The sequence below is a fragment of the Spinacia oleracea genome, chromosome 4 (assembly GCF_020520425.1).
Source record: "Spinacia oleracea cultivar Varoflay chromosome 4, BTI_SOV_V1, whole genome shotgun sequence".
In the NCBI taxonomy this organism is placed as follows: domain Eukaryota; kingdom Viridiplantae; phylum Streptophyta; class Magnoliopsida; order Caryophyllales; family Amaranthaceae; genus Spinacia; species Spinacia oleracea.
Window position 1 is genome coordinate 152,019,259 of NC_079490.1, and position 72,089 is coordinate 152,091,347.

The 72,089-nt window shown below is 37.0% G+C and overlaps 3 protein-coding genes across 9 annotated transcripts; all 3 read right to left on the minus strand.

The window, feature by feature from the left end:
* Positions 1-4,530: 4,530 nt before the first annotated feature.
* On the minus strand, positions 4,531-13,740 carry LOC110798759 (uncharacterized). 7 transcript variants are annotated; one of them, XR_008919805.1, is made up of 7 exons: positions 13,470-13,740; positions 13,040-13,209; positions 12,574-12,788; positions 12,398-12,454; positions 12,197-12,270; positions 12,067-12,111; positions 4,531-5,141 (listed from the first exon to the last, which is right to left on the minus strand). XR_008919805.1 is itself a non-coding variant. In XM_056827659.1 (7 exons), exon 7 carries the CDS (start codon positions 9,682-9,684, stop codon positions 6,577-6,579), a length of 3,108 nt encoding a protein of 1,035 aa, XP_056683637.1. In that variant the 5' UTR covers positions 9,685-10,332; positions 12,067-12,111; positions 12,197-12,270; positions 12,398-12,454; positions 12,574-12,788; positions 13,040-13,209; positions 13,470-13,740; the 3' UTR covers positions 4,531-6,576. The 7 variants fall into 7 exon arrangements, 3 of the variants coding, with proteins under 3 accessions (XP_056683637.1, XP_056683638.1, XP_056683636.1); XR_008919807.1 differs by having other exon boundaries at positions 12,377-12,454; XR_008919806.1 differs by having other exon boundaries at positions 12,358-12,454.
* Positions 13,741-19,468: 5,728 nt separating this feature from the next.
* Positions 19,469-34,246, minus strand: LOC110798750 (uncharacterized). The gene is made up of 21 exons (XM_022003950.2): positions 34,014-34,246; positions 33,458-33,723; positions 32,815-32,871; positions 31,060-31,087; positions 30,852-30,974; positions 27,191-27,302; positions 27,023-27,060; positions 26,859-26,912; positions 24,278-24,346; positions 23,971-24,087; positions 23,491-23,559; positions 23,267-23,346; positions 22,965-23,093; positions 22,626-22,893; positions 22,066-22,155; positions 21,804-21,971; positions 21,492-21,622; positions 21,268-21,400; positions 20,405-20,526; positions 20,144-20,317; positions 19,469-19,806 (listed from the first exon to the last, which is right to left on the minus strand). Exons 2-21 carry the CDS (start codon positions 33,550-33,552, stop codon positions 19,767-19,769), a joined length of 2,097 nt encoding a protein of 698 aa, XP_021859642.1. The 5' UTR covers positions 33,553-33,723; positions 34,014-34,246; the 3' UTR covers positions 19,469-19,766.
* A 1,273-nt stretch (positions 34,247-35,519) lies between these two features.
* LOC110798751 (PRA1 family protein H) lies at positions 35,520-38,956 on the minus strand. Its single transcript, XM_022003951.2, has 4 exons — positions 38,389-38,956; positions 37,497-37,633; positions 35,951-36,022; positions 35,520-35,873 (listed from the first exon to the last, which is right to left on the minus strand). Exons 1-4 carry the CDS (start codon positions 38,895-38,897, stop codon positions 35,803-35,805), a joined length of 789 nt encoding a protein of 262 aa, XP_021859643.1. The 5' UTR covers positions 38,898-38,956; the 3' UTR covers positions 35,520-35,802.
* Positions 38,957-72,089: the final 33,133 nt, after the last annotated feature.

A 72,089-nucleotide genomic window follows, 5' to 3' on the forward strand; every position in this document is an offset into this window, starting at 1 on the left:
GCCACACAACAAAAGTGGTCGAATACGTAGTCATGGACGTGGGCGTGGATATGAATATGGTCGAGTTCGAGGTGGTTATTTCAATAACTCATATCCCCACCAGAAGTGGGACAAAGATGGTAACAAACAAGAGAAAGAAAAAAAAATGATATGTGACCAATGTATATTACCGCAACGGAGAAAAAGACCATAAGTCTACTAAAACAAGTATAATTTATAATAGAATTTACTAGATAATATTGAAGAACTTAAATATGTGGTCTTACTCTTCCCTGAAGAAAATTATTTATCAAGCGTGTTATAGGTTGAAATGTAAATATACCCTTGATTGTTGTTTACAAGTTGAAATAGGTTCACGACTTAAGTCTGGACATTTGACCATTAAAGGCCCGCGGACCTTTTGGAGAAGTACAAGAAAATATGACCTAGAAAACTATAATAGTTGTTAAATCTTGTTGTCAAGATACCCTATATATCTTTCATGAAACTAATTTGGTCTTGCAGACACGATAAGTTTGAGAAAGATTTAAGAATTTTTTAAAGTCCATGTATTGTCTTTTTGGTGGATGGACAAAATAATGAAATCTTGAAGAAAAATATTATGATCACATTCAACTAGGTAAACCATTCCCATAAGTGAATGAGAAATTGTATGACTAAAGATAGTGAAGATAATGTCAATAGTCATGATTGAGGATGTGAAAGTAAAATATAGTATAATCATGGGTGAATAAATGAGAACAAATGTAATTTTAAAATACACATATACACACCAGAAGTGAGATTGTAAATGATGAAAAGCATGTGAAAGTTAATGATGAGAAAATACAAATTTTATTTTTTTGGTTGGTTGCAGAGGAAAAATGAACAAATGTTTGGCCCATTACACCAAAGCATCTTGTTGAGCTTTATTAGCACCCATCAAAAGGGAATAAATTGTAGATAAACATGGTGTATGAAAACATATGTCTAATAGACATTGTAGCACGCCATCCGAACCAAATTTACATACATGCAAGGATAAGGGGGAGATAGCTCTCAACATAATAAAATTAATAGTATATGATCAGGATTATAATACAATATGTTAAACTTGGTACAAATATTTGATCATGTCTTATTGACTCGCTCTATAAGCATGAGTACTATACTACACTCTGAAGATGTATATTTTTGTGATATGTACCAAAGTTGTAATGGATACTCTTGAAGAGTACATGCTATCTTCCATAAGTTTTGTTTAGATTGTCTTGTCGTTATAATTGAGACACCAGTTTGTATCACATCACAATATGTTCAAATTATAGTATTCTATAATTACAGTGATCACTTTGAGAAGATAACCAGCAGTTATCGAATGAAATATTTTATATAATATTATATACGCATGATGTGATAATCTAGGCCATCCGGGTTTAAGAACACCCGTTATGAGAATTTGAAAATTCTTATCAAATAAAATTTTATGTGTTGACGCTCCCTCATATGTTGTATATATTCAGAGGCAGGACAAAATGATGAGGTTGAGTCGTATTTCAATCGAATAGTTATAATGAATCGATTGAGAAAATAAATACAAGAGATATTAATGATTTTTGAAAAATTGTATAGGTGATTTGAAGTTCACCATGATAGTAAATGACCTGAAGTTCACTAGAATAATAGTAGGTGACTTGAAGATCACCAATAAGTTTACAAGTATTTTGTGATTGATTTAAGTATCATAAATAAGCATCATAAATCTCTTGATCGGGGCAATCATACGTCAGCACGAAAAGAGAAAATATGAAGAAAACAACTGCACATTATATCTACTCCCCAAAATCAATGTTGATTTCCAAAAGAGAACAAAAGTATGTAATATTTATCAAAATACACGTTGAAAAGTGTATTATTTAGTTGGTGAAATTTTTTATGCCCCATAACATATTGAAAATATTTTCCTAATTTAGGGGGAGACGAGCAAGAATAAGTTGGCAAAATTGAAAGATAATAAATTGATCCCCATATGAGTAAGTGTACATGCCATCTATGACTTGATTGTGTTAAATTGTTACATGTTCAAAGGCATAAAGGTGTATGATAGTCATGGTGCTCAATGTTACATATAGTAAGTGTTGAGAAATATATATCTTGCCAATATTTATTTAAATCTCTACACTTGAAGTGTAGATTACATATACGGTTCCAACATAGTGATTATATGAAAATGATGGCAAGATAATGCAGTTGATGATATTTTTGAAAATAAAGAAAACACTATTAATTATATAGTGTATGAAATACCCTTGAAGTGGTATAGATATCTGAAAAATAATAGATGGCCCGTGAGAAAAAATGAATGGTACTTATTGAATAAGTATTCAGATATTATTGATGAATAGCATGAAAAATATATGTTGAAGAATTTTGATGATACCGGTAGATGATGGAACCGAAATATAATGCATATGCGAGAAATAATGGATTTTGAATTGGGGATCGTAAATCTATGTCTGTTTCGATGTAGACATAACTATAATGATCAAATGAGGTCATGGGCCTGAAGTCCAACAAGTTATGGAATATCCACAGTGTACAGTGTTTTGCATTTGAGTCCTACATTCATATACATATGTAGTTAATAGGTAAATGCATCATTCATCATCTATTTAGTTTGTTTTATGTTTTATCATGGTATGATATAGAATTATCTAGTCATAATTTCATATAACATGTTTCAAAACTAGTATGATGTCGTATATGAAATATGAATCCAAATAATGGTAAGACGGATTTGCAACTTTATGGAAATTTATAAGATGAGATTTCATGCAAATAAGAAAAGTTCCTGAAGATATTATACATGATGTTCTTAAACATCTAGCCCTGTGAGTTTGCATATGAATATCATAACATTGATGAGAAGTTATCAAAACTTTAAAAGAGTGTTTTTGAAATGACAATTCAACCTGAAGTTTGAGTACGTAAGAGTTATGAAATACACATACTCAATTATTCAAAGAAGAATTCTTGTACAAATATGAATCATCTTAAAATATAAGATAAAAGTATGTAATATCCTTATGATGAATTTTACTTTATGGTCCAGAAGAACCATAGTATAAATAACATTATTAGCTATATTATACCTCCAAGTTGAACGATGATATTGTTATTTATCTATAATTTTCATGACCAAAGAAAGTTTGATCATTATTGATTGAAAACTACCATTTATGACCTCCAGAAGAAGGTATATATGTCCAATATGTATGAATAAGTTTCATACAAGAAAATGTATTTATCTAAGGTGAAGCTAAAGTATTATGCATCGTGAAACTCGAAACAAACGTATCGAATGAGATAGAGAAAAACAAATGATCTTACAGGTATTATTTTCAAAGCATTGGTGATAAAGATATTCACTTCATCTGTTCAAGTGGAGAATTGCAGATTCAAGTTAAATTTTGGAGAATCAATTTTCAAGGAACTCCATGCTGCTACATTTGAGAAGCTACTCAACAATATTGGATCGATTGCACTAGAAGATCTCAAATGATGTATTCATCAGGGGGAGAAATACGCGTTGCACTCTTTTTCCCTTAACTAAGGTTTTATCCCACTGGGTTTTCCTGGTAAGGTTTTTAACGACGCAACATCTCAAGCGTATTATGAAGAACTGATAGAGTATAAAACTAATATTGGGGCTTCAACCATCAGCTTAAGCTTTTGGTTGAGTTGGTCCTTTGACATGGTATCAGAGCCAACGTGACGCAAAGGTCACGGGTTCGAATCTCATCCACCCCTCCTTTCAAAGTGGAATATTTCGCGCTAGGTATGAGGAGGCTTATGTTGCATCCACACTTCAAGCCCAAATGGCTTTCATGTGAGGGGGCGTGATAGAGTATAAAACTAATATTGAGGCTTCAACCATCAGCTTAAGCTTTTGGTTGAGTTGGTCCTTTGACAAGAACGATGTACTCTTTTTCCTTCACTGGGTTTTATCCCATAGGGTTTTCCTAGTAAGGTTTTAACGAGGCATAATCTTCAATAATGGACATCCAATGGGGAGTGTTATGAAATATTATGTGGATGCCCATTATACCCCTAGTATAATTTCTGGAATATTCTAGATCTAGGGTTTATTGTTCTCCAAACAAACCATATTCTATTGTATGTATATATACCCTACTATTCATGGAATAAAATATACAGCTGTTCTCTTCCAATTTCCTCTCTCTTTCTCTTTATTTCACAACAAACTTGTTTTTTTTACAATATAGGTTTGTTGGACCTTAATGCTTCTAGACATATAGTGCCATTGCATATATCCATGTGGCTAAGGAGTACAGAGTAGAAAGTGAAATGCACTCCCTCATCCCAAATTACTTATCTCAATTTAATTGCACACGCTTGTCAATGCACAAGTTGACCACTAATATCTTTAATTACATATTATAAAAACTTATAAAATGTTAATATTTTGAAAATATATACGCAGTATTACATATATACTAACATTTATTTTTACTTACTAAAAATGGAATATGGTCAAACTAAATTGTGTGAATAGTATAAAAAGTCAAAATAGTGCAAGTACAACCTTAGTAATTGAAATATTACATTGAAAAACATGATAAAAAAAAAAATTGTGTTATCTAAATAAATAATGAAGGAAGTGCATTTTTAAATGTCACGTGCAACGCACGTACCATTGACTAGTATTCTTGAAAAATCTGAGCTATCAATGTACAAGCAATCATATATCACTTGTAAGTTGTAACTCATAAATCATAATACCTACCTGCAGAAACCCCAACAAGGCTGCTATCCTAGCACTACAAGGCTTAGAAAGTTATAGTGGGGATTGTGTACATATTGTACATAATTGCCGTAAACTAATTAAAAATAATTTCAAAGAGATATCCTTCCATCATGTATATCGTGAGGGCAATAGGGCAGCGGATTGACTAGCAAATGTGGATGTGATGCAAAGCTCAAAGATGGAGATGATACAAGTGCCACCTTTGGAGCTTGGGAAGATACTACATGAAGACTTAGTGGGAGTGGCTTGGCCACGAGTAGTCTTAGTTAACTAGTTTTACTTTAATTTTTGTTGGGGCTTGCCCCTCATTTGCACCAAAGTAAATAATACCTACCTGCATAAACCCCAAGAATAGAGTGTTACAAAGTGCGAATACACAGAGAATACACAATGGATAACACAAAATAACACATATTTTCTATCATCATTCCAGAAAGTAGAAAGAACCTGAACAATTTATCTTTACCCACTACATGATCTTTGCCGCTAGATTTCTACAGATTCATAATCACACACTTATTTTTCTTCAAACATACTCAACACTGGTTAGTAAAGGGTGAGTTCGAGCATTTTACAACTCCAACTAACATAAAAATATTTCAGTCTGGGAAATCCTATTGATTGTATCTGCAGCCACATAAGTTGTACGAGTACATGGTAATCTTGTCATATAATAATTCATGCGACATGCTTACATCAGTACATTACAGACCTCTAAAATTAGTACTATACAATGTCTGAAAGATGTTAATGCTTCAGCATGTAAATCTGATCCAGACAAACAGGGGCCGCCAAAATTGTATAGGCCACCCAGACCTCTGCATGGTGTTATGAAATCTAAAATATGAGACCTGTCACAGACCTTATTCAACATTACTAGCTTCACAAGCATTATTCTGACTCATTATCCAGGAGAAAAAACGAGGGATGAAATTGCTGATATAGTCAGCCAAACTAATCCATAAAGCAGGGAACGACATAAATACTTTTGGTGTCATGATATGATGTTCATGTAATTCGAGTGACAAGATCTTCTAACTAGTGATTATTGTACCCACTTACAAACCCTGAAGCAAAACTTATGTACAACAAGTAAAGCTAAGGTTGTTTCAAAGACTCGATACTATCCCTATTGTCAGCACATCGGTACGTGTTACAATATCAGAACATCGCCTACACTATATTTGGAGGACCACAATTAGTGATTTCTGAAAGAAGCAAGTTCCAATTTTCCAATAGCAGACGCAGTCAAAGCCCCGACTCCCAAAACTTTTACCAACTTTATATCCTCTCATTATAGCTAGAGCATCTCCAACGGTAAGCTAATTTCTTAATTAGCTTGTCATGTATTTCAAGCTACTTCCCTTTCTAGCTAGTTAGTACCCTAGTGGTTAGCTACTAGCTTGATATTTAATGAAGCCATATTTTTCAATCAATATTTTAATTTAATTTAATTTAATATTATTTCATTGGCCAAATATTTTCAAGCAAATTAGCTAAAATAAGCTAATTTGCTTGGCCAAGCTAATTAATCATTTCAACTCCAATGGTCAAGCTAGTAGCTTGGAATTTCTAAAACTTACAAGCAAGTCCCTAGCTACAACCATTAGAGATGCTCTTATCAAACTAGCAGCAAAAGAGACACTTCACCAACATACATACAGATCCCATATTAAATCTAAAACTTTGACCAATAATCTAACTGTTGTTGTTGTTGTTGTTGTTGTTGTTGTTGTTGTTGTTGTTGTTGTTGTTGTTGATCGCCATAGCTAGAGGAGTGGGGGCCCAATGTCTTGAGCCCTGGAGTACGTCTGGACCCGCTTCAGCAAAGAAACAGCCCCTTTCTCTAATTCCCCAAAAGAAGAGAAGGAAAAAGGAAAGAAACCGTAACCCAAAGCCCTACAACGTGCCCCATACTTATCCTGCTTCCGCTGCGCTGCAACCGCCACAACCCGACACGGAACGAAGCCTGACAACCCAGATTGCGTCATAGGGGAAGACCCAGTCAAGTCAACACACACATCCAGACCGCCATCCCATGAGTAAAGCAGTATATCTGCAGGACGAAGAGCTCCATCACTCTCACTAGTCAGCCCAACATCAACCTCCTTGCGAGCAGAAATCCCCGACCGATAGCAAATATCCAAAAGGGTATCACGAACAACATTATGTCGATGTTTGATACCCACAATCCCAGCACAAGACACGGCATGATCCCCATAAATGTCCCCGTCGAAAACCCGAGAGCAAGCAGAACACGGCGTCGAATAAGAGAACAACGGAATACCCAACCGATAGCAAAGAACCGAACGATAAGTCTTACCGTTCATAGTCTGGCCTAACCCCGAGATGGGGACTGCCCGCAACCAAGCCGAGGAGTGATCCCCCTGCTGTGATTTCCATAGGGCAACAAGACGCGAAGATAAGGAGTAGGCGGATTCCGCATCAGCAGTAACCTTCGTGAAATATATGTCTGCCAATTCCTTCATGAGTCTGGGGGCAGCGATCTCACTAGGCCTACGCATAAGGTCGGTCTCCACGGTCCTATTGAAAAGACCAAGAGCATCGTCAAAGGCCGGTCCCGGACCATCAACACCTGAAAGCCGAAGAAGCGAATCCTGCAAACCAGAAGACTGCAAACGGGATGCAAGAAAAGCATAATGCCGAACATCACCAGCTGAATAAACACCCAATCCTCCATAAGAATAAGGCAAGGTGGAAAGGCGCCATTGCCAGTCACCGAACCCAGGTCCCGAAGCAGTCACGATGCGCTCTAAAGAAGCCTGCAGAGCCACATCAAAGGATAATTGGGCCGCTTCGAAAAGATGAGGCGGACAAGTGCGCATAGCAAAGTAGAGTTTAGAAACTCCAGTATACGCACGAAGAAGCAACAACTCACACTGGGGATCATTAAGCTTGGCTACAGCATCCATCAACACAACAGCCTTCGACACACGCTGCGAAACCAACTCCTTACAAAAAGAGGAATCCGTACTGACTGGGCCACCAAGCAACTTAACACCAAGCGCAGGACGAGCAATATCCGTAGGAAAGACACCCTCTAGACGACTGCGGGGGTCCTCCGAAGGCCAGAAAACCTCCGTCTTCTCAACATTAACATGGAGACCTAAATGAGGACCCTCCTCCAAAATCAACTCCAAGACCTGTCCAACCACCAAAGTGTCACCAACGATAGTGCCATCGTCCAAGTACCAAGCCTGAAGAGATAGATCAAATGAGTCTCTGATTCGACACACTAATGGATGTAGAACCAGAGAAAAAAGCAAAGGGCCGAGAGGATCCCCTTGCTGCACACCCTGACAAGACCACAAGGTATGCTCCCCATAATACAGCCGCGCTGGAGAAGAGTAGCAGAATTCAACCCAACGCGAAAGAGCAGGACAATGTAGCCGTACCTCACGCAACAAAGCCGAACGATCAACTAAATTGAACGCATTCCGAAAATCCACCAATAACATAGAGAGGCCAACATCAGCCCCACGAGCCTCAACCAACCGATTGACAGCATGGAGAATGGCCTCACCACCTGCTGGAACCCCAACTCCAAACTGAAGACCTCCAAAGTAGTTTCCTAAACGCGGACCAATCAAAGCTGCCCCGACCTTAGAAACAAGGCGCCTCCAAATAGTGCCCACGGCAATAGGCCGAATACCCCCACCAGGCTTAATAAGTGGCGTAAGAGGAGCACTAGCAATGTATCCTCCAAGCTCAGCAGGACACTTTCCAGCAAGAAAGAGATTAACAACCTGAGTGATAGCATCCACCAACTCATCAGAAACAGCTACAGCAGCACCACCCAAGCAATCCAAAAGGTGTTGAGCACGCAAGCCATCTCTACCGCACGAAGTACCACGCGGAAAGCCCTTAATCTGCTCCAAAACAACAGCGGAGGAAGCAATAAGGTGATGATCAACATGGATATCCGGCAAGGTAGGGACCGGAACGGAAGGGTGCTTTGCTTGCAAATCTGCAAGAGTAGCATCATTGTAAGGGGCAAGACCTGAGGAAGAAAGAACCCTAACGGCAGCAGTGTAGTGACCGTCAGAAATCTTTCTCTTGCATTGCTTAATATTACGCTCCGCCAAATCATGGTCGTCGTCAACATCCAATAGAGGGGGAGACACACTAGCCAATGTGTCTATGACAAGTTGCTCAGAACCACCAGGCACACCCCAAGAACGAATAGCAGAGGTGATACTCTCTTCCTGTTGTCGCCGCCTAACACCGGAGGAACACTCACGATTACTTCGTGGAGAAAAAGTCTTGAGGACACAAAGAGGTAACACGAGCAACTGAACCCAACAAGCGATGTCATCTGGTCTGCAAATCACCTTATCAAGCGCCCCTTTCAGAACTCGCGAAAAACCCAAACGACATTTGGGAGGGATGGATTTCACAGAACGCAGCCGCTTGGACCATAAAGTGTTTAGAAGAGCAACATCAAAAGAAAAATGATGTTCTCGAGGCGCAACAGAAGTAGACAGCTCGGAAGCAGGAGCTTGTGGTTTTTGAATACCGTAGAGAGTAAAACGAATAGTACCATCCCCAGAATCAGGTGGGTCCACAAAAACCGTACTAGAACCACTGCCATGTCGACACCTAATACGATGAGTATGCGTCTTGAAACAATCTCCACATAGCCAAATTCCCATACGACGAAAGGTCACCTCAGCCGTAGTAAAAACCTGCAAATTGGTAATAAGGGAATGACGGGTTACATCCCGCACATCAGTGCAACAATGACGATCACGTAAGTGAGTGATCAGAGAACTCCTCACCAAACCACGCCCACCTCCATCCTGGCACCCGCTAAGACCCACAAAAGGGCAATGAAACTTCTCCACGGAAGCCGCCATATCAAAGAACCGTGGAAAGGTTATCCTAAATAAATAAGACAACCAAAGGAAACGGAGTACACAAAACCCCTGCCACTTCAAAACCACAACAAGACAACACCAACAACGCTGCACCAAACTGCACACCACAACAAACAGTCACGCTGCAATTGCACCACTCTCGCCAGAATAACCACGCTGCAAACTGCACCAAAACAGTGATTCGATCCCCGCAACACCACCAGAATAATCCAAACACCAAACACCCACTAGAACGCCGCCAAACACCGAACCAGATGACACGAATACAACGCACAAAAACGCCGCACGAAACACCAAACAAATTGCCTGGAAAGAACTCACGAACCGTCGACCAAACAAACTGCCTGACTTCCAGAAACCGTCAACCAAACAAATTGCCAGACTTCCAGAAACCGTCGAACAGAAACTGACCAAAAGCAAGACGAGAGGTCCGCCTGAAAAACGCCTGCAACCCACGTGGAACCGTCTGAACTGAATCCCTGAACTGAAATGCCGGAAACTGAAACCACGTAGCTGAACAAATCACAGAACCGAATTGAAAACTGCACTGCCGATTGAAAACTGAACGCCTTTGCCACCGGAAGACGAACGCATGAACCACCGGAAAAAGATACCCGTCGACACCGCCTGGACACCAACTGGAATTATTATTATTATTATAGACACAAAAAAAGAAAAGAAATTGGAAGGTGTTTTCTAACGAAAATAGGTCATATAAGGTCCTTTTTGACAATTTTCCATATCTTTAACTTTCAACAGTATAAACATTTATGCAATGACAAAAAATTGTCTTCTACATTTTTAACCTTCAATGAAACAACGGAAAACTTTGTCTTTTCATCTTCCCATTTTGTGAAAAAGCTTCTATTCCTAGCATGTGTCACCCTTTAACAAGTTCATTTACGCCAACGCCAATCACTACACCACTTTTATCAAATTACTACATCCTCTAGTTCATCTATACCAATCTGTGCACAACTTGACATCAAATTCCTACATCACTCTATACACCATTTGTCCTCGAATTATTATATCGTCAACTTGAATAGCAATTGATCAATTGTACAATATAAATGCAAATAAGCCAACACAAGTGCAAGAAAGACACTAAAAAAAAAGCAGTAGATCAAGAAGATGGTTCACATCATAACTCTTCTTGCATGGTATAATTCTATTAATGCCACTCAATAAAAGTTCAGAGAAAAGTGAAACAAAGCAAACCGAGTCAAACTGGATATTCAAAGGACTCTAAACAGGATGTTCAGATTTAAAAAAGCGCATCACTAGATCTTTCCCGGACCTGATGCAAGCCAAATTCAAACTCAACATATAAATGATATGAGTACATGCCAGATTTCTTCGTAAATTTTCACAAAATAACACAAAACTAGTGTGTGGCCGGGCGTTGCCCCGAGCTTTGACTTTTATTCGGATTTATTTGTTGTAAGTAGGTGTCCACATAGATAGTGTCGTCATAGAATTACGGGTTAGTGGCCGAATAGCAAACTTCCCAAGCTGAAACCCCACATCCGAAAATCAAAACAAAGTCGGATCCTTTTCTTCATCATTAGTTGATTAATTACTCTGATAATTATTAGTGTACTGTGCCCCCAAGACAATATTTATACCCATTGGTGGTCCCTATCACATTTTCTCCTCGGATGTAAGGAGAAAATGTGAGAGGGTGCACACCCGGGTGCATGTATATTGTTCTATAATTACTCAATCCCTGTCAATGTTTCCCCTCTTACTCATTATTACATTATATTACCCCAAGCTTCTTTGTTTTTGAGGCTTAATCTAGGAAAATAAAAATATTTTACATTTATAAATGAAATAATCATTCCTTTTTTTCATTCACTTTTATTCAATTTGTTATTTATTATAAAAAGAACATATCTGCTTATATAGAAAATATAACATAAGGTATAGTCGGTTAAGATGGTAGGAAGTGTAACTTTTAACAAAGAGGTATGGTGTTCGATCCTTGCTACATATTTTTTGGTTGTCAATGACATGTCATGATGTTGATTAGTGGTATCGTGGCATAATAAGGAGATGTATACATGACACATATGCATTCTTAAGAACACTTTTTAATATACTAGTATAGATGACTGAAAAGGTAGAACCGATAATTCTATTTAGACAAAAGTTGTCAAGGGTTAAAAAAACTATAAACTTTATACTGGATTGTTAGTAGCTAAGAGCTCAACAGTAAACAAAGGTATAAGAAAATCTGAATAACACATATGGTATATGAAATTCTAGTGTGATAGAGTAATTACGATATGAGAGGGTCTAAAGAAAAGGGTTAACAGGCTCTTAAGCTCTTAAGTAATACTGTATAAAGACACTTACATATAGTGACATGGATCGCCACTTAAGTCCAGCAATCTTCAAACACTGTTGCAGATGCACCATGAAAATCAAGGATTCCACACACAGTAACATATACAAACAAGCAAGTAATAATAGAATGTGCACTAACAGAATGAAATAGGTGTAATAACATGACAATATTTTGTGCCTTCAAGATCTGGATATTTCCTCCAGAAGTCCTTCCTGCAACAGCAAAAAAAACAATTGAATCATGTACCAAAATAATTTAAGAAATACAAAAGCATCTTGTTCAGAAACACAGTTACTAACAAGAAAAGGGGGCAAATACATAGTTGTGAGAAATATTTACACAAATCTTTTTTTGTTTGGTTACTTGGTGAGTCGTCAAGTGCTCATGCTTGCTCCTCTATCCATAGCAAAGCAAAGAACCAACAAGCAGTCAGAACAAGTACCATAACATAACGCTGTAGTATAGAAGTGTTAATTTACAGACTTATATAATGTACACCAAATACATTATTTTACCAGGTGCCTCTCCCTGGACAGGGGGGACTACTTTAAAGATCTGTACTGCCAGTTCTGGCACCTTTGCACCTTTGTATCTTATGCCAAACTTTGACGAGGTAGAGTTTGAACTGAGAGTCTTTCTTGTCAACAACCCACAGGGTGATGTAGTACAGCTCGCCTGAAACCAACTGAACATTTGACTTTACCACATCGACAAACTCCAAGCAAGCATTCTGCAGTAAAACAGAAAAGGAAACAAATTGAGCATCAGTAATTCAACATTCCATCCTAGAATTAAGTAATGAAGTATAACTTCAACCAGTTCCATTTTGGAAATTGGAAATTATAATCTAACCTTGTCAGTATTATGCTTCGAATATCAAAGCCTTAATGAATAGTAGTAATTGATTAAAAACAAAATCAACTCAGAATTATAACAAGTAACTAAAACAACAAGGGTTTTGAGTTATGATCAACCACATACTTCGCTGGCTGCAGCCTTGAGCCTTCTTCATGTAGTGATCGTATTCAGAACGATTCATTTAGCGGCCATGTTGCAAGTGATGAGGGAGGTACTCCTCTGGTCCGTAAAATGTCCCGTTCACTCTGTGGGGCGCTAATTCCACGTCTAAGGCATCACTAACCTTCTTCGCCCTGCAAAACCATCTCCACAATCAAATAAATTAAGTAATAAATCATACAATGTTTCAGGGAAAATCTGATTAGAGGAACTAGGGTTTTCGCTTTCTGCCATTGTTGTGTTGAGTAACCGCTCATGGAATGCTACTAATTATACAAAACTAAAACCCTAGTTCGTCTTTGCTTCTTGGCTGACACATTCCAAGCCCAGATTATAGCATTATGGTTGAACAATTAGTGACATTAATCGAAAGATGAGAGTAAATTGACAAAACCTTGGAAATATTTTCAATAATTTCGCGAATTAGGACACCATTTTCCGTTGAACTCCTCGCCCTCGCCATCTTCTTTGTCACTAGGAAATTCCGTTTTCCGGCAAAAATCGTGGCCGTTGGATTTTCAATGGAGAAGATGATCATCGCCGGAAAATGTCGTCTTGTCTAAGATTTCCACGGTGAAATTTTAAACGAATGGATTTTTCTCCCTCCTCTAACTGAGAAGTTCGAGGGAAATGTAAGTAGGCTTCTGCGCTGTCACACTTGTTTTTGGAATTGGAAAATTTGTAATTATTAGGGAAATTTGTTAAAAAGGACCTTTTATAACCCAAATTTTGCGAGAAAGGACCTTATATAATTTTTTTTGCGAAATCACACCTTAATGTAATTTTTTTTGCGAAAAAGGATCTTATATAATTTTTTTTTTGTGAAATCACGCCTTAATGTAATTTTTTTTTGCGAAAGACAACCAAAAGTAAATTTCCGGTATTGACTGAGCTTTTTCGGTCATTGACTTGCACGTGAGAAGCACGTGTGACTTTATTTTGCTAATCACACCCAAACTTCCTCCAAAATTCAAGCTTAAAAACATAAAGTTGGAAAAAAAAATCGAAATAAAATCAAGTTTGAAAATTCAAGACTCAGGAAAATCAATGTCTTTAGCCAACGTAAGCCACACGTGCTGCTCACGTGCAAGTCAATAGCCGGAAAAACTCAGTTAATGCCGGAAACTTCCCTTAGGCCGTTTCTCGCAAAAAAAATTACTTTAAGGTGTGTTTTCACAAAAAAAATTATATAAGGTCCTTTCTCGCAAAATTTGAGTTATAAAAGGTCCTTTTTGACAAATTTGCCTAATTATTAATCCAATCTTTGCCCGGTTTTCTTTAATTAAACCTACCTTTGCGATATTTCTAAATAATCCAACTTTTATGACCCAACTACTATTATTAAGTCTGGATGACCGGTTACCTGCTACAAAGTCAAGGAAAATTTATAATTATTAATCCAACCTTTGCCCGATTTTCTTTAATTAAGCCTACCTATGCGATATGTCTAAATAATCCAACCTTTATGACCCAACTACTAGTATTAAGCCTGACCGGTTACCTACTACAAAGTCAACGTTAAAAACGTTGACAACCTAAAGTTGGTGTCCCTCCTAAAATATTGGACACGTCATCATCACTTGCCACCTAAACAAGGATTTCATTTTTTTTTCAAAAAACCCTTAACCCTTCTCTTCTTTGTACCGTGTTTCAATTCTTCTCTCCTCCATTACTGCTGCTTCAACCACAATTGTACTGGTTCATGACATCATCAGCGATTTTCTTGTGGAAATAGGTGACTTCATCCACGCGCATTCAAATTTTGTCTCCAAAATCGTACAATTGAAGGTGAACTTACGAACCTTAGCGTTTTGTTCCTTTTTTGGTAAATTTTGAATTTTGGGCTTCCTTGATGGTCAGTTCATAAAAGCCCGAGCTGTTGCAATAATATAGTTTTTTTTATGTTGTGGGATGTTGGTTATTGTGGTCTTGTTGAAAATTTAGAAAGAAAAAAAAACCTTGAATTTGAAGAAGATCCAAATCCAACAGGCAATTGCTTTACCCCAGCCATAGCAATTGCTGATTATTTTTGATGAACTTTGAATGGAGAGGTATGACCGTATGAGGGATCGACAATGGTGGAGAAGAGGTAGAAGAGAAATAATGGAGAGGAGTGCAGAGATGAAGCAGAAAATTGCAGAGGAGAGAGGAACGAAAATTAAAATAGCAATTAAAGAAAATAAAGGGGGGGATTATAATTGTTATATGCCACGTAAGGGTCAATACCGCCTATAGCAGGTTAATAACTTGTTAGGCTTAACAATAGTAGTTGGCTCATAAAGATTGGATTATTTAGAAATATCGCATAGGTAGGCTTTAGACCTGTCAAACGGGTCGGTCGGGTCGGGTTGTAAAAATTTACTTTCGGGTTCGGGTTGAATCGGGTCGGTCACTTTCGGGTTCGGGTTTACAAATGCTTGTTCAAGACCCAGAACTTTCGGGTTCGGGTCGACCCAACGGGTTGAGAGATTTTAAAACGCGCATTATATTTTCATTAATTTAGGTGAAAAATATACAAAATATTGGCACAAGTTAACAAATTTTCCTACGAAAGTTTATATTTTGTCAAATTCAATCATAAAATGTCGTATAATTCAAATTAAAATCATATTACACAGAACAATAGTAAAAACAACGTGTCTTTTATGCTTAAATTTTCTCATAATCTCATTTATTACTATAAATACAATGATTTTCAATCGGTCGGGTCTAAAACGGGTTCGGTCGGGTTTTGACCCATTCCTTTTCGGGTTGTTCGGGTTCGGATAAAATCGGGTTACGAGTCACAAAATCTTGTTCAGGACCCAGTATTTTCGGGTCGGGTTCGGGTCGGTTTTCGGGTCGGGTCGATTTTTGACAGCTCTAGTAGGCTTAATTAAAGAAAATCGGGCAAAGGTTGGATTAATAATTACAAATTTTCCTTTGGAATTAGACCTTAATTATTATTTTCCCTTTTGTTTTTGGTAGGATTTAAAAGAAAAGTCACCCATAATAAATAGCCTGTGATCATTTATGAGTAGCATAAAAGATAAAGTAATAGAGCTGCAAGTCTACAACTAGATTCAACACATAAGAGAATGAAAACCGTACGCGACTTCACATTACTACAAGACATTAACTACCTTGACCGACTTGGAACCTCCAAGGTAGGGGCAACAATCCTCATCTTCATTCCTGCTCGGAACCTGCAATCAACAACAAGGTGAGAGCAATCTCTTAAGCACGTTTCCTTGCAGTCATTCGCCTCCTCGAGGTAGACAGAATCTTCTCTTAACATCTTCTCTTTTCTCACGGCTTCTATAACATGCTTTCGACCTTGTCGGATGATGTAAGCTGCAGATCTGTCACCACATTTTGGGTTGCTCGACAAGACATTACAAAAATTGTTGTCTCCCGGGTTGTTCAAAAAATCATTGTCAGCTACCTCTTCCATATAGACTTCGTTATCGCCCATTAACGAATTCTTCTATCCTTGTCGTTTTGAGCTCTCAGCATTGTTTATCATCTTGAACACACTCTTCCATACTAGAAACGGGGACTCATCCAAAACCCCTTCATGAACTTCTCTCTTCTTAGGTGGCAAATTCCTTGATTTGGATACTATACGAATGACCATAGGGGAACTCAATCTAGAGTTAACATAATGGATAGACTTTCCTACATCTAATTTTTTATAAGCCTTCTTTGAAATGGTGAGGAGCCCGCCCTCCGTCAATTAACAACCGATACTTGGACTCCGCAAGATCAGATCTTTTCAAATTAGAGGAGCATACATCATCCTCTATTACTCCATCAACTACCCTTTCAACACTATTACTCAAAGTACTAACATCCTCTATACAAGAATGGCCCTACAAGCATCAGAATGGGCTTGGAGGGCCATTCTTGTATCACTACTATAAGAGATTAATAAAACCACAAAGAGAAGGAACAAAAGCTAATACTAATAAATGCTAAAATTAAAAACTCGTCGGAGATTCGAAAGGGGAGATTGATGGTCCTTCCTCCTCTATGGAGAGCTCAAATAGAGATTACCAAGAAAATTTTGAAAAGATAGATATTTTTAGAGAGATGCGAGAGAACATGCTTAGACCTTAATTTTATCACGAGAATTGTGTGAGAAATGAGAACGGACCTTATGTTGGACTTCAGACTATGGATTTGTTTTTCCGACATTCACATGCAAAGCACATGACTTCATCAAAACCCCAAATTTTCGCATTCATCCTTCCCAATCTCTCACCCACCATCACGCCATTATACTACGACAAACATTTTCTTATTTATCATTTTTTTTATCATTTTTTTTCAAAAAGTTCTTCAGACTAAGCCAAAATAAGACGAGTTAACGAATTGCTCTTTGAAAAATGTCATTTAATCGTGATGAGCTAATAGGGCCAAACAAAGATTGACTATAGTTTTGTTAATTAATACAGGGACATCAAATAGAGGAAGTAAAAACGCCTCCCTAACCCCCTCCCCCGCACCCGTACCCGCCAAAATATTTCACACCCACCACCTACCCGCCACCCGCAGCGGGTATTTATTTTCCGTCCACACCCGCCTAGGCGGGTATATTATTATAACCGTACCCGCTCCACCACCCGCATGGATATCCACCAACCGCTTTTACCCGCCTGTACCCGCATATTATATATCTTTTTTTACAGCATATCTTACAAACAGATCCTACCGTATTTCTGCTTTCAATAATTTCAATCAATTACTTATATTTTTGTACGTTTTTGTTTTTTCAATAAATTCAATCAAATATTTATGCTTTCAATCAATCGTTTTTGTTTTTTTCCTTATAAATCAACTGGTTCAATAATCAAGCTATTTCACCAAACCAAAAAAAACCTGAAAATCAAATCAATAATTAAGAACAACTTCATCAATCAACAATAGATCAAAAACTCAACATCAGAACAATTTATTATGATATTAAGCTATTTAACCAAATAAAAAAAAACCAGAAAATCAAATCAACAATGAAGAACAACTTCATCCATCAACAATAGATCAAAACCCAACATCAGAACAATTGATTATAATGAAGTCGCGTTTTATTTCCCCCGTCTGTCTTTAAGAATAGTGCAACCTGAATTTTTGATTTAGAGATAACCAAAAAGCTTTGAAGACTCCATTAATGCTGATGGCGTGCACATAATTGAGAGGGGGATTATCAATGATGTTGCCTTGGATTTTGTGGTTGGCCATGAAACCATCTTAGCCCTTCAATCCCTTCTAATTCTAGAAAATCCATTTTTTGCTATTTCTTACTTTATTGGGGTTTTGCGAACTGAAAATTCAATTTGAGGAGGGAGTTCAAGGAAGTATGTTACGCGATGAATGGGATGAAGCCGCTGCCATCTACAGATTAACTCCATGGAAGGGAGGTGGCGCAACTCGACGGAGGACGGCAGCAGTGGAGCTATGGTGTACAAGAGAGTAGCAGGAGAGAGTGAGAGTGCAAACTGAAAGAGGGAGAGGGAGTCAGGGAGGCGTGAGTTTCGACTCAACCATTAGGGTTTTGAATCTAAATGAATAAATGAGTGGACTTATTAATCTGGGCCTGTATAAAACTACAAAATAAAATTAAAATATGCGGGTATAAGGCAAGCGGGCGGGTAGGAGGCGGGGCGGGGCAGGCGGGTATGGAGCGGGTATGACCTTAAATCCACTACCTATCCGCTACCCATGGCGGGTATGAATTTCATACCCACACCCGCCTACCTACCCGCCAAAGTTGTACCCATCCCCGCCCCAACTGAGACGGGTGCGGTGCGGTATCCGCAAATTTTTACCCACCTGCCATCCCTATCCGTGTGCACTTGATCATGAATTAGGTTTTATATTCTACTTATCAATTTCCGATAAAACTCAAAATTGACAAACATTAATTACTAATGCAATAAGTATCAAATTCTGGAAATTCAATTCAGTACTAATCACTTGAGTTGTTGGCGACTTCCAAGCTAGAGATTTGGGATCAATTAAAGTCTTGAGGTGATTTTCTCTTACTCACCATCTCAAATTCTCAAGTCTCGCCCATTACAGGACAGCTCTGCCTTTCTTCTACCAGTAATATTCTTGAACCTCTTCCTATTATTGTATGTCAAATATTGTTGCCACTTATTTTAGAAAACGCACACACACAATAACTAGGGAAGTTTCTTACGCTACCCTTGCTTATTTCTTGAATTAGTACTAATTAATCAAGACATTAAGTCGCCATGACCAATACACAACCATGCATCTAATAATCACACACGGGAAAACTATTATGTATTTTCCAATACAAAATATTTATGGAATGCATTACAAATAATACGACGCTAATATATCATTGTGGAGCTTCCTATCCATTCAAAATTTTAATTAGCCGAGAAATCCAGGTCAAACTCGTAGTTTTAGACAGATAACCTCTAAAGTGTTACAAGATACTTCGACCATCTGTTGTGCAAACATATACATCAACAATAGATCTATATTAAGAATGCAATACAAGGCTAGCTTAAACTGAACAAAAAAAATATATTTGTTGAGTAGAAAAAATAATGATAAAAAGGAAACTAAAAAGAAAAAAGAAAAAAGAAAACCTTAGCTTGTTATGTACATCATCAAGAATAATTTGTGTAGAGAAAAGCACAACAAAATGCCTATGTGCAAATATGGCCAAAATGTCTTCCTATGTCGGATTCAGGTCGTGAGAAGCTTGGCCATGCCATCTGCATCCAGGAATTGAAAATTTTCAATTAGTCAGTACATAACATAAATAAGGAGATACCGAAATGGCGCTAGAGTGCACATCCAGCATGAACAAACTTTTTAAAAGGGCAAGATCAATAAAAGTCTGTCAATACCAATACGAAAAATTGTGTTAAGCAATCTACAGATGTTTGTACTAAGCATGAACTATCACTAGGGAGTCTCAGAGAACCACTTTTTGACCAACATCATTTATATATCATGATTGAGCTGAACTACCACAAGAACTGTTCTGCATTTACTCACACTTCCCCCACTCCTCAAAAAAAGAAAGAAAAGGGGTAAATCTAGGCTCACCTTGAAAGCAGAAATCTCGCCAGAGGGCTTATATTAGGATTGGAAAGGAACTCTTTGCTCTGTATTTTCTTCTTGCTATCAGCATCATTCTGACTATGATCTAGAGCTTTCTCACTTGTTGAAAAGATGTGGACTGCCAACTCCTGCAGATCCTTTAATGAAGGATCCCTCGAACTGCAAAATTTCCATGTATTGGAATGATGCAATAATGAAGTAATTCTATTCAGATACTGAGCAGCAAACGAAATTCAGGACTCGTACCTTCCAAGCCGATGAAGTAGCCTGTTGACTAGAACTTCGGAAGAACCAGGCTTTGTCCGCTCCATATCAATAAGGGCATTTCTTACAGCAAGAGCACACCCTTCTGAATCATCAGCAACTACCTAACTCATACAATAAAACTCATGTTTAAGGTTTCTCATAACAAGGAAATGCTAGAAAAATGTTGTCTCTGCTTCTTCTAGCCGATTTAATCCAACCTTATTAAGACCCAAATCATCAGCAACTACCCAACTCATGCAATAAAACTGGTGCGTTAAGGCTTCTCATAAAGGTGAAATGCTAGAAAATAATTTCGCTGCTTCTTCTAACTGATTTAAGCATGTTTAAACCTACTTTCAACCTTATCATGACCCAAATTCAAGTATCAAGAACCGAACATACGAACATAATACTCTCTGTCCCATATTAAATGTTACATAAGCTTTTTCTTGGTCTTTGACCATCACTTTCGACAATAATATACTACTGTACATATTAGTTATGACAAACAAAGTTGATACCTGGAAACCACATAATGAAACAATCTAACAAGATCTTACGTGATAATATCTTTTCTTATATATTAGTGAAAAATTACAGCCGGATTTTGAACTTTGCCATTAAAAATGCTTCCGCGACAGATAATATAGGACGAAGGGAGTAGAGTGTATGTTAAGAAAAGGTATTAAGGCTATTCAACAGAGACACCTTCGTAGACAAAGTGGCTTTGCTATATAAGCCACAGTTGGCTATAGTTAAGCCAGATCACTTTCAAGTGTACAGTAAACTGACAGTTAAGCAACCACCAAACAGGATGAAAATGTTACTGACTGATGTGAGTGTAAAATGTAATCTGAACCAACCTCCTTCACTGAAGGGATGAGCAGGGCAGACAATGAAGCAGATGATGTCACAACCGAAAACTTTGCATTTTCCTCATCATCACTTGTTGGGCGTGACCTCAAGAAAGATTTCTGAGCATCTAGGTATTCACGACTGTTACAACAAAAGCAATAGTTGTAAATATTCAAATACTCTAGAAGTCTAGATACAATTATAAGAAGAAGAAAAAAACTGCCAGACATACCTAGGAGATTCAGAATTATTTGACAATTGGTCGGTTCTTCTGTTTTCCTGCATATCTTTACTGGCTTTGTTCACAGCAGGCCTTTCCCGAGTAAAACCTTTCCTCAAACCTTTTTGCATTGCTGCCCTTGCCTAAGCAATATCAAACGATCAGGATGTATGCCATACCATGACAGCAGTTAAAATATATTCACCAAACATTTAGTCCTGAAAAGTAATCTACAAGTTTACAGAAACGCTTTGGCCCAAAATGACATACTTCAATTGATAAAAACATGTATTACATGAGCAATAAATGATAAATATAGCTAACCTCAGACAAGTTAGTAGCACTGTCTTCAAAAGAGGAGGTAGAACTTCTTTCTGGCATCCCAAGTTTTGACTTGGGAGTTCGAGGAGATTCTGGGTCATCACGTTGGCCACGAACAACAATAGTCCCACTAGTAGAGGCATCCTCAAAAGAGGCATATGTGCTGCCAGACTGCACGATGATGAAAATTTTTGCTTCTAAAATAAGTAAAATATCAAAAACTGAAATTTTACATTAAAAAAATAGGAAGAACAGTAATTATTACAAGAGTGCTTTGATCACTGCGAAATGGTGACTGATTTCCTCTGGGAGATCTTACAACAACAGTTCCTGATCCAGTAGAAGATCCATCTTCCTGTAAAATAGTGCACTAGATATGACTTTGTTTATTCTGTAATGCAGAAAAACAGAAGATAAATGTGCGTGCGTGCGTGCGTGTGTGGAAAGGGGGGGGGGGGGGGGGGAGTGTCAAACACAGAGTAAATGATGTACAATCATGTAAAGCTATCTATAAACCATTATCAAAAAAAATTGCTGGTGAGCCAAATCAATATTTGGGGAAAACTTTTCAAAGTGTCTTTTTGTGGACCCATACGACTTATATACATACAGTCAAAGAGAGCATACAACACTTCAACATAGTGTCATTTGATTAAGAATAGCTGAACCAGTACAGCTATACAACCGAACCTACATCCCAGAACACAATCCAGTTGCATACGTAAGCAATATCACATTGACTTTTCGTAGTAGCTTCAAGCAACAGACCGAACAAAATTGCAGAATTGAGTAAAAAGGATGGTGGAAAGAGAGTAGCTGTCATACATATTCATGAAAATTATTTTGTTTTTCCTCATCTCTGGAGTATCTCCCAAGGGAAACTTCTGATGATTCATACAGTCCATTTCCTGATGCAGATACCCATTGGTTGTCACCATCAGAAGGTCTTCTAGGACTAGCCTCGTTATTTATATTTTCTTCACGTTTTGCCCTCACTGGAGGTAGTCTCACCGCACTTCGAACCGTTCCAGTACTCTGTGATCCTCCAATACTGAAGTCCCATCCAGCATTCCTTAATGTTTTTCCCTGATTACTGAGGTAATCAATGTCAGTCAACTGGTACACTGAAAAAGTCAAAGTTCATTACTTAAACATTCAGCCCACCTGGCTCGAACAGTTTCTTCTTTTCTTGGCTCTTTGGTCACCTTAACAGTGCCGGATCCTTCAGCAAAAGCTCTGAGACCATTTCTAACATTTTCAACATCTTCCTTTACATGATACTTCGGACGTTCTCTACGCCAACAAAACAAAAGTTAATTAATGTACTGCCCAGCAAAGCACATCGGAATACCAGCTAATAGATTCAGCCGCTTCGATTCTATGTCTGGATTTCATTAGAAAAAAGAATTACTGGCAGGAATCTTGTAAGTGATACAAAAACTAACAACAAAAACTGTTGAACACACCTTATTCTTTCAAGAAGCCTGGGACTTCTCCTAGCATTTCTGATAAACCTGTGTTTCAATAGTTCTTTGGCATTAGGCCTCTGAAACCAAAAGGGAAGAGCAGTCAGCACCGGTTCCAAAACCGCCAATAAACAATTTAAAAGAATATAAAAAGTTATCATAAGCTATCCCTCGGAAACCCAATAAAGAACCATAAATGCTATCTGCTGCTCAAGAGAACTTGCCTCGGTAGGAACTTTCCGCAAACACAAAGAAACAAATTCTTTCATGGGACGTGAGAAATGTTCATCCAGCTGCATATAAGAAACAAAAAATATTAAACTTTATAAAGCTCAAAATCTGTCATGCTTGTCAACGGGGGGAATCTAACAAGATTCATTCACCAAAAAAATTATAATCCTCCCTTCATCCCAATAATTCAGTCTATTGTGTAAAAACCATCCTTTTCACAGAGAAGAAAATTGCAATAGTCAAACTTACAACAGTTGGTCAAATGCAATTAAAAACAACTATACAGGCAGTTTTGTCTGCAGTCTGCACCAACAAAAAAAATAAAAAACTGTAGGCAGTTCTGGAAGAACAAAACAAACCTAACATTTATTCTTATACTACATTATGCAACATACTGAAACAAAACAACTAAAAGATTGAGAAAGAGGGAGAAATTATGTTATTATTCATAAAGGAAACAGTCACTGGACAACCTGAGGTGGATTTTCCCGGGGTATTATAAAAAGAACTCTCATGGGGTGGAGATCGGCAAGGGGAGGCTCTCCTTTGGCCATTTCAATTGCAGTTATGCCCATGGACCATATATCAGCCTGCGTCAAAACATATATACATAATTGCTAAGTCAAGTAGAAGGAATATGGCAAGTCATTTCAAAATAAGAAACAAAATCTAGAGGAAGCGGAGACTAATGAAGAAAAAGAGTTAGTGTGTATGTTGCATATTCAAATCTACCAAAATAGAAAAATAATATATCAAGCGAAGTAAACCCGAGATGTTAACCTTCTCATTGTAACCTTCTGAGTTCTGAATAACCTCTGGGGCCATCCAAAATGGTGTTCCAACAAATGTCTACCATAAACAAAAACATCGATTAAGGGTATTGATCCATCAATATAACCAGCCTTGAAAAGAAAATAACTGACACGTGCAATCCAAAAACATTAACAGTCAAATAATCATGCTGGTTTTGAACAAAAATCTGCACAATAGCTTCAAACATGTTCACTGGTGCATTAAATAGCATCTAGAATTCTATAAGATTATCAAAACTTCAATCTTGAAGTTGACATTATTTTCAGGTTGATGGTTCAGAACCTACATAGAACACGGTATTTCGATCCCCGAGAGGAGCTAAAATTCATCACGGTTTCTTAAAAAGATACTACTTTGAAATATATCATCCACAGTACCTATGACTTATCACCACAGATAGAATGAAAGGTCTGTCAAATGATGAAAGGAAGAACTGAAATATAAGAAAAAGAGTTGCAAGCACCTCCCATTATAATGATCCCAAAACCTTGCCCATGTCCATGTGGTGCCTCATTGGAAGTTGGAAGTATAACATCAAACTAGTTATTGGAACGGGCAAAGCCAACTGTCTTTTTATGTAATTTGAAAATTAATCTAACAAAATAAAGTTTTGTAAAATAGTTTGCGATAAATATTTTACTCAAATATTGATTTTAAATTTTACTCTTTCAAGCATTATTAAATACGAAGTACAAAATTTGATTAACCATTTTGGTAAACTAAAATTTGATTAGTCGAAAAATGAATTTTAATCCTTCAATCATAAAAAAAATATTCTTTGACTAAAAATATATTGCAATAGCTTTCTTACTTTTCTTTATAGCTCTAGGTAATTTAAATGGAAAAAAAGAAGTTAAAGGCATTACTCTTTACAAGGATTGGTTATTTATATGTGCTTGCTTTTTCGTGCTAGTAGTGAGTCATGTTCACATGTTCCCTTACATTGTGGAATGGCGAGTCCGCGAGTTACCTTTGGAGGAGATTGTTTGCGCTCCATGAGAAATCTAGGGTTTGCCCTTGAGCGATAATGGATCGGCTGCAATTTTGATTTAGGGTTTTGGTAGGGGTAAAGAGAACAAATTGTTATGTCTCAATGCTTTATTGGCAATTATGTGTGTGTGGTTGGAGAGAAACTCGAGGGTCTTTTCACGAGTTTAATTACCTTATGAGAGTATGAGACAAGGTCAAATATTTAGTATCTTCGTGGACTAAGGCCGGTAGGGTTTCAATAGTATTGATCTCTTGCCATGCACGGCCTTTGTTATGTTTTAAAAGTGAGTAGTTTTTTTAATTCATCAAAAAAGAGTAAATGTATTTCATTTCGTGTTTCACTAAGAAAACAGTGAAGGTAGAAAATTAAATTGGTATATTACATGAAATTAATAGAAAATATTAAAGATAAAAGGGCATAAAATTTATTGCAGGTGAAGGGGTATGAAATTTTTTGGTGGTGAAGAGACATGAAATTGGAGAAGGAAATGGCATGAAATTTAAATAAAATAAAATGGAAAGATGTTTTCAAGAAAAGACACGCTGCACTCCAGATTTCTTGAAATGTTATTAAATATTAGTATAGATCTCATTTCTTATAAAAAAAATCCAAAAATGTACAAGTTTGGTGGTGAAGAGACATGAAGTTGGAGAAGGAAGGGCATAAAATTTGAAAAAAAAACAAAATGGGAAGATGTTTTCAAGAAGGGACAAGTGGACTCCAGATTTCTTGGGAATTTGTCCGTTTTAAATATTAGTATAGATCTCATTTCTTATCAAAAAACAAAAAAATTCAAAAATTTATAAGTTTGGTGGTGAAGAGACATAAAATTGGAGAAGGAAAGGGCATGAAATTTAAAATAAAATAAAATGGGAAGATGTTTTCAAGAAGGGACACGTGGCACTCCTAAATGTTATTAAATATTACTCTCTCCGTCTCTTTTTGTTCTTTACGTTTGGCTTTTTACACGTTTATTAACGACTAACTAATGTGCATTGAGATTCCTCTATTTTTTATTTAAACAAGGAAAATTACGTTTATTTATAATGTTTTCACGTTTATCAAAATTCTGACATTGGGAAAATGAGAAAAATTTAATGTCCCAATAGAAAAACGTGAGAGATTAAATGACCCAATGAATTTCATTGGTTAAAATAATCATTGGACACAAATTTTGATAGAATATTAAAACATTTATGTGATAATATAAAATGAAATGTAAAAACATTTTGAAACACCCAAAAAGGATAACGTAAAGAACAAAAAGAGACGGAGGGAGTAGTATAGATCTCATTTCTTATCAAAAAAAACAAAAAATCCAAAAATTTATAAGTTTGGCATTAAAGTTTCGGATTAAGTAATCTTAAGTTATATACTTTTGAATTACTTTATTCTCAACCGTTGTGTTATTAGAGTGGTGGTTAGAATTCTAATATATTAATGTTCATTATTTTTGTAAGAAAACATTGCTTGTGCATGAAATGTGAAAACATTTTAAAACAGATGAGAATAGTATACAGTGGTTAGTGATTATTGAACATCCACAACACATGATACCTTTCTTCGTGATATCGTCTTTGTCAATTGAGCAGACACACCAAAATCGGCAACCTAAAGAAAGACAAAAGAAGCATAAGAAAATAAGAAGCTAGTGGCATCATGTACTCCGTGTGCCAGAACAAAGTCATTCAACGATTACATGTATCTGAGAGAAATGGTACCTTAACATCACCATTCTCAGTCAGCAAAATATTTGCCGCTGCAAAACCAAAATCCTGACTTTGTTACAACATATAGCATGGTAAATAATAAATTCTTATATTTGTAGAAATGCTTATAAAAATATATGCTGAAATCATCGATCAAATGCCCATTAATAGAGCACTAACCTTTAATATCTCTGTGGATTTTCCCTTCAGCATGGAGATAATCAATAGCATGCAATAAATCACGTAAGATGCAGGCTATCGATATTTCATCAAGAGGGGGACCTGACTGCAGCTGCAGAGGCATAATTAAATTAGTAGCCAAACAAAGTATGCTTTCAGTAGGAAGATTATTCTAAAACCAGATGACAAATAACAGAAGCGAAGTCAATAAACAGACCAGTGAGAGGAATCTACTACAAGAACTCGTTTCCTTAAGACAAGAATTAGATATAGTATAATTCACTTCAAAGTGAAACCCCCTTGGTTATTCCACTGACCTTGACCATCATACCAAATAAAAGGAAACGTATCCTTGGTATCCCAAAAAAAATAACATTCTTAAAGTAACCCGAAACTTGAAATTTTCCTATTATTTGACCTTATAACGAAACGGAACCCTGACGACATTAACTATTTGAAAATACCGGTTTACAAGAATAAACATCTATTAAATAATTGTATTTTTTTAAAAAAATCTCCTTGTTCCCTTAGAGCAACTCCAATGGTGAGCTACAAAATGTTGTAACTAAGTTTGCCACATCAAATTTCTAGCTACAATTGATTAAAACTACAAATTTTCACATTGGTGGGCTACAATACTATGTAGCTCCCTAAAATATTTAATTTAAATAATTTATTTATTTGAGCTATATTTTTTTTTGAGCTACTTGCCCAAAATAGCTACAAGGTTTTAACAGCTGCTTATGTCATTATTGTACCAATGGTGGGCTACTTGCTCAAGTGTTCAATTTTTTTTGTGAGTAGGTCCTTTTTTAACCATTGGAGTTGCTCTTAGAAGCTCTCTTTCTCCGGGTTGTTGCTTCCCTCCCCTCCAACCTTCCACTTCTCGAAAACTGCCCTGCCTTACCCACCCCGCCCTTAAAATCAGCCTTTTTCGTGTTATAAAAATATAGAGGAGAGGCCAAGGAGACAATGCGACTAGTAAAACATATAAATTCTAACTAATTTGTAGTCTTTTGGATAACCAGAAATATCATAGAGCCACCCAATTGTTCAGCATATTACAACGTTGGGTAATACCCGAATTTATTAAATTCGATAGTGACACAGAGAAGAGAGAGAGAGAGACGTGTGCAAGCCTTTTCAAGAGCGGACTGGGAGGGTATAAATAAACACGGAGGTGGAGCCTCAGCAGAAATGGAGGGCATTATAACGTTTATTGGTGTCATACGCCTTTCCGAATGTCCAATTTCAACCCAATGGATGTTACCACTTGGGGAGGGCGTTTGTTTGGAAATGGGGAGAGGGGAAAGAGAGGGGGGCACCAGTCGGCAGTAGGAGAGGGAGGGGGGGGGGTCTTAGAAAAACAGAAGAGGGAATAAGGAGGGGCTTTTGAATTCCTTTGTTTCTAACTTTCTATCTTTTTGTAATTTAAAATAGATTTTCTTATACATAACTAATAGTTAAACCGCAGAACTCTGTCAGTAATAAGGACTAAAGAAAAGATATTTTTTTCAAGTTCAATAGTTCATGGTTATTATGGTGAATGGCAAATAAGTGAGGGTTATTTTTGGAAAATGGCCTATAGGCTATAGTACAGGATTTTCATAGAGAATAAATTTCTGATGACAAAAAAAAGAACCTAAGAACTCCCAACGATAAAGTCAACCTGTACAAAATAATAGGAAAATATGGGCAGATACACTTAAGTTCAGGAAAGTTTTACATTGTAAGATTGACACGACATAAGAAAAATGCTGTGTATTTTATGAACGCAAAAGGGAAGTGAATGGAGGTCCACACACTACAGATAACTGGTACTGGGTCCCAATAATCCAGGACAATTTTCACGCCAATTAGTGAAGGAACAGAAAAATAGAAAGATAAGTTTAACTTGTGTTCCGCTGAAGAATATATACTAAAAGGTGCGCTAAACGGCTAAACACACATCTGAAATGCCGAAGCACGAGACAATAAGACACAGAGGGTGATCACTACCAGGGTGCCATGATTCTCGTAAGGTGAAAGAAATACCTTGAAAAGCCTGATTAACTAAGTCATACAAAGTCCTCAAGGGTTTTTTTTTGGTGGGGCCGGAGTTAAGCCATGTTATATAAATGTAGGAATTCATTATTGTGAAAAATGCAGTTAATTATAGATCATTTTCATAATACTCCCTCCATTTCATAATATTAATATAGAGTAAAAACACTATTCCTAGTTATCCCAACTCCCAAGTACTAAAAGAATCGCTCTTACAGTATACTTCTCTTCAGGAACAATCAATAATTGGACTTGGTTCCAAGTAGCCAAAACTAAAAAAATGTCAGATAGTAAACCTCCCTAAATTTCCTTCAACATAGTCAGTGTGACTTCCTGACTTTGAATGAAAAAATTGCACATGGAAGGCTGCCTACCAACTAGAAGTTCTTTGCTTTCCCTCTTACTCTTACTCGTACTTGAACTTGTTTGTTTAGAGCCTTATCCCTGTATGTTGTTCACAAGTTGCTTCTTGCCTATACTTAGTGCACATTCACAGTCACCAATCTCTATTATATAAGGAAACTCTTGAGTTGGCGTCAAAATCTAGGAGTTCCCTTTTTACCCTTCATGAAATAACTAGAAGTTCTTTGTTTTCCCTCTTACTGGTACTTGAACTTGTTTGGTTAGAGCCATATGCCCATATCCCTGTATGTTGTTCACAAAGTTGCTTCTTGCCTATACTTGGTGCACATTCACAATCACCAATCTCTATTATATAATGGAACTCCTAAGTTGACGTCAAAATCTAGGAGTTCCTTTTTACCCTCATGAAATAAATTTACAATAAAAGCTTTGAAAAATAATGAATAAAATTAGTAAATGTTACAATAATTAATGTGTAGTAGTAAAAATGTTTTATGAGTATGAAAAACATTTCTCTTTTTCTTCATGTAAAATGGATCTTTGAATTATATTATGCATTTTTTTTATAACAATTATTCAATTATTTATTTATTTTAAAAGGAGAGATTAATTACTTTCAGTAATGATTATGCAACTTTTTATGAATATTTCTGCAATACATTTTATTGACCCACGCAATGCGTAAAAAATCAACAACTAAATGATAGCACGAAAATCAACACAACACAACACATGATATTAAAAAAGAGGAAACTTTTGACATACAGCACAGAAACATCTAATTGAAAACAAACTATATCTATAACTCTGGTCTAAAAAAATTAGTATAAAAATAGAAATAAAATAAATACTACATCTATAACAATCTCAAGGCTTGTGTGCTACCTTGTTTATATATACAGATACTGCATGCCCATGGATAAAACAAAACAATGATGGCACAAAAAAATAACAACACAACTATTCGGTAACATTGGGTTAATGCCTTAATGGCCTTTCAACTACGCAATAGAAGAGCATCAATCATTGCAATAACTTCGATAAAATTTATTCATGTATTTTTATTGAACTAGAAAAGAGAAGCAAGAAACAGTGGTACTTAATTCTCTGATCCCCTGTGAACTGACAAAGGCAAATTAATACATGAAAGTGGTACGTTTTGGGCCTAATATAAAAAATCAAGTACCAAATTACGTTCCTGTAAAGAATCTTGTGCTAATTAATTAACAGTGAAGAACATATATAAGTGACTTACTAAATCAGCAACAGAGCCACCAGCCATATATTCCATTATTATCCATAATTTTGTTTGATGGAGATAAGAACCATAGTACTCAGTGATATACTGCGAGCGGCATTGTGACAGAACTGAAATTTCCTGCTTGGTAAAAGATTATGATAAGATAAAATATTGTTGCAAATACAATGAAGTTGCCACAGTTAGAGCATCTGACAAGACATACCTTCTGAATATCTTCAATATCATCCTCACTGAAAACCCCAAAAATTTAAAATCAATCTTATGAAGAACAAAATAAATTATAGGATAAGATTTGAAATAGTCTCTACTACCTAGAACATTGTGCGGAAGCAAAGTCAGCAAGTAACATGGTACTATAATCATGCAGAAACAAAGCAGCAAATTTTTTCCATCTTGGTCTATTTCATCAGAACAGACTTAGGATATAATCAAATTCAAAATGACATGCACCTAGAAATAACTCAGCCAGCTACATTTTTTGTGATAGTTGCTTTCTTTCTAGAAGCATGATCCACAGGCCAAAGAAACTACTTTCTAAAATTATACAAAATCTATCTTGTTCCCAGGTAAAGCTAAAACTGGGTGTATGAAAAGATGTCTTTCGCTCATTGAAGGATCTGTGGGATCAGATTGAAGAATTGGAAGCTCTCCGCTTTCTTCCTGTGCTTACGGTTCAAATTGCCACAGGTTTACCTACGGGACTGAGATCGACCAAATTGAACAAATGATAGGGCTCTTTCTTTGAAAGGTTTGCCTCTGGCCCCCTTGTTCCTTTCTCCCCTTGAAACCCCGAAAAATGGACAAATTCCTTTTCTTAGGATCAATTGTCCAAAACTGATCAAATGAGCAGAAACACAACCTTGCGTTCTTGGGTACACCTAGCTCTAGCAGTACCTAGGAATAAGATGTAGGTTCTCCTAAACTTGACCAAGAAATAGCAACAAAACCAGTTAAGTTCTCAGAAACGGCAGCATTATCGTCTGGACGCTAATAACAACTGATACATACACCGTAACAAATTGCAACCAGCATGCTACGCAAGTGTGTTTGAAACCTCGTGTTTACATAACCAGGTGCCACAGCAACCCACAAGAAGGCTAGAAAGACAAAAACAAATGACAAGAAATACTCCAACTGCAAGCCATTGATAAAAACATACTTCCTCTGTTCTAATAATCGCAATATTCTGATTTTCACGCTTTCACAACAGAACTTTGATTGTTAATATCTATAATTAATTAATAGCAAAAGTTATAAACAGTTGATATTTTAAAAATATGTATCGAGACTAGTTCAAGAACCTTTTACCTAGTAAATTTGGATTTTTTTTATGGTTGTAAGAGATGTAGTCAAAGTTAATTTATGAATAGTGCGAAAGTCAAAATGCTGCAATTATTAAAGGACTGAGGAAGTATATACTAGTCGAAGCAAAGTTTTATTTTGCATGATCTCTTATAACAGAGCTGTGTTTCATCAACAGAATGGAAAACTATCATGCCCCAAAGGTGACAACATTCAAGAAAATGATCAATTCCCTAGACCTACTCCTGATATACCTTCGAATTTCTGGCCATTACGGGGATATAGAAAGTAAGTCTATATTGAATCACCTTCCAGTGACCAAATCACTTCCTTTACGTTATTACACCTGATTTAAACAATGGCAGGTAGCCACAGATTATTTATAGTATTATTTGCAGAAATATCAAGCTATACAAAGCGCAAAATGTCACCACTCACCACATTCAGTCTTTGCAAGACAACAGCCAAAGAAACACAATCAATGATACCAAAACTATTATGACATAACATAACATTATAATACAACCAAAGAAACAAAATCTACAATTCAGCAATCAAACAGATCAACCAAAAAAAGCAGGAGACTATCTCAGATTTAACAATGCAACTAACATCCAAAGCAAATCCATATAAAAAAAAATGAATGAAGACTCACGATTCCTCAAGGTCAATAACCTTAATCGCAACTAATTTGTTCAGCTCCTTGTCAAACCTGCAAAATAAGAAAGCAAGAGATAATAGATAATTCATTGCAAATTATCAAAAGAGAGCACCACCTTCAGACGCTAGCATTTAGGTTGCACCATACAAACACTCAAATTATAATATAGGATCCACATTCTACCTACTTCTATTACTAGCATACAATCACCAGCCCAAATGATGTTTTGAAAGTGACCACCTGCCTTTCACAGCTTAGGTCTATAATGATACATGTTGTTGTAAAGGTTCTCCAATTCCACACAATAAACGCTTCAGCACAGATAGAAGCACAGTCCAATAGGCTTGAGTGCTTGACAGTAATTATATGGAACTTTAAAGCACAACACATGCTGATAGTCTGCATCTAGCCGCTTAGCCTCGTCTACAGACTGCTTATTAGTTATTACTAATGAACATTAGAAACAATTACGAAAAGAAGAGATTTAAGGAAATGGCAGTTTAGTCACAAAAATTGTAGCATTTAATCATCATCACTTCATTGCATACTAAAGGGTAATGCACTAATGCTTCAAGTATCAATAACTTCATTGCATACACATCATGCTTTACAATTGACGAAAAGATTAGTTTCATACCCTTTGTAGACGTCGCCAAACGAACCTCTTCCAATCAGCTCTAAATCACCAAATCTCGACCCCGCAGCTTCTATAAAAGCTGCCACATCCGCCATTTCCAACAAAACTCCTTACACCTCTTGTAATACGATTAAAACCCAACTTCCTTCAATCATACTTCCTCGCAAATATCACATTCAACAACAACAACAACAAAAACAACCAACCCCTAATTCGACCCTAAATCTACAAAAATCACCCAATGTACTCTTCTCTGATACTGAAATCTGCCAAATTTACAGAAAACAAACTTAAATACTCAAACATCAAAACCCAAGCACAATGCGTAAAGACTAGAGATCGTTATACATCAAAATTACGAAAAATGCGACACGCCAACAAACAAATAAGAAAGCTAAATATAAAAATTAACAGTTACAAGTACCAAAAACAACGCAATTGAAAGGGAAACTGCACAAGAATTCGTGCAATTCCATGAAGTTCTAGGGTTTAGAGGAAATAGAATCGAAGCCGGAAAATTAGAAAATCGAAATGAAGAATGTTAATAATAATTTACCTGATTGAATAGCAAGAAGGAATAATTGCGGAAGCAAAGAGATGATACAGAGATCGATGGAGTAGTGAAGTAGTTTATCGGGGAAGTGTAGAGGAAGAAGATGACGGAGAAGACGCCATGGATATATCTCTGTTACGAGTACCAAGTTTTTTTTGGTTTTCTCTCTCCTCGGAGAACGAAGCTGGCAATAGACGGGATGAAAATCTGAAATTGAACGTCGCTTCTTTTTCTCTATTCTTCTGTTTTTTTATTTTATTTTTTACTAACTGAATATTGTTTTATTACCCCGGTGAAAAATGAATGACGTACAAGGTAGAATGATGTAGACGAAGACGAGTACGGAGTATTTGTTTAACGATCTACGGAGTAGTAAGTATTACTCCCTCCATTTCTTTTTGATGTATCCATTTGGAATCTGGTGTGGTTTTTAAGAAAATTGGAATATTGGTTTGTATGGGTATAAGTGTAATGATTGGGTGTAAGAGATTATAATAAATAAAGGAGTGAGAAAATAATAAAGAAATAAGGTAAGAGAGAGGAGTGATAATGATGGGTGATAAAAGGAGGTGAAAGAGTGGGTATATGGGGAAGGGAAAAGAATTAAATATTATGGGTGGGGAAAATTAGGTGGAAATATGGGTAGAATATTTAGGTATTTTGGTAATTAGATAGAAATGTAAGGGTATTTTAGGATAAAATGTATGTCCAAAAATAGAATAGATTCTAAATGGATACAACAATATGGAACGCTTAAAATAGAAACGGATACAACAAAAAGAAACGGAGGGAGTACAAAGGAGAAGATTGACATAGTTTCAATAAGTGCTGAAAGTACAAAGTGTCCAACAAGCCACCATAGTTGACAATAAACTTCTCCTCAATGTCTCTCCTTATTTTTCAGGATATGTTGTAAATGTTTACCGAACAAAAGCAAAGAGAAAAGTAATATTTTGAGCTATAAATAAAAGGGAACATACAATATGATCGACACAATCTTACTTACCTTAATACCGTATAATTATCCCACGAGTTTTATACTTTTATACTACTTTTGATCTCCTCTTATAATACAATTACAGTAGATTGCAATTTTGGATACAACCATCTCACACTCGAGGAAACCTATATCAAAAGTGATATGGATCCATAATGGACACAAGTAACTCGTATTGGTACTAATTAATTTGGTATCGTTATTGATTAGTGTGTTATTAGTATAACAATGCTACTAATTAGTGTCACAAAGCCAATTACGATATTGGTATTGACATACTCTTTGTTGGTACTAAAAGAGGTTGTATTAGGTGACTAGAGTTGTGTCCAGTATAGTCGCAAGCCACTTGACGTTTAGAACCCTCTATACACTCATGACTTGAGATAGAAAATCACAGAATAAGTTATTGCAAGTTAATAGTCGCCCTTGAGATAGAAAATCACAGAGTAAGTTATTTCGAGGAGACATAATCATCTCAACATTGCTGCTGGTTGCTAAGTGCTAACTTGCTATGACCTAAAACCAATAACATTAACCCTAAAATGGCAAAATAGCAGCCTCAACATTTAGGAACCTTAAAAAAGAAAATTCAAGAAATAATGTAATTAGCCATGTCGTTCATCGACATTATTACTGAATTCAGCAAAAATCAGAGCTCTACAGAACTACAGGTGAATGACCACCTAATTCTCAAGATGCCAAAATTGGGAGCTTCAAAATTTCGAAGCATTTATATACAAATATGCTTAACAAGAAGAACACGAAACTATCCAACAGTGCCCAGTGACAAGATCCTCATCTCCCTCTTCCTTTGGAAAGTTGTTTTGCAGGAGTCAGCTTGCGAAAAGAAGCATGTAACATCATAGCTGAACACAGAAAAATAAAATAAATCAGCATAACAGAAAAAGTTAAGGATCACCAGAAGTAGAGATCTAATACATACCTGTGTAACCAACTCCAAGAGTGCAGAAGACAGCCAACTGAACATTGGCCCAGAATAAAATGACTGCAACACCTGCAAGACATGAAAACGCATTTCAAGAAGTTTAGAATGCACTTCATTACAACTTACAAGTCACCATTTGCAGTAGACGGCAAATAGCAATACCAGAATGTAATATTCCAACACTCACACACACAGCTTCCGCAATACTTTGTTTGGATAGCAAGATAGAAGGAAAAAAAAGGAAGGGGAGGGCAAGGTGGAGCTTCATTTTCCCATCAAATCTCTCCAATTTCCCTTCCCTCCCTTTCTCTCCGTTTCCTCTTATCCAAACATACTGTAGGTTGAGCTAGTAAACCAAGATTAATAAGATTACAATGCATACTAGCAAATATGTCATGGATCAAGCTCCCACAGGGACCTCTCAGCGTATGATAAATGACTTGTAAGTTTGTAAACAGCACCTTATTATCACTTCTACCCACTTAATTTACCCCATTCATATATATATCTGACACACTTCCACAGAACCAGCAAAACAGCTTTATCTTGTGAGAGAATAGAGATATAGAGAAATTGGTTGTAGCATTCTCAAAACCAAACATAACCTATTCTTTCCCCTTTTCTTTCAGCGCCCAGAAGGAGGGAGGAGTTGTAGGGGTAGAAGGGCAAAGGAAATGCTTTTACACTGACACCAAATGCATTCAACTATTCAAGGCCTGGCACCTAGGATAAGCGGCAGACATCATCCAAATGGTCTATAATTTTTTTTTGTCATTTGATATCTATGCAAACATAATCTGCCAATAACAGCTTTCAGTTCTGTAACAGCACCAGCATATCCAACAAAAATTTTAACAAATACTGCTGAGATTTATTAAGGAAGACAATGAGAGGTGAATGAAGCGAGCTAGGCATAACAAAGCCTGATTCAGTGATGCAGACAGAAGATTTCAAAAAATCAAAGCACGCATGAAAAAGAAATTACCCCTATATGCTACCTACATCGCAGAATAAAACCCTTCAAACAAGAGTGATTACTCCTTTCAAGAAAGGAAAGTCGCCGATGGGGCCTGAGGGTGTAATATTGTCATGAGACAACTAGAGAAAAAACTCATAAAAGCTGAATTGTTTTTGACATTCATCAGAGGACGCATGGGTTACAGAGTTCTATTTGGCATCTTAAGGTGTCTTTTAGTGGAAAGTGAGCTTCAGTTTTCCCATCCATCATAAGGCTCCAATAACATCTTAACAAGGAAAACCATCTCTAAAACTGCAAATGTCGGTCATAAGAACTAAAACTCGTTTCAACAATCTATGGCTACTAATAATCAGAAAACACGAATCACCGCAAAGCATGTGTAATGACATATCGGCATAACAAGAACCACAAGAATTCAGCTATGTGACGAAATTAGAACTTTATGGTATGCAAACAGAAGTCAGCAGATACCAAATTCCTCAAAAGTTACAGAGTTGGTAACTGATGACTGATGCCAAAAATCATCATATGAACAAGTGAACAAATTTTCCGTAGGAGACTCACCAAATTGAGCTATGCGAATCACAACTGGACGAATGGCAGAAAACCTATCAAGTGCCCATCTATTGTCACAAAACCTGAACAATTCCCACATTGCTAAACATGATACCAACCCAACCAAAGCAAGTGGCATTTGATACCTATCACCCAGCAACAAAGAACATAAGAAAACAAAAATCATAAAGGAACTTTTCATAATTAAATGTCGCATCAGACTAAAACATGTACAGCACAACCGATGTGAACGCAAGTACTGTATTCTACTTGATCAACTAGTTACAACATGGAAACTAGCTTCATGGGCCTAATGATGATAAGTAAACCCAGGACTAGTCATAAGCCACTAAACCAGAAGCTAAGCAGATTCATCTACTGTTGGTTAATACAGTGAATTATATCGAGAACACGACCACCCCAAGTAGAATGATTACATTTAAACACCACATATTCACACAAGTCCTACAACTTGGGAAATGTCATTAAATTACAGGTTTTGGTGTTAACAAGGGACAACAGCAAGATCTATACTCAATTCCTTAAGCCCAACAATCATCAAAACGTAACTATACATTCCCAATTGTTCGAATTTCGTGCAAATTATCATTAAAAAAATCCACTAGCTATGACAGAAAATACCAATTCAAATAATTATAGCGCAAATTAGTCGAATTATAAAGAAACCCAGATGAATAAATCAACAGAAAGTAAAAACATAAACAAATTATACCCTAAAGTAACCAAATTAGAAAGCAACTCAATTAGGGGATGTCAACTGGGTTAGTCGATAAAGTATCAGGATAATACCCATGACCCGAGATCGAATCCCGGCCACATTTCTGCTCGCCCGTAAGAAAAACAAGCCAATGAAAAAAGAAAAAGAAGAAATCAAACATACAAAGAACATGCGAAGAAGAGAATCAATAGAGTAGCATAATTCTTGGCAAAACGCTTAACATTCTCATGAACACGCATCTTTGCCTGGGTAGAAGAAGACGGAAAAGAGTAAGAATCAGAAGAACCCAGAAACCCAGAAGAAGTCCAAGATGGTGAATTTTGCGATGAAAAGTCAGAGGAGGTGAGTTTGGCAAAGGGGTTTAGAGTGAGGAGAGAGAAAATGATGGCAAAAGAAGAAAGGAGAGACATGGTAAGGCCATAAGCTATGGCTGTGATTGTGGACGTTGGGGTTCTTCTGAGGTTGGTGATTGTGGGTGTGGTAGTGGTTGCTGTGGTGGAGGTTGGTGCGGTGGTGGTGGCGGTTTTGACGGTGGTGGGTGTGGAGGAATTGAGGTTGTGGAGTTGGGTTGTGCGGTGGTCGAGGATTTCGAGGTAGCCGGAGTCGCGGAGCCATGTCTCGAAGGCTTGCTCGGGGACGCTTAGAGATAAGGGGTTGCTTGCGAATGCCATATTTTTTCCCCCGGGAAATGATGAGTAGGTGGCGGAGGTGAAGAACTGAAAAATGGAGTTTATAACTCGTAGTTTTGTAGCAGTAGATACTCCCTCCGTCCCGGAATACTCGACCCGATTTGACCGGCACAGAATTTAAGTGACTTGAATTGACTTATTTAATGTCAATTTAATTTAATAGGTAGTAGTTAATAGTGGGTATTATTTTAATGTAGGTAGTGAGAGGTGGGTTAAGAGGGATACAAACTTTTGTATAAGGCGGTCTTACACAAAAGACTCCATTGGAGTCATATAAGTTAAGTAATGGAATCAATTAGTTAAGCACTACAACCAATTAGTTAAACAATAAAATTAATTAGTTACACACTGAAACTAATTAGTTAAGTAATGAAATCAATTAGTTAAACAATGAAAGTGGTCTTTCCGGTAAGGCGGTCTTACACAAAAGTTGTCGTAAGAGGTGGGGTTGGGGAGAGTAGGGGTCGAATTTTTAATTATTTTTTGTATGGAGTTGGGAGTAGGTGGGTTAATAGGGGTGGAGTGAGAAATAATATAATATTGTTAGAATATTTCCATTTTTAGAAACAGGCCAAGTATTAAGGGACGGCTCGATAAGGAAAACAGGTTAAGTATTCCGGGACGGGGGAAGTATTAAAAAATATATGTATGGGTATTAAAAGAAAAAATATATAAAACGAATCTAAAGTGATAGTATTATTTTTGGATAGAAATTTCCTCAAGTTAGTTTCAAAGAGAAAAAAAAACGGTTTTGTTATGAAATGTCCTTGAGCTTTGGCGAAATGTACCAAATATACCCGCGTATTTCGAATTACATAATATACCCGTATTTTTTCATAATTGTTCACCAAATATCCTTGATCTGACTTTTCGTTAACCCCCGTTAAGTCATGTTTATAATTCAGAGAATACCCTTATTTATAAACTTATTGCACAATATATACCTATATTGTAAACTTATTTGCACCAAATACCCAATTTGCTTTTAAACCGCAGAATTTGAATCTCTAAATTAGCTATTTGAATCTGCTTTTGAATTTGCACCATGACTCAGTTTACATGCCATTTTCATAAAATTGCAAGATCAAGAGTACAAACACAGTTCAAACAAACACTAATTCAAAAGGAAAGTATTTCCTATTTCCTTCACACAATTATCAATTCCAACTGCCTTTATCCATAGTTCAATACTGATTCTTAGTTCTTATTAGTAGTAATTCAATGGTTGAAACAAAAAGGCCTAAAACCTCAAAGTATGATATTTAAGTTCACACGACAAACATCCCTAGCCCCGATCCCTTAACAGAAAGACCGTAAAATAAAGCACGTACACTACACGAATGAATCACGTCAAAACAACCTCCACTCTCCTCTCCATTTTGCATTGCAAATCCAAAGATAACAAAATGTTTAACTTTTAAACTTGCAAAATCAAACATAAAAACACAAAAGAAAGGAAATCACCAGATAACAAATAAGGCAAGAAGATCATAACAGGAAGCAAAAACAGACGAATTACAATATCGGGACCAATTCACCAAAACTTCACAAGAATTTCCAATCTCGTAATCCAAATATCCAATTCAATCAATGTCAATTCCAAATTACACAACTAACTGGATAATTTTTAATTCAATAAAGTTCTATAATTTCCAAATTATTTTCGCTTAACTCTACCTCCGAATGGATGAGCTCGTCATGACTTAAGTCACTCTCTATTGGGTCTGAAAAGCTCTCACCAAGTTACAAATACCACCATTACAATTCACCTCACTGCCATGTTCGACACGAAGAAGACAAGCTAGCTCGGTCTCTATAGTTCAAGAGAGCGAAAAGCTGGATTACAGAATCATCCGGTAAAGTGGTCCAATCGACGGCGACACCTCTGAAGGTGGTAAGTACGAATAAATTAGAGGAGGGGCAGATGGGTAAGATAAGATGAGAAAAATTGGCGCCGTTTTCATCAAGAATGGGCTCAAGGTAGCTGGGTAAAAGGAGATTTTCTTTGCCCTTCTTTGCCACTTTCCGGCGAACCCTTCTGCGCATACTAAAGATTGACCAATTATACTAATGATTGATGAATAATTTAGAGTTTAGGAGAAATAATTTGGGGGATTTGGTTCTAGGTTCTTGAGGGTTCAATGAGAAACCTGACCAGCAAAAGGTGCAGGTAAGGAAGAAGAGAGAGGGATAGATGCTAAGGTAAAAAGGTGATGGCTTTCTTGGCTATTGTTGATTGAGTATTGACCTCAGAATAAAAAAGGCAGTGAGGTGAATTTTACCCTCAATAATCCCTCATCTTCGCTGCCATACTCATAGGACGATTGATCAGAAATCGGCGAATTAGCAGCAATCGAAATAGGTGGATATAATTGAAGGAAATAATGCCCTTGGTCCAAGTATGCATTTAATACCAAGTCTAATAAATGCGGTCTAATATTAATTAACAAGTTAATAATTCAGTGAGATCAAGTGAACTGAATGCCTAGCTAGAGGCTGTTAGGTTATGATACATATGACAATTCATAAATCATGCGGAAAAACCATTTAGCCAAGAATACATATTATTTACACATAATCATATAGCATAGTTTAGATGCATACTCTTTGTTGCGTGCCTTCCCTAGCTGCGCCCGAACCGAACAAGAACAAGTCTTTAGGACTCCAAGTGTCGTCCCTCCGTAGATAGTCCACAGCACGTCCGGATCCGCCTTAAGATTGACCAACTAGAATCGCCCTTAAGGTACTAATAATTTTCGGCACTTTTGGGCAAGATATGTGACTGAATTTTTCTCTCAAAAACTCACTTTGAATACTTGAAAACTCGTTATAAATTGTGAACCCAGGCCACATATTTATAGGGGTATGGAAAGAGAATTGGAATCCTACTAGGATACGAATTACTTAAATTAGAATCCTAGTGAAACTCTTATTTAATTAATTTATCTTTTAGGATTAGGAATTTAATCATTAAACGAATCCTGTACGTTTTAGGTTTCGTATGTGAACACAAACACACACGCACGCACAGCAGCCCACGAGGGGCGCCATGCGCGCGCGCGCACAGCCCGAGCAACGCAGCCCACGACTGCCGCAGCCTTGGGCGCGCGCTGGGCCTGCCTTGCGGTGGGCCTGGCGCAGCCTTGGGCTGGCGTGTTGTGGCGCGCGTTTCCCTTGCTGGACGTGGGCCTGGCTTCGTGCTGGGCCTTCGTCTAGAAAGCTCGTCCGATGCTGATTCGTACGACGCGCTTCCGATTAATTTTCCGATTCCGGAATTCATTTCCGATACGAACAATATTTAACATTTCCGATTCCGGAATTAATTTCCGTTTCGAACAAATATTTAATATTTCCGTTTCCGGAATTATTTTCCGATTCCGATAATATTTCCGATTCAGACAATATTTCCGTTTCCGGCAATATTTCCGATTCCGGCAATATTTCTATTTCCGATAATATTTTCCGATACGTACCATGTTTCCGTTTCCGGCAACATCTACGACTTGGATAATATTTATATTTCCGATACGATCCATATTTCCGTTTCCGGCAATATCATCGTTTCCGGAGTATTCATTTCTTGCCTGTGACGATCTCAGCTCCCACTGAAACCAAGATCCGTCGATTCCGAATATCCATAGTTGGAGTATTTAATGCCATTAAATACTTGATCCGTTTACGTACTATTTGTGTGACCCTACGGGTTCAGTCAAGAGTAAGTTGTGGATTAATATCATTAATTCCACCTGAACTGAAGCGGCCTCTAGCTAGGCATTCAGCTCACTTGATCTCACTGAATTATTAACTTGTTAATTAATACTGAACCGCATTTATTAGACTTAACATTGAATGCATACTTGGACCAAGGACATTATTTCCTTCAGTCTCCCACTTGTCCTTAGGGACAAGTGTGCATTTCCTAATTCCTTTGTCGCTCGATGCTTGCTCTTGAACATAAGGTAAGAGTTGTCATCCTTATTATGTCCAGAGGTGTTTCTCGGTTTCAGAGTTCAACTGATCAAATAAACAGATAATCATAGCCTATGATTCATCCGAGCACGGCCATGCATTTCACAGTTTCTAGCTCTCCGAGTGGCCTTGTACAACTTTTAAGCATCTCATCCCGATTTATGGGAGGACAATCCCAATCTTGCGATCTTGAGATTAGACTTCGTTTGATAGGTGATTACCCGAGCGTTGCCTTTATAGCCTCCTTTTACGGTGCGACGGTTGGTCAACGTCAAAGTAACCAGTTCTCAAACAAGTAATCTCAAATCACTCAGGTATTGAGGATTTAGTGTCTAATAATTTTAATGAAATTTACTTATGACAGATTTTCATCTCTTACAGTAAAGTTTCATAGGTCTTGTCCGATACTAGTCTTCCCAAAGTAAGTATCTATGCAAATGATTATGACATTGCCATGTCCACATAGTTCAAGAAACAGAACTACTAGTCATCTTGCATTCTAGTCGTTTTCTATGCGTCCAATTTTATAGAAAACTCCGACTAGGGACCATTTTCAACCTTTGACATTCAAGTTCACTTGATAGACATTTCTTAGTCACAGGACTGGTCCTGACAGTCTATCTTGAATATATCGTCAAATTGAAGGGACTCATCATTTAATAAACCACAAATTAAATGGAAAAATGAATTCTTTTCATTTATTGTGAATGATTAACCAATAATGTTTTACAAAGATTTAAACTCTAAAAATTTAAAACATTAAACAGAGACATCAAAGCCATTCTCCAATATGCTTGATTCCCATAGCTGCAGTGTGCGAGTTGTGCTTCGCCTGCGGCAGAGGTTTAGTCAATGGATTTGATATGTTGTCATCAGTTCCAATTTTGCTTATCTCGACTTCTTTTCTTTCAACGAACTCTCGTAGAAGGTGAAATCTACGAAGTACATGCTTGACTCTCTGGTGGTGTCTAGGCTCCTTTGCCTGTGCAATAGCTCCGTTATTATCACAATACAGGGCTATTGGTCCTTTAATGGAGGGGACTACACCAAGTTCACCTATGAACTTCCTTAGCCATATAGCTTCCTTTGCTGCTTCATGTGCAGCAATGTACTCTGCTTCAGTTGTAGAATCCGCAATGGTGCTTTGCTTAGCACTTTTCCAGCTTACTGCTCCTCCGTTGAGGCAGAAGACAAACCCAGACTGTGATCTGAAATCATCTTTGTCGATTTGGAAACTTGCGTCCGTATAGCCTTTAACAATTAATTCATCATCTCCACCATAGACCAGGAAGTCATCTTTGTGCCTTTTCAGGTACTTCAGAATATTCTTGGCAGCAGTCCAATGCGCCTCTCCTGGGTCTGACTGGTATCTGCTCGTAGCACTGAGTGCGTACGCAACATCCGGGCGTGTACATATCATAGCATACATTATTGAACCAATCAATGATGCATATGGAATCCCATTCATTCGTCTACGCTCATCAAGTGTTTTTGGGCACTTATTCTTGCTTAGACTCATTCCATGAGACATGGGTAGGTAGCCTCGCTTGGAGTCCGCCATCTTGAACCTATCAAGCACCTTATTGATATAAGTGCTTTGACTAAGTCCAATCATCCTTTTAGATCTATCTCTGTAAATCTTGATGCCCAATATGTACTGTGCTTCTCCTAGATCTTTCATCGAAAAACATTTCTCAAGCCAAATCTTGACAGAGTTCAACATAGGAATGTCATTTCCGATAAGTAATATGTCGTCGACATATAATACTAGGAAAGCAATTTTGCTCCCACTGACCTTCTTGTATACACAAGATTCGTCTGCGTTCTTGATGAAACCAAAGTCACTGACTGCTTCATCAAAACGTATATTCCAGCTCATGGATGCCTGCTTCAATCCGTAGATTGACTTCTTTAGCTTGCATACCTTTTTAGCATTCTTTGGATCCTCAAAACCTTCAGGCTGTGTCATAAACACAGTTTATGTTAAAACGCCGTTTAAGAAAGCAGTTTTGACATCCATCTGCCATATTTCGTAATCGTAATATGCAGCGATTGCTAACATTATCCGAATAGACTTTAGCATTGCAACTGGTGAAAAGGTTTCATCGTAATCCACACCGTGGACTTGCCTGTAACCTTTTGCAACCAATCTAGCTTTGAAAACTTCAAGTTTCCCATCCTTGTCCTTTTTCAGTTTGAAAACCCATTTGCTTCCAATGGCTTGGTAGCCATCTGGCAAATCGACCAAATCCCATACTTGGTTTTCAGACATGGAGTCTAATTCAGATTGCATGGCTTCTTGCCATTGCTTGGAGCTAGGGCTCGTCATAGCTTGTTTGTAAGTCGCAGGTTCATCACTTTCAAGTAATAGAACGTCATAGCTCTCGTTCGTCAAAATACATAAGTACCTTTCCGGTTGAGATCTATATTTTTGCGATCTACGCGGGGTAACATTTCTAGATTGACCATGATTCTCACCAGATTCTTCTAAAGATCTCTGAGTTTCATCCTGAATGTCATCTTGAGCATTCTCTAGAGTTTGTTGTTCGACTCGAATTTCTTCGAGGTCTACTTTTCTCCCACTTGTCATTTTGGAAATGTGATCTTTCTCCAAAAAGACACCATCTCGAGCAACAAACACCTTGTTCTCAGATGTATTGTAGAAGTAATACCCCTTTGTTTCCTTTGGATAGCCCACAAGGATACATTTGTCAGATTTTGGATGAAGTTTGTCTAAAATTAATCGTTTGACGTATACTTCACATCTCCAAATCTTAAGAAAAGACACATTTGGAGGCTTTCCAAACCATAATTCGTATGGAGTCTTTTCGACAGCTTTAGACGGAGCTCTATTTATAGTGAGTGCAGCTGTATTTAGTGCATGTCCCCAAAATTCTAATGGAAGTTTGGCCTGACCCATCATTGACCTGACCATGTCTAGCAAGGTTCTGTTCCTCCGTTCCGACACACCGTTCCATTGTGGTGTTCCAGGAGGAGTCAATTCTGATAGAATTCCACATTCTTTCAGATGGTCATCAAATTCATAGCTCAGATATTCACCGCCTCTATCAGACCGCAGTGCCTTAATCTTCTTGCCTAATTGATTCTCTACTTCACTCTGAAATTCCTTGAATTTGTCAAAGGATTCAGACTTATGCTTCATTAGGTAGACATAACCATACCTACTGAAGTTATCAGTGAAAGTGATAAAGTAGCTGAAACCACCTCTAGCATTTGTGCTCATTGGTCCACATACATCTGTATGGATTAAACACAATAGTTCATTTGCTCTTTCTCCAACTTTAGAGAAAGGTTGCTTTGTCATTTTGCCAAGTAAACATGATTCGCATTTACCATAATCCTCTAAGTCAAATGGTTCTAGAATTCCTTCCTTTTGAAGTCTTTCTAAGCGTTTCAAGTTTATATGGCCTAATCGACAATGCCACAGATAGGTGAGATCTGAATCATCCTTTTTGGCCTTTTTGGTATTTATGTTATATACTTGTTTGTCGTGATCTAATAAATAAAGTCCATTGACTAATCTAGCAGATCCATAAAACATCTCTTTAAAATAAAACGAACAACTAGTGTCTTTTATTAAAAAGGAAAATCCCTTAGCATCTAAGCAAGAAACTGAAATGATGTTTTTAGTAAGACTTGGAACATGGAAACACTCTTCCAGTTCCAAAACTAGCCCGGAGGGCAACGACAAATAATAAGTTCCTACAGCTAATGCAGCAATCCGTGCTCTATTTCCCACTCGTAGGTCGACTTCACCCTTGCTTAACTTTCTACTTATTCTTAGTCCCTGTGGATTGGAACATTAGTGTGAGCCACAACCTGTATCTAATACCCAAGAAGTTGAATTAGCAAGTATACAGTCTATAACGAAAATACCTGAAGATGGAACGACTGTTCCGTTCTTCTGATCTTCCTTTAGCTTCAATCAATCTCTCTTCCAATGCCCCTTCTTCTTGCAGTAGAAGCATTCGGATTCAGAAGTGGGTTGACTGACCTTCCTCTTTACAGATTTGGCGCCAGTTTGCTTAGTTGGGCTGGCCTTGTTGCCACCTTTCTTAGCATTCCTCTTCTTTCCAGATTTCTTGAACTTGCCCCCACGCACCATAAGCACATCCTGCTTATCACTTTTGAGCGTCTTTTCAGCGGTCTTCAGCATACCGTGAAGCTCAGTGAGCGTTTTGTCCAGACTATTCATACTGTAGTTCAGTTTGAACTGATCATACCCGCTATGAAGAGAATGGAGGATGGTGTCTATAGCCATTTCCTGAGAAAATTGCTGATCCAGCCGACTCATATTCTCAATGAGTCCAATCATTTTGAGAACATGTGGACTTACGGGCTCGCCTTTCTTAAGCTTGGTCTCAAGAATTTGCCTATGAGTCTCGAATCTTTCGACTCGAGCCAGATCTTGGAACATGTTCTTCAACTCACTGATGATTGTGAAAGCATCTGAGTTGATGAACGTTTTCTGCAGATCCGCACGGCGAGCATTAGACATTTCACATCCTTGTTGGCATCAATCCAACGATTGAGGGCTGCCTGAGTGACCCCGTCGCCTGCGGCTTCGGGCATCGCCTCTTCTAGGACACACTCCTTTTCTTCCTGCATAAGAACTATTTGCAAGTTCCTTTGCCAGTCAAGGAAGTTTTTCCCGTTCAACTTCTCCTTTTCGAGAATTGATCGAATGTTGAATGAATTGTTGTTTGCCATATTAAAACTACAATTGAAAAGAATAAACAAATAAATAACCATTCACAGTTTCTCTCTATAAACTTAAATTCTAGCATACATGCATAATTCAATGTTTATTAAGCATTTTATTCAAGTTATGTGTTCCGGCAGGTGTGAATAAAATGATTCCAAGATCCTAAAATCATAAGATAAATGTGATCTAGTATGGCCCGACTTTGAAGTTCTTCATCTTGAAGCTTTAACTTCAAAGTTCGTCTTGAAAATCTCCGTGGGAGGCACCATTTTCTTCAAATAGGATAAGCTATAATTAAAACTAATTACAACTATTTGATGGTACGCAGACCATATTTGAATTGAAAAACAACTTTGGTACTTTAGACCAATTACATTCAAATTAATGGTACGCATACCATATTTTCTATCCTATTTGGGCCATACTAGTCACTTCATAACCTGCAAAACAGTACATATACAATATATACCATTCACCCATTCATTATCATGAATGGCCCACATAGCTGGTTAGTAAAACACATTATGCATCACGTAAACATTTGCAGCAATTAATCAAGGGCACCAATAATCTACCAATTTATTCAGTCCTTATTAATTCTAATCAAGTTGTTTTAACCTTAAGGTTTTGTAGACCTAATCAAGAGTTTATGACTAAAAAGGGCTCCCACTCAAACCAATAAATTCATATGCTTTACAAATTTTTAACATAAAAATGTATTTCTAGTCTAACCGGAAACATACAAATTTAATTAAAATTTAAAGCTCATATAAATTTATAATTGAATCCAAAAGTTTAATTTAATTTCAGTCGTATTTAAATTAATTCATGATTTTAATTTTAGTAAAATAATTAGAATAAATAAAATTTATTATAATTACAATATTCAAAATTAAAATCCAAGAAAATAATTTAAATTATTAATTTTAAAATTAATTAAAATTACGTAAACTGAAAATTTTAAATTAAAATTTCAAAACGAATTAATCGCAACGCCAACACCCTATGCATCGCACGCCCATGGGCCACACGCACACAGCCATCGCTGGCCATGTGCGCGCAGCCCATGCGCTGCGTCGCATAGCTGCTGCTTCTACCCTTCGCAAGCCATCGCGCGAGCTGGTGCTCGCTGCGCGCGCTCGCCAGAGCTCGCTGTGCGCGCTCGCCAGCGCTTGCTTTGTGCGAGCCAGCGCTCGCTGCGCGAGGCATCGACGCTGGGCGCAGTACTCGTGGCACGCGAGCTTGCGCTCGCAGCGCGCCAGGCTGCGCGCGTTTGCGCGAGGCAGTGCGCGTTGTGGCGCAGCTCGCTTGCTGCCCACACGCGACTGCCGTGCCTTGCCTTCGCCCATTGCCCATTCGTCCATCGCTCATAGCCCACGACGCAAGGCAGGGCTGCTGCCTTGTGCTCGTGCACCATGGCCTTGCTCATTGCATTCGTGCCGCATGGGCGACGAGCTCCCTTGCTCGTCGTCGCATGCCCGCACTATACAACACCCCTTAAGGGTAACACGTAGCGTCCATTGCTTTGTGCGTGCAAGTTATATGAACGAATCGCATGAAATTTAAAAAATTTATATTTAAAATTAATGACAAATTAATAAATAATATTAATTTCATAATTTTAGGGCGAAAAAATCGAAAATTTATTATTCAATTGATTTCCGATTAACATGGATTCAAGTCTAGGTCGTAAAAATTTAAAATTTATCATAAATTTACAATTTTTATCGTGGTTTTTAATCATAGGTATCTAATTAAATTATAATTAATTATGAAAATCAAATTAATTCTAAATTATTCTAATTTTCAACAAATTAATCATAATTACAAATTAGATTGCATAATTAACAAGGCTAGGCATTCAAACTTGTTAAACATATACAGTAGGTCAATCAAAAATTCAAGATTTATCAACAAGAACCGCAAATATTTAATTTAACATCTTAAATTTACGAAATTTTGCATTCGAAAAACTAAAACCTTCGAAAAGTCATAGTTAGGCTTCGAATTTGAGAATTCTGGGTTCGGCAGAAAATTACTATTTCTGTCAAAATTTTAGAATGCCTTTTACATGCGGAATTGACACAAAAATCACTCGATTTGGATGAGTAACGAAGAAACTGCCGAAAAACTGCGTACGTATAATTAAATAAACGCAATTTGCAATTAATTAACAATTACGAAAATTAATCACCCCTTTTAATTCTTGCAAATTTATAATATTTAACCATGTTCATGCAATTTAGATTATGAAAATAATAAGAGGCTCGTGATACCACTGTTAGGTTATGATACATATGACAATTCATAAATCATGCGGAAAAACCATTTAGCCAGGAATACATATTATTTACACATAATCATATAGCATAGTTTAGATGCATACTCTTTGTTGCGTGCCTTCCCTAGCTGCGCCCGAACCGAACAAGAACAAGTCTTTAGGACTCCAAGTGTCGTCCCTCCGTAGATAGTCCACAGCACGTCCGGATCCGCCTTAAGATTGACCAACTAGAATCGCCCTTAAGGTACTAATAATTTTCGGCACTTTTAGGCAAGATATGTGACTGAATTTTTCTCTCAAAAACTCACTTTGAATACTTGAAAACTCGTTATAAATTGTGAACCCAGACCACATATTTATAGGGGTATGGAAAGAGAATTGGAATCCTACTAGGATACGAATTAAATAAATTAGAATCCTAGTGAAACTCTTATTTAAATAATTTATCTTTTAGGATTAGGAATTTAATCATTAAACGAATCCTGTACGTTTTAGGTTTCGTATGTGAACACAAACACACACGCACGCACAGCAGCCCACGAGGGGCGCCATGCGCGCGCGCGCACAGCCCGAGCAACGTAGCCCACGACTGCCGCAGCCTTGGGCGCGCGCTGGGCCTGCCTTGCGGTGGGCCTGGCGCAGCCTTGGGCTGGCGTGTTGTGGCGCGCGTTTCCCTTGCTGGACGTGGGCCTGGCTTCGTGCTGGGCCTTCGTCTAGCAAGCTCATCCGATGCTAATTCGTACGACGCGCTTCCGATTAATTTTCCGATTCCGGAATTCATTTCCGATACGAACAATATTTAACATTTCCGATTCCGGAATTAATTTCCGTTTCGAAAAAATATTTAATATTTCCGTTTCCGGAATTATTTTCCGATTCCGATAATATTTCCGATTCAGACAATATTTCCGTTTCCGGCAATATTTCCGATTCCGGGAATATTTCTATTTCCGATAATATTTTCCGATACGTACCATGTTTCCGTTTCCGGCAACATCTACGACTTGGATAATATTTATATTTCCGATACGATCCATATTTCCGTTTCCGGCAATATCATCGTTTCCGGAGTATTCATTTCTTGCCTGTGACGATCTCAGCTCCCACTGAAACCAAGATCCGTCGATTCCGAATATCCATAGTTGGAGTATTTAATGCCATTAAATACTTGATCCGTTTACGTACTATTTGTTAGGTTATGATTCATATGACAATTCATAAATCATGCGGAAACAACCATTAAGCCAGGAATACATATTATTTACACATAATCATTTAGCATAGTTTAGATGCATACTCTTTGTTGCGTTCCTTCCCTAGCTGCGCCCGAACCGAACAAGAACAAGTCTTTAGGACTCCAAGTGTCGTCCCTCCGTAGATAGTCCACAGCACGTCCGGATCCGCCTTAAGATTGACCAACTAGAATCGCCCTTAAGGTACTAATAATTTCGGCACTTTTAGGCAAGGTATGTGACTGAATTTTTCTCTCAAAAACTCACTTTGAATACTTGAAAACTCGTTATAAATTGTGAACCCAGGCCACATATTTATAGGGGTATGGAAAGAGAATTGGAATCCTACTAGGATACGAATTAATTAAATTAGAATCCTAGTGGAACTCTTATTTAATTAATTTATCTTTTAGGATTAGGAATTTAATCATTAAACGAATTCTATACGCTTTAGGATTCGAGTAACACACTTCGAGTAATACGCTAGCACCGCACGCAGGCCTTGCGGCCCACGCACAGCGCCAGCCCACTCGTCGCAGCCCCGCGCGCGCGCCCAAGCTTCGGCTGGGCCTGGCTTTTGCGCTGGGCCTGGTCGCATGCTTGGCGTGTGGTTGTTGCGCTTGGCTTGCTGGGCGATGGCCCGGCTTCGTGCTGTGCCTTCGTCTGGCAAGCCTCGTCCGATGCTAATTCGTACGATGCGCTTCCGATTAAATTCTCGATTCCGGAATTCATTTCCGATACGAACAATATTTAATATTTCCGATTCCGGAATTAATTTCCGTTTCGAACAAATATTTAATATTTCCGTTTCCGGAATTATTTTCCGATTCCGATAATATTTCCGATTCAGACAATATTTCCGTTTCCGGCAATATTTCCGATTCCGGCAATATTTCTATTTCCGATAATATTTTCCGATACGTACCATGTTTCCATTTCCGGCAACATCTACGACTTGGATAATATTTTATATTTCCGATACGATCCATATTTCCGTTTCCGGCAATATCATCGTTTCCGGAGTATTCATTTCTTGCTTGTGACGATCTCAGCTCCCACTGAAACCAAGATCCGTCGATTCTGAATATCCATAGATGGAGTATTTAATGCCATTAAATACTTGATCCGTTTACGTACTATTTGTGTGACCCTACGGGTTCAGTCAAGAGTAAGCTGTGGATTAATATCATTAATTCCACTTGAACTGAAGCGGCCTCTAGCTAGGCATTCAGCTCACTTGATCTCACTGAATTATTAACTTGTTAATTAATACTGAACCGCATTTATTAGACTTAACATTGAATGCATACTTGGACCAAGGGCATTATTTCCTTCAGTCTCCCACTTGTCCTTAGGGACAAGTGTGCATTTCCTAATTCCTTTGTCGCTCGATGCTTGCTCTTGAACATAAGGTAAGAGTTGTCATCCTTATTATGTCCAGAGGTGTTCCTCGGTTTCAGAGTTCAACTGATCAAATAAACAGATAATCATAGCCTATGATTCATCCGAGCACGGCCATGCATTTCACAGTTTCTAGCTCTCCGAGTGGCCTTGTACAACTTTTAAGCATCTCATCCCGATTTATGGGAGGACAATCCCAATCTTGCGATCTTGAGATTAGACTTCGTTTGATAGGTGATTACCTGAGCGTTTCCTTTATAGCCTCCTTTTACGGTGCGACGGTTGGTCAACGTCAAAGCAACCAGTTCTCAAACAAGTAATCTCAAATCACTCAGGTATTGAGGATTTAGTGTCTAATAATTTTAATGAAATTTACTTATGACAGATTTTCATCTCTTACAGTAAAGTTTCATAGGTCTTGTCCGATACTAGTCTTCCCAAAGTAAGTATCTATGCAAATGATTATGACATTGCCATGTCCACATAGTTCAAGAAACAGAACTACTAGTCATCTTGCATTCTAATCGTCTAACGTTTTCTATGCGTCCAATTTTATAGAAAACTCCGACTAGGGACCATTTTCAACCTTTGACATTCAAGTTCACTTGATAGACATTTCTTAGTCACAGGACTGGTCCTGACAGTCTATCTTGAATATATCGTCAAATTGAAGGGACTCATCATTTAATACTAAACCAAGATTAAATGGAATATGAAAATTCATTTCATATATGATAAATGTTCAACCCCAATGTTTTACAACCATGGGCCTCGAACCCATCTTTAAAACATTTCATGGAATTCAAAGCTATGCTTGATTTCCAGTGCTACAATGTGAGTGTTGCTTTCTCACTTGTTGCATAGGTTTAGTTATCATGCTTTGCCAATCTTAATATCTTTTTCATCGAATGATATTCGAGATAGGATGATAAGATCTTTTGAGTTTGTTTATTATGTGATCTAGTCTTTCTTACTTCGATAGTGGTTCTACGCATTTTGCAATGAAGAGCCATCAAGTTAGCAGACATGTGATCCACCAAAGTTCAATGAAGAACTCATTAATATAAACAACTCTGTTTTATTGCTTCTTAGGCAATAAGTACTTTTACTTCAACTGTTTAGGTTGCTAGTGATGCTTTGTTTGGAATTACTTATCCAAGCAGTTCACAGATATGTGGAATACTTTCCAGCTGTATCTTAGAACATAGAAATTAATATTTTAATTTCCCACGCAACAACTCATGGTCTCCAATCCATGTTGCCATTTCGAAACACGATGCTCTTTAGCTCGTCCTTGTCAATGGTTAACTCCAAAGGGTCTTTGCTTGATCCTTTGCCAGTGTTTATACGTGTAGCATCAATATTTAGCATATCTTTATTTCCTTGAATCAAGAACTATTCCTATGTACCTTTTCAAGTACCATAAGTATTCTTGATCTCAATCTAGTTGATCTTCACTTAGATCAATAGAGACTGGTATATGTTCGTCATGCCTAAAGTCATACGATACGTTTTTGGCGATCCTCATATTATATCATACATGATAAATTCTTTTGCAGAATAATTCTCAATTGAATTGTATTCATGTAACTTTAGCTCATTCAATTTCAGTAGATACTGAATCCAGCTAAATTCTTTGACATATAATATAGGTTAAGAATCTCACTTAGATCCTTTGATGTTTTAACTTAGTAAATGCTTATACATAGTTCAAACATTCTTTTACTTAGATTTATTCACATGGGTCGAATATCTCCAATGGAGTATTTCTTGTTTTGATTTAGTAAATGCCATTACTTAATCCAAAAAAATATTATAAGATCTTTGTAAATAGATCTTAGTACCCAGTATGTACTAAGTTTCGCCTTGGTCCATCATTGATGAATAATTTCAAATCTAAGTCATTAGCATTTGAATGTTATTTCACAATAGAGAGATATGTGTGTGATACACACAGGACCAATTTAGTTTTATGTACTCCCACTAAACTTCTTATATATCTATAAGAATCATGTATATTTTATGAAACTAAAATACTTATTAGCTTCACTAAAATACATTTCTAATTCCCAATTGCTTGCTTAAATCTGTACTTAGATTTTATAAACTAGCTTTTCTTTTCAAGCATTTATTTGGATCCACAAATCCTATGACATACCATGTACATAGTTTCTTCCAACATTTGACTGAGGAAGATGTTTTGTCATCCAATTGTCATATGTACCAATATGCAATCATTGCTTGAATTATAGACTTAAGCATTACGATTTTGCATGAGGTTTCAACACAATCCACATCGTGAATTTGCTTGTAACCTTTAGCAACTAATCTAGCTTTGTGTGTGAACACAATTTCATGTTTGATGGTTTTTATCCTTAAAACAAACTTTGCAACCAATAGGTGTGAAACTATTCTTGCAAATCAACAAAATTTCAATTTTGTCATCAAAACATTGAGTATGTTTTATGGCCTCTAACCATTTAAAACATTTGAGTCTATATATGGCCTCTAACCATTTTAGGGAATCTGGGTTTCGTCATAGCTTTCTTACAAGTCACAAACTCATTAATCTACATGATAATAGTTTGACTGCAAGTTGTAGGTTTCTTCACAATCTAATGGAAGAATCGCATAGCTTCAATGACCTGAACTCCATGTTTCTTCACTATCTAATAGAAGAATCTCATAGTTCCAGTGACTTGAACTCTATGCCTACTAGGGTATAGAACATCAAACAATAGAATATCAATAGCCACTTGAAAGTCCTTTGAATATTCTGTTCTCCTTGAAGCACTTGTAAAGTCTTCTAAGAGATGTCTATTCTTTAAAGCCACTTCTAAAGTCCTTAAAGAATAAGTTCGGATTTTCTGAAGAACTTCGAAAAGCCTCCGGAATGTCCGTTTATGTTTGTTGTTCGCCTCGAAGACTTTCGAGGTCTATTTTCTCCCACTTGTCATTTTGGAAACGAATCTCCAAAAGGACATTATTTCGAGCAAACAAACATTATGTTCTCAAAAATTCGTGGTAGAAACAATACCCTTGTGTCTCATTTGAATAAATCACAATGAAACATATATCTATACTTGGGCCTTAGTTTGTCGAATGACAAACACTAAGCTCCCACTGAGTTTTGCAACTCTCTAGATATATTTTATGAAAAGTTATTCTAAAATTACTTTTCAATAGCTTTGACGAATTTGGTTTAGTTTGGTGGTAGTTGAGCATTTTGTTTTAGAAATTATAGGAAAAGTCTTTATGATTCATCATTGATCGAATCAAGTACTAATTGACTTCGATCATTCCAACGTAGATATGCCATATCTTATGGACCTAGATTGTGAAATTACAACACACAATCATTGATGATCATATTTGGTCTCAAGTAATCATCAACATGATCTAACCTAGATCTTTATGATTTCTTGCCAAGTGGATTTTATACTTCTGAATCTTTGAACTAGCCAAACAGATTCAACTTATATCACATTTGAGTAAATAAACCTATATTCACTCAAATCCATGTGAAATAATAAAGTCATAAAATCTTTCTTTAGCTTTGAACTCTATTGTCTAGGCGTTCTAACAATAGTTCATATCTTTTGTTACTTTCAACAAGTAAGACTAGTTGTCTTAAATTGATTTAGAAATCAATAAACTTTCAAAAGTCCATCAAAATAGAGCTTTTGAATGTTAACTTATTGATATGGTCTAAGCAACAATGCCAAAGATTAGTGGAACTCAAATCAAGGGGTTGATTTGAACCTAGTAAAGTTCTTTAAAGAGTTGTTTGTTTTAATCAAGCATATTGACTCATCCCGTAAATGACCATTTCATTCAAATAAACAAACAAACAAGCATTGTTTTTGTTCTTCTGAATGTGAGTCTTTCTGTGTTTGAAGCAGAAATTTAGGTATGCTGATTATGGAACAAAATAGCCATTTAGTTCCAGCCTTTAAAACAAACTAGATGACCCTACAACTAATGTAGCATTGCCATGCTTCATTTCCCACTTGTAGGCCATTAGTGTAGCCTAGCTTCCATTATTTGAGTTATTACCGAAGTAAGAACCTCAAGCGGTATATGATACCAAGGAAGTTTGATTGCTAGGTCACTTCTCTTTAAACATAAACTTATAGGTAGAAACGGAATCGTAAATTCCTTTCATTTGTTCCTCGTTTTCCTATTTCTTGTACCCTTTCTTATAGTCTTAAGAATTGAATTCTTTAGTGTTGACTTTTATACTTTGTTAGACATGTCCAATGTCACCAACAAGGTTCTTTACCATTTTAATTTATGTTGAATATTTTGTTTCAACTAGATGATCTTACCAGAAGCTTCTAAAGTTCTCTAAGTATCGATCTATTCGAATTTCTAGGGACTAGACTCATTCGAGAATTAAATGGACAAAGATATTAGGTTGTTAACCATTGGTAAAGCTGAGCGTTTAAACTCAATGCTTTATGATCTCAAAACTACATTGTATTTTGAATTCACAAGCACCAATCGGTTTGCCATTCGACTTTGATATTCGAAAACAACCATAAAAGTCGATATAAGAAACGTACATTTTAAATTGCTCACTTTCTCTCATTTCCGTGAATCGTTCTTGGATTCACTACCAATCGAGCAAATTTACTGTTACCTTTCTAAAAGGATTTACTGCAGTGCAAGATATTTAATTATAAACAATAATTAAAACATACATTGAAGCATGCAAAGTCTAAACATTTATCATGAGTAATAACTTGAAAATTAAAGCAATCATGCAATTTAAACAAGTCATTAGCATTTTATTCGAATTATGTGTTCCGGCAGGTGTGAATAAAATGATTCCAAGATCCTAAAATCATTGAAGAACTAAGCACAGTTTGTCGACTTAATCCTAAAACATCTTAGGTAAGCAAAAGCCTTTTGCTAATAGTCTAGAAACTATTCTTGGTTGATAGGTACGTCTAAGAACTTATTAGGTAAACCTATCGATTTTCCCACGACATAAAAGGACTCCTTACTTATATCGTTGAGTTTCACCAAAACTAACATGTACTCACAATTATTTGTGTACCTTGCCCCTTTAGGACCAATAAGTAACACCTCGCTGAGCGAAAACTATTACTAGATTGATGTAAAGGATATCCAAGCAAGTGTATATTTTGGCATGGCACCTTTTAACTCAATTTTTAAGTTTGGAACTTAATGCTCTTACTATGTTGGTTAGATTTTAAGTGAACTAAAATCCTTAATCATGCAACATAATCAAGCTTTTGATCTCATGCATTTTAAGACATATTTAAAAGCAATAAATAACTTAAAACATGCATAAGATAAATGTGATCTAGTATGGCCCGACTTTGAAGTTCTTCATCTTGAAGCTTTAACTTCAAAGTCCGTCTTGAAAATCTCCGTGGGAGGCACCATTTTCTTCAAATAGGATAAGCTATAATTAAAACTAATTACAACTATTTGATGGTACGCAGACCATATTTGAATTGAAAAACAACTTTGGTACTTTAGACCAATTACATTCAAATTAATGGTACGCAGACCATATTTTCTATCCTATTTGGGCCATACTAGTCACTTCATAACCTGCAAAACAGTACATATACAATATATACCATTCACCCATTCATTATCATGAATGGCCCACATAGCTGGTTAGTAAAACACATTATGCATCACGTAAACATTTGCAGCAATTAATCAAGGGCACCAATAATCTACCAATCATTCAATCCTTATTAATTCTAATCAAGTTGTTTTAACCTTAAGGATTTGTAGACCTAATCAAGAGTTTATGACTAAAAGGGCTCCCACTTAAACCAATAAATTCATATGCTTTACTAATTTTAAACATAAAAATGTATTTCTAGTCTAACCGGAAACATACAAATTTAATTAAAATTTAAAGCTTATATAAATTTATAATTGAATCCAAAAAGTTTAATTTAATTTCAGTCGTATTTAAATTAATTCATGATTTTAATTTTAGTAAAATAATTAGAATAAATAAAATTTATTATAATTACAATATTCAAAATTAAAATCCAAGAAAATAATTTAAATTATTAATTTTAAAATTAATTAAAATTACGTAAACTGAAAATTTCAAATTAAAATTTCAAAACGATCTAATCGCAACGCAAACACCTCACGCATCACACGCCCAAGGGCCACACGCACACAGCCATCGCTGGCCATGTGCGCGCAGCCCATGCGCTGCGTCGCATAGCTGCTGCTTCTACCCTTCGCAAGCCATTGCGCGAGCTGGTGCTCGCTGCGCGCGCGCTAGCGCTCGATGCACGCGAGCATGTGCTCGCTGCGCGCGCGCCAGCGCTCGATGCACACGAGCCATCGCTGGCTGCGTTCGCTCGCTAGCGCTCGCTGCACGCGGGCCAGCGCTCGCTTCGTGCACTCGCCAGCGCATGCTGTGCGCGCTCGCTAGCGCTCGCTTGGTGCAAGCCAGCGCTCGCTGCGCGCGGCATCGACGCTGGGCGCAGCAGTCGTGGCACGCGAGCTTGCGCTCGCTGCGCGCGCTTGCGCGAGGCAGTGCACGTTGTGGCGCAGCTCGCTTGCTGCCCACATGCGACTGCCGTGCCTTGCCTTCGCCCATGCCCATTCGTCCATTGCTCATAGCCCACGACACAAGGCAGGGCTGCTGCCTTGTGCTCGTGCACCATGGCCTTGCTCATTGCATTCGTGCCGCATGGGCGACGAGCTCCCTTGCTCGTCGTCACATGCCCGCACTATACAACACCCCTTAAGGGTAACACGTAGCGTCCATTGCTTTGTGCGTGCAAGTTATATGAGCGAATCGCATAAAATTTAAAAATTTTATATTTAAAATTAATGACAAATTAATAAATAATATTAATTTCATAATTTTAGGGCGAAAAAATCGAAAATTTATTATTCAATTGATTTCCGATTATCATGGATTCAAGCCTAGGTCATAAAAATTTAAAATTTATCATAAATTTACAATTTTTATGGTGGTTTTTAATCATAGGTATCTAATTAAATTATAATTAATTATGAAAATCAAATTAATTCTAAATTATTCTAATTTTCAACAAATTAATCATAATTACAAATTAGATTACATAATTAACAAGGCTAGGCATTCAAACTTGTTAAACATATACAGTAGGTCAATCAAAAATTCAAGATTTATCAACAAGAATCGCAAATATTTAATTTAGCATCTTAAATTTACGAAATTTTGCATTCGAAAAACTAAAACCTCCGAAAAGTCATAGTTAGGCTTCGAATTTGAGAATTCTGGGTTCGGCAGAAAAATACTAATTTTTGTCAAAATTTTAGAATGCCTTTTACATGCGGAATTGACACCAAAATCACTCGATTTGGATGAGTAACGAAGAAACTGCCGAAAAACTGCGTACGTATAATTAAATAAACGCAATTTGCAATTAATTAACAATTACGAAAATTAATCACCCTTTTTAATTCTTGCAAATTTGTAATATTTAACCATGTTCATGCAATTTAGATTATGAAAATAATAAGAGGCTCGTGATACCACTGTTATGTTATGATTCATATGACAATTCATAAATCATGCGGAAACAACCATTAAGCCAGGAATACATATTATTTACACATAATCATTTAGCATAGTTTAGATGCATACTCTTTGTTGCGTGCCTTCCCTAGCTGCGCCCGAACCGAACAAGAACAAGTCTTTAGGACTCCAAGTGTCGTCCCTCCGTAGATAGTCCACAGCACGTCCGGATCCGCCTTAAGATTGACCAACTAGAATCGCCCTTAAGGTACTAATAATTTCGGCACTTTTAGGCAAGGTATGTGACTGAATTTTTCTCTCAAAAACTCACTTTGAATACTTGAAAACTCGTTATAAATTGTGAACCCAGGCCACATATTTATAGGGGTATGGAAAGAGAATTGGAATCCTACTAGGATACGAATTAATTAAATTAGAATCCTAGTGGAACTCTTATTTAATTAATTTATCTTTTAGGATTAGGAATTTAATCATTAAACGAATTCTATACGCTTTAGGATTCGAGTAACACACTTCGAGTAATACGCTAGCACCGCACGCAGGCCTTGCGGCCCACGCACAGCGCCAGCCCACTCGTCGCAGCCCCGCGCGCGCGCCCAAGCTTCGGCTGGGCCTGGCTTTTGCGCTGGGCCTGGTCGCATGCTTGGCGTGTGGTTGTTGCGCTTGGCTTGCTGGGCGATGGCCCGGCTTCGTGCTGGGCCTTCGTCTGGCAGGCCTCGTCCGATGCTAATTCGTACGATGCGCTTCCGATTAAATTCTCTATTCCGGAATTCATTTCCGATACGAACAATATTTAATATTTCCGATTCCGGAATTAATTTCCGTTTCGAACAAATATTTAATATTTCCGTTTCCGGAATTATTTTCCGATTCCGATAATATTTCCGATTCAGACAATATTTCCGTTTCCGGCAATATTTCCGATTCCGGCAATATTTCTATTTCTGATAATATTTTCCGATACGTACCATGTTTCCATTTCCGGCAACATCTACGACTTGGATAATATTTTATATTTCCGATACGATCCATATTTCCGTTTCCGGCAATATCATCGTTTCCGGAGTATTCATTTCTTGCCTGTGACGATCTCAGCTCCCACTGAAACCAAGATCCGTCGATTCCGAATATCCATAGATGGAGTATTTAATGCCATTAAATACTTGATCCGTTTACTTACTATTTGTGTGACCCTACGGGTTCAGTCAAGAGTAAGCTTTGGATTAATATCATTAATTCCACTTGAACTGAAGCGGCCTCTAGCTAGGCATTCAGCTCACTTGATCTCACTGAATTATTAACTTGTTAATTAATACTGAACCGCATTTATTAGACTTAACATTGAATGCATACTTGGACCAAGGGCATTATTTCCTTCACTATTTGTGTGACCCTACGGGTTCAGTCAAGAGTAAGCTGTGGATTAATATCATTAATTCCACCTGAACTGAAGCGGCCTCTAGCTAGGCATTCAGCTCACTTGATCTCACTGAATTATTAACTTGTTAATTAATACTGAACCGCATTTATTAGACTTAACATTGAATGCATACTTGGACCAAGGGCATTATTTCCTTCAGAGGCCACTTCAGTTCATGTGGAATTAATAATATTAATCCACAACTTACTCTTCACTGAACCCGTAGGGTCACACAAATAGTACGTGAACGGATCAAGTATTTAAGTGAATATATTATTCATTAAGTACTTTATTTATGAACATTCGGAAACGACGGATCTCGGTTCCAGTTGGAGCTGAAATCGTCAAAAGGAAAATAAAGAATACTCCGGAAATGATGATATTTCCGGAAGCGGAAATATGGTTCATGACGGAAATATAAATATTATCCAAGTCGTAGATGTTGCCGGAAACGGAAACTTGGCTCGTATCGAAAAATATTATCGGAAATAGAAATATTACCGGAATCAGAAATTTTGTCAGAAACGAAAATATTACCGGAATCGGAAATATTGTCGGAAAAGGAAATTATTTTTGCCGAGCAATGATTATTGTGCAACAAAACCTTTGTCTCAAACGACTGAATGTAAAGGGCTAAAGAACCCAAGTTTAATACCAACAAAAACACCATACTTAGTGAGACTAACGATAGTTCTTACTAATTACTAGTAAAAACTAGTCTCCCTCCATCTCAAATTACTAGCTCTATTTGAATTTATAACGTCGAAGTTCACAATTCTAACCATATTTTTTCTTACTATTAAGGCTTTGTTCTTGTTGGTTTAATTTAGTTGAACTCAGCTTTATAATGATGAATTTAGTTAAACTTAACTAATACTTCCTCCACTTTCTTTTTTTACTTGCAACCAAGTTGAATGGACCACAAACTAAAGGAAAGGTGGGACGATGTGAAAAAGACAACACTCCCTCATAATTGAAGGAAATAATGTCCTTGGTCCAAGTTTGCATTTATGCATTTAATGCTAAGTACGTCTAATAAATGCGGTTCAGTATTAATTAAACAAGTTAATAATTCAGTGAGATCAAGTGAACTGAATGCCTAGCTAGAGGCCGCTTCAGTTCAAATGGAATTAATAATATTAATCCACAACTTACTCTTGACTGAACCCGTAGGGTCACACAAATAGTACGTGAACGGATCAAGTATTTAAGTGAATATATTATTCATTAAGTACTCTATTTATGATCATTCGGAAATGACGGATCTCGGTTCCAGTGGGAGCTGAAATCGTCAAAAGGCAAAGTAAAGAATATTCCGGAAATGAAGATGTTGCCGGAAACGAAAATATGGTTCATAACGGAAATATAAATATTATCCAAGTCGTAGATGTTGCCGGAAACGGAAACATGGTTCGTAACGGAAAATATTATCGGAAATAGAAATATTGCCGGAATCGGAAATATTGCCGGAAACGGAATTATTACCGGAATCGGAAATATTGTCGGAAGAGGAAATTATTACCGGAAACGTAAATATTGTTCGAAACGGAAAGAAATTCAGGAATCGGAAAACGAATCGGAAGCACGACGAGCGACAAGTCGGCAAGGGAGCCGGTCCATCACTCGACGAGCAAGGGCCGAACGCACAGCGCTAGGCACAAAGCCCAGCGCCAACACCAAGCATAAAGGCCCAACGCCAGCGCTGGACCGTGCGCCCAGCTGGGCGCTGACATTGTGCGATGGGCCAGCAACAAGCAATGGGCTAGCATCGACCGGGAAGGCACGAGCACCGCAGCAGCGGGCCAAAAGCCAGCAGCGATGCTCTCTTGGGCCTGGCCAGACGCGCGCGCCAGCGTGGGCCTTCGTAGCTGCGTTAGTGGCGTTCGTCTCGTCTTGTGCACCAAGACTTGTACGATTACTTTGGTGCCAAGTAATTTGGACCTTAAGTATAGTTTTCCTACTTCTACTAGAATTAGATAGTTAGGATTAGATTCAAACACTAGGTGTTTTATTAATCCTATGATTCTAATTAATTCTAATCTTGATAGGATTAGTAATTGGTTTCCTAGTAGAACTCTAAGTCTCTATTTCCTACTCCATAAATATGTGATTGGCATTCACAATTTATAAAACTCATAACATATACTTTACATAGATTTTGTTCAAGGGAGAACATAATTCATAGCCTAACCCGAGTGCATAAAACCTTAGTAAATATCCTAGTTGGTTGAATCTAAGGCGGATCCGAACGTGCTGTGGACTATCTACGGAGGGGCGACACTTGGAGCTCTAAAGACTTTTTCTTGTTCGGTTCGGGAGCAGTTAGGGAAGGCACGCATCACATTGTATGAACCCTAAATTATGCTAATTGACAATGTGGCAATTAATTTGGATTCCTGGCTTTATGGTTTTTCCGCATGATTTATATTGTTTATATTGTTCATAACCTTACAGTGGTATTACGAGCCTCTAATTAATTCCATTATCAATTATAGTTAACATTGATTAAATTTTATAAATTTGCAATGAATTAAAGGGGTGATTAATTTCGTGATTGTAATTGATTGCAAATTCGTGCGAATATTTGATTATATATTCGCAGGATTTTCGGCAGTTTTGTCAATAATGGTCGAAATCTTATGTTTTTTTAAGTGAATTTTGCATGTAAACGACGTTTTAAAATTTTGACAAAAATCATAGATTTGATGCCGAACCCATAATTCCCAAATTCCAAGCCTAACTATGACTTTTCGGATGGTTTAGTTTTTCGAATGCAAAATTTATAATTTTTATGATGTTAAATTAAATATTTGCGAATCTTATATGTAAATCTTGATTTTATGATTGACCTACTGTATATGTTTAACAATTTTAAGGTCTAATTTTGTTAATTATACAACCTAATTCGTAATTATAATTAATTTGTTGAATTTCAAATAATTTAGAATTTGTTTTGATTTTCATAATTAATTGATAATTTAATTAGGATCCTATGATTAAAAACCACCATGAAATTTGTTAAAGTTGAAAATTTTAAAATTTTATGACCTAGATTTTAATCCCTAAGAATAATGTAATCGGAAATTAATTTGATTAATAAATTTTTGATTTTTCTCCTAAATTTAGTGAAATTAATATGGATTATTAATTTGTCGTTAAATTTAATTATAAAAGTTTTTATTTTTATGAATCATTCACAATCTTGCACGCACGAAGCAATGGAAGCTAAGTGTTTACCCTTAAGGGGTGTTGCATGGTGCGGGCATGCGACGACGAGCAAGGGAGCTCGTCACCCATGCGGTACTAGGCAGCGAGCAAGGCACGAGCATGCGCGCGCGGGTACAGGGCCTGTGCGGTGTGTGCTGTGCGAGTGATCGAGCAAGGCGACGAGCATCACGCGGAAGGCAAAAGGCAGGGCGAGCAGCACGCTGAGCAAGGGAGCTCGTGTGCCACTACGCCTAGCCCAATTCCCAGCGCACATGGAGCAAGCACAACGTTGGCTGCTGCGTTGCTCGATGCGATGCACGACATGACCATCGACAGAGCAGGCCATGGGCGCTGCTGCTGTACGGCTTGGCTGAGGCATGGGCTTTGGCCCACGGCCTTGCCTTAGTTTGTTGGGTCGTTTTTCTTTTAATTTTTCCGTTGAACGACGATTTTAATTAATTTAATTTCGTACTTTGTGAATTTAATTATTATAATTTATTTTATATTAATTATTTAATAAAATTAAAACCTTGGTAAAATTATAATTAATTAATTTTAATCAACTAGAAAATAATAAAGCGATTTAAAATTATTTTATGTGAGCTTTAAATTTTAATTAAATTTGTAAGTTTCCGGTTGAACTAGGAAATACAATTTTATGTTTAAAATTAGTAATGCATGTAAATTCTTGGTTTTAGTGGGAGATTTTATTCATTAAACTCTTGATTAGGTCTATATTCCTTTAAGGTTAAAACAACTCGATTAGAACTAATAAGGTTGAATAATTTGTAGATTGTTGGAACCTTTGATTAGTTGCTGCAAATGTTTATGTGATGCATATTTTTTCTACTAACTTGCTAGGTGGCTCATTCATTGATAAATGAATGGATGAATGGTATATTGTAAATGTACTATTTTGCAGGTTGCGGAAAGTGACTAGTATGGCCCAAATAGGATAGTAAATATGGTATGCGTACCATTAATTTGAATGTAAAATTGGTCTAATGCACCAAATTTTTTATTTAAATATGGTATGCGTACCATCAATAAATTGTAATTAGTTTAATTATAGCATATCCTATTTGAAGAAAATGACGCCTCCCATGGTGAAATTCAAGACGGAGTTTCCAATCCATTTTCAAGACGGAGTTTGAAGTTGAAGCTTCAAGATGAAGTCGGGCCATACTAGATTACATTTAAATCTTATGCATGTTTAAGTTATTTATTGCTTTAAATATGTCTTAATATCATGCATGAGATTGGGGCTTGATTATGTTGCATGATTAAGGATTTTTAGTTCACTTAAAATCTAACCAACATAGTAAGAGCCCTAAGTTCCAAACTTTAAAAAATTGAGTTAAAAGGTGTCATTCCAAAATAACACTTACTTGGATAACCTTTACATCAATCTAGTAATAGTTTTCCGCCATAGAGAGGTGTTACTTATTGATTCTAAAGGGGTAAGGTACACATTAATTGTGAGTACATGTTGATTTTGGTTGAACTCAACGATATAAGTAAGGAATCCTCTTATGTCGTGGCAAATGGGATAGGTTTTCCTAATAAGTTTTTAGACGTACCTATCAACCAAGAGTAGTTTCTAGACTATTAGCAACAGATTTGCTTACCTATAATATTTTAGAATTAAGTCAAATCGTGCTTAATTTTTCAATGATTTTGGGGTCTTGGATTCACTTTATTCACACCTGTCGGAACCATAAATTCGAATAAAAAGCCAAAGACTTGTTTAAATTGCATGATTGCTTTAATTTTTAAGTTATTACTCATGATAAATGTTTAGACTTTGCATGCTTCAATGTATGTTTTAATTATTGTTTATAATTGAATATCTTGCACTGCATTAAATCCTTTTAAAAAGGTAACAATAAATTTCCTCGATTGGTAGTGAATCCAAGAACGATTCACGGAAATGAGAGAAAATGAGCAATTTAAAATGTACGTTTCTTATAGAGACTTTTATGGTTGTTTTTTACTAACAAAGTCGAATGGCAAACCAATATATTGGTGCTTGTAGATTCAAAATACAATGTAGTTTTGAGATCATAAAGCATTGAGTTTAACACTCAAATTTACCAACAGTTAACAACTTAATATCTTTGTCCATTTAATTCTCGAATGATTATGGTCCCTAGACATTAGAATAGATAGATGCTTAGAGAACTTTAGAGCGCTTCTGGTAAGATCATCTAGTTGAAGCAAAATATTCAACATAAATAAAATGGTAAGAACTTTGTTGGAGTGACATTGGACATGTCTAACAAAGTCAACACTTGAGAAGTCAATTCTTATTAAGACCATAAGAAAAGGTACAAGAAATAGGAAAACAAGGAACAAGTGAAAGGAACTTACAATTCTGCTTCTACCTATAAGTTTGTGTTTAAAGAAAAGTAACCTAGAAATCAAACTTCCTTGGTATCATATACCGCTTGAGGTTCTTACTTCAGTAATAACTCAAACGATGGAAGCTAGGCTACACTAATGACCTACAAGTGGGAAATGAAGCATGGCAATGCTACATTAGTTGTAGGGTCATCTAGTATGTTTTAAGTCCTCTCAAAGCTGTAACTTAATGACTATTTTGTTCCATAATTGTGAGGGGGTCGAAAAAGCACGAGGCTAATGCGTGACCTCGTCCCTCGTGGGTGTGACGCTTGTTTTTGTCAAATCAAGTGTAATTGGATTTCCTGTGAGTTTACACCCAATTGACTAGTAATATAGGAGTCGCCATTCAGTTTTTAACGACAATGAGAAAAAACTGACAAAACCCGGTTATCGTGACATAAAGGGAGTGCAATTATGTTTGACCATGACGGCCATAGGTTCCCTTGTGATCCATGGTGGTGGGGATCGCTCAACGTACACCCGCAGGGTAGAGATTGAGGGTTCGGGGGACTGTAACTACCGAGAGGAGTACTCGCTCTTCGATAACTCCAGAGGCAGGATATCCTTACTAGCTCAGCATAAATAATTGAAGGGACATGCGTTAACTATTAAACTAATCTGAGTTGATTTTAACAATATGCAACATATAGTACTAGATCGAGCGTGATTATCTGATTTAGATTGTTTTAAGGGACCTAGCATGATAATCCAATTTCCCCAAAACATAATCTTTATTAGGCGTGATAGAACAATCAGATTTAATTAGTTTAACAGTTTATAAAAGGGCGAGGAAAGCAATTAAATCATAGAAAAGGGACACATTACGACGCACCCTTGAGAGGTACGTCACGGTTCTCAGAAAACTAACCACTTTGACTTTGCTATTTCTCCTTTTATTTAACGAATCTCAGATTATGGGACGGGATACGTTCTGTTCGATTTATGGATCGATTGCGACAGAACGCGTGATCAGTTTTGCAGCGTGAGGCTTAGGCTTAGGGGTTTAGAGTCAATACTCAGAATAATAATTGTGTGTTGTTTCTTTTCACGTCGAACTTAAGGCCCTATTTATAGAAAAGAGTTCGTGGAAAGATAGAATTGCAGAACTCTAATCCACGAGGAATTAGGAAAAAACACGTACCAGGTATTTTCAGCGCCCAGGCCTGGGCGCCGAAGATTTCGGCGCCAAGAGCCAGGCGTTGAAAATAGGGTCTGGGCTGTTTTTCTTAGTCAGATTCGGATTCCTAGAATCCGGAGTATTTGAGATTTAATTGAGTCTTTTAGTGCGTATTAACCTTGTGACGGGATGCGTCTGGGCCCGTTACGAACTCTAGGCTCGTTAGGATTTTAATTAATACGTGACTCTTACTTTCGAATCATATTAGGAATAGGATTCTCTCGCAATTTCTATCTCATTTAGGATTTATGTTGGAGTGCAACACCTAATTCTGACAGGTTTCTATCTTTTATGACTTGCCACTTTTAACAATTACCGATTACGGCAGTTACTATTTTTAGCAGGTTTCCATAAATAGCAGGTTTCTATAAATAACAGGTTTCGGGTGAAATGAAAAAGGGGTGATCGAGATTCGTTATTTTACAGGAGATGCGTTGTCAAGTGGAGATTTACGCTTTCATCATCGAACCTTCCCTTTCGGGAATGGGGACAAAAGTAGGTGTCTACAATAATCAACATACCTAAATTTCGGTTTTCAAACACAGAAAGACTCACGTTCAAGAAAAACAAAAACAATGTTTTTTTGTTTATTTGAATGAAATGGTCATTTACGGGTTCAGTCATATATGCTTGATCAAAACAAACAACTCTTTAACAATGAGAACTTTATTAGGTTCAAATCAATCTCTTGATTTGAGTTCCACTAACCTTTAGCATTGTTGCTTAGACCTTATCAACATGGTAACATTCCAAAGCTCTATTTTGGTGGACTTTTGAAAGTAGATTGATTTCTAGATGAATTGAAGACAAGCTAGTCTTACTTGTTGAAAGTAACAAAAGATATGAACTATTGTTAGAACACCTAGACAATAGAGTTCAAAGCTAAAGAAAGATTTTATGACTTTATTATTTCACATGGTTTTGAGTGAACATGGATTTATTTACTCAAAGAGATATAAGTTTGAATCTGTTTGGCTAGTTCAAAGATTCATAGAAAAGTATAAAAACGTCCACTTGGCAAGAAATCATAAAGATCTAGGTTAGATCATGTTGATGATTACTTATACCAAGAATGATCATCAATGCTTGTGTGTTGCAATTTCATGATCGAGCTCCATAAGATATGGTTTATCTAAATTGGAATGATCGAAGTCAAATAGTACTTGATTCGGTCAATGATGAATCATAAAGATTTTTCCTATAAAACAAAATGCTCAACTACCACCAAACTAAACCAAATTCGTCAAAGCTATTGAAAAGTAATTCCAGAATATCTTTTCAATAATATATATATCTAAAGAGTTTCTAAACTCAGTGGGAGCTTAGTGTTTGTTATTCGACAAACTAAGGCCCAAGTATAGATATATGTTTCATTGTGATTTATTCAAATGAGACACAAGGGTAATATTTCTACCACGAAATTTGAGAACATAATGTTTGGTTGCTCGAAATAGTGTCATTTTGGAGATTTGTTTCCAAAATGACAAGTGGGAGAAAATATACCTCGAAAGGTCTTCGAGGCGATCAACAAACATAAACTGGCATTCAAGAGGCTTTTTAGAAGTTCTTTAGAAAATCCGAACGCTTATTCTTTAAAGGATTTTAGAAGTGTCTTGAAAGAATAGACATCTCTTAGAAGACTTTTACAAGTGCTTCAAGGAGAATAGAATATTCAAAGGACTTTCAAAGTGTCTATTGATATTCTATTGTTTTATGTTCTATACCCATGTAGCCATAGAGTTCAGGCCACTGAAGCTATGAGATTCTACTATTAGATAGCGAAGAAACCTATAACTTGCAGTCAAACTATTATCAGGAAGATAAATGAGTTTATGACTTGTAAGAAAGCTATGAAGAAACACAGATTCCCTAAAATGGTTAGAGGCCATATATAGACTCAAATGTTTTAGATGGTTAAAGGCCATAAAACATAATCAATGTTTTGATGACAAAATTGAAAATTTGTTGATGTTCAAGAATAGATTAATACCTATTGGTTGCAAATTGGTTTTAAGGATGAAAACTAGAAAACATGGAAGTGTGTCTCCACACAAAGCTATATTATTTGCTAAAGGTATCAAGCGAATTCATGGCGTGGATTGTGTTGAAACCTCATGTAAAATCGTAATGCTCCAGTCTATAAATCAAGCAATGATTGCATATTGGTACATATGGAAATTGGATAACAAAACGTATTCCTCAATCAAATGTTGGAAGAAACTATGTACATGGTATGGCATAGGATTTGTGGATCCAAATAATGCTTAAAATGAATGCTAGCTTATGAAATTCGGGTATGGATTTAAGCAAGCAATTTGGAATTGGAACTGTATTTTAGTGAAGCTAATAAGTATTTTAGTTTCATAAAATGCACGTGATTCTTATAGATATATAAGAAGTTTAGTGGGAGTACATAAAACTTAATTGGTCTTATGTGTATCACACGGATATCTCTATATTGTGAAATAACATTCAAATGCTAATGACTTAGATTTGAAATTATTCATCAATGATGGACAAAGGCGAAACTTAGTACATACTGGGTATTAAGATCTATTTATTACAAAGATCTTATAATATTGTTTTAGATTAAGTAATGGCATTTACTAAATCAAACACGAAAGACTCCATTGGAGATATTCGACCCATATGAATAAATCTAAGTAAAGAATATTTGAACTATGTATAAGCATTTATTAAGTTCAACATCAAAGGATCTAAATGAGATTCTTCACCTATATTATATATTAAATAATTTAGCTAGATTCAATATCTTCCGAAACTGAATGAGCTAAAGTTACATGAATATAATTCAATTGGTAATTATTCTACAAAAGAATTTATCATGTATGATATAATATAAGGATCGCCAAAAATGTATCGTATGGCTTTAGGCATAACGAATATATACCAATCTCTATTGATCTAAGTAAAGATAAAGTAGATTGAGATCAAGAAAAACTTATGGTACTTGACAAGGTACATAGGATTAGTTCTTGATTCGAGGAAAGGAAGATATGCTAAATACTGATGCTACACGCATAAACACTGGCAAAGGATCAAGCAAGATCCCTTTGGAGTTAACTTTTAGGTTATAAATAATACCACAATATAATTCATGCGGAAAAACATTAAAGCCAGAATCCAAATTAATTTCCACATAGTCAATTAGCATAATTTTGGTGACATACTATGTGATGCGTGCCTTCCCTAGATGCTCCCGAACCGAACAAGAACAAGTCTTTAGAGCCCCAAATATTGCTCCTTCGTAGAAAGTCCACAACACGTTCAGATCCGCCTTAGGTTCAACCAACTAGGATTTTACTTAAGGTTTTATGTATTCGCGTTAGGCTTGTATTATGTTCTCCCTTGAACACAATGGGAATAAAGAGTATGATTTTCAATGTAATTGATGTGTATAATTATGAGGGCCTAGCCTCATATTTATAGGGTAGGAAATAAGGAATTTGAGTCTTACTAGGAATAGAATTGCCAACCCTACTAGGATTGAAATTCTTATTCAATTAGAATTGCAACATTAATTAAACTCTTAATTAAACCAATTCTAGTAGGACTAGGAATACTTAATCCAAGGTAACTTGGGAATTAAGCAATCAGACCTTTCTTGGAGCCCAAGACGAAACAACCCAACACGTCCACAACGGGCCACGTTGGTACGCGTGCCTGCCTAGGCCCAGCCACAACCGCGGCTGGCCGAAGGCCCAGCACGCCGTGGCCTTGCCTTGGCAGGCCTGCACTGCTTTGCTCGCTGGCTTGGCGCGGCCCATGGTTGTTGCCTTACTCGCTTGCTTGGCGCG

Bases quoted from the DNA above. Each gene is read 5' to 3' on its own strand.
- LOC110798759 (XM_056827659.1), bottom strand. From the start codon at position 9,684: ATGGCGGCTTCCGTGGAGAAGTTTCATTGCCCTTTTGTGGGTCTTAGC.
- LOC110798750 (XM_022003950.2), bottom strand. From the start codon at position 33,552: ATGGCGGATGTGGCAGCTTTTATAGAAGCTGCGGGGTCGAGATTTGGT. The intron at 23,560-23,970 runs GTTGTCCAGTGA...TCTTATATGCAG, and splicing joins CCCGGGAAAATCCACCTCAG to CTGGATGAACATTTCTCACG. The intron at 22,156-22,625 runs GTATGACAGCTA...ACTATTTTACAG, and splicing joins AAAATAATTTTCATGAATAT to GAAGATGGATCTTCTACTGG.
- LOC110798751 (XM_022003951.2), bottom strand. From the start codon at position 38,897: ATGGCATTCGCAAGCAACCCCTTATCTCTAAGCGTCCCCGAGCAAGCC. The intron at 37,634-38,388 runs GTATGTTTGATT...GCTGGGTGATAG, and splicing joins CTCTTCTTCGCATGTTCTTT to GTATCAAATGCCACTTGCTT. The intron at 35,874-35,950 runs GTATGTATTAGA...TTCTGTGTTCAG, and splicing joins TCTTGGAGTTGGTTACACAG to CTATGATGTTACATGCTTCT.